General features: G+C 31.7%; 4 protein-coding genes and 1 long non-coding RNA gene across 6 annotated transcripts; 3 read left to right on the top strand and 2 right to left on the bottom strand.

The window, feature by feature from the left end:
* Positions 1-19,197: 19,197 nt before the first annotated feature.
* On the bottom strand, positions 19,198-25,419 carry LOC113402106 (uncharacterized protein). The gene is made up of 9 exons (XM_026642224.2): positions 25,227-25,419; positions 24,621-24,885; positions 24,091-24,315; positions 23,285-23,457; positions 22,819-23,007; positions 22,444-22,627; positions 21,009-21,209; positions 20,382-20,491; positions 19,198-19,608 (listed from the first exon to the last, which is right to left on the bottom strand). The coding sequence occupies exons 2-9, from the start codon at positions 24,661-24,663 to the stop codon at positions 19,246-19,248; spliced, it is 1,488 nt and encodes a 495-aa protein (XP_026498009.2). The 5' UTR covers positions 24,664-24,885; positions 25,227-25,419; the 3' UTR covers positions 19,198-19,245.
* An 822-nt stretch (positions 25,420-26,241) lies between these two features.
* LOC135193651 (cytochrome b5-like) lies at positions 26,242-31,442 on the top strand. The gene is made up of 4 exons (XM_064217089.1): positions 26,242-26,528; positions 26,919-27,007; positions 27,113-27,181; positions 31,060-31,442. Exons 1-4 carry the CDS (start codon positions 26,421-26,423, stop codon positions 31,142-31,144), a joined length of 351 nt encoding a protein of 116 aa, XP_064073159.1. The 5' UTR covers positions 26,242-26,420; the 3' UTR covers positions 31,145-31,442.
* Positions 28,576-29,097, top strand: LOC135193652 (uncharacterized). Of its 2 annotated transcripts, XR_010309355.1 has the most exons (4): positions 28,576-28,619; positions 28,689-28,757; positions 28,830-28,919; positions 29,062-29,097. It is a non-coding gene; the product is annotated as an uncharacterized LOC135193652 (long non-coding RNA). The 2 variants fall into 2 exon arrangements; XR_010309354.1 differs by lacking the exon at positions 28,576-28,619 and having other exon boundaries at positions 28,630-28,757.
* Positions 31,297-42,660, bottom strand: LOC113403637 (alkaline phosphatase-like). Its single transcript, XM_026644227.2, has 9 exons — positions 42,556-42,660; positions 37,313-37,515; positions 36,090-36,282; positions 35,495-35,658; positions 35,121-35,334; positions 34,271-34,404; positions 33,403-33,601; positions 32,689-32,922; positions 31,297-31,839 (listed from the first exon to the last, which is right to left on the bottom strand). Exons 1-9 carry the CDS (start codon positions 42,638-42,640, stop codon positions 31,676-31,678), a joined length of 1,590 nt encoding a protein of 529 aa, XP_026500012.2. The 5' UTR covers positions 42,641-42,660; the 3' UTR covers positions 31,297-31,675.
* A 4,122-nt stretch (positions 42,661-46,782) lies between these two features.
* On the top strand, positions 46,783-49,551 carry LOC113403638 (uncharacterized). The gene is made up of 5 exons (XM_026644228.2): positions 46,783-46,881; positions 47,233-47,319; positions 47,903-48,088; positions 48,503-48,632; positions 49,302-49,551. Exons 2-5 carry the CDS (start codon positions 47,239-47,241, stop codon positions 49,370-49,372), a joined length of 468 nt encoding a protein of 155 aa, XP_026500013.1. The 5' UTR covers positions 46,783-46,881; positions 47,233-47,238; the 3' UTR covers positions 49,373-49,551.
* The last annotated feature ends 5,600 nt before the right edge of the window (positions 49,552-55,151 follow it).

Raw genomic sequence — 55,151 nt, 5'->3', positions numbered from 1 at the left:
ATTTAAAATCACGATTAAAAACCACGATTATATTTAAAAAAAGCTAGAAAATAACCTCTCCTTATCACTACTGTAATGTAGATCTTATTAAAGCGGAAAAGTACTAATAAGACAAAATATTCTTTCTATTAAGGCAGGTTATTTTACTCATTAAGAATTTTAATAAACTAAGATACCTATAAGAAGCCGAGATGGCTCAATTCTTAGAACGCGTGTATCTCAACCGACGACTGCGGGTTCGGCTGAATTTTCACGTGCTTAATTTGTGTTCATTATGTATCTCGTGTTTGGCGGTAAAGGAAATCGTGGGGAAAACTGCACGTGTGTGTTCACCTCCAAACCCTTCTCCTTAAAAATGAGGGAGGCCCCTTAGCCCCGTAATGAGACATTTAGAGGCTGTTACTTGACTACCTGTTGTACATCAATAGAATGAAAATTGAGTCAAGAATTTCAATAAAAGAGTTTATTCATAAATATAGTCTCATTATGTTCGAATATAACGTATATAGATGGTTTTCACAGGATTTGTTTCTTTGAATACATTTGTTTCTGAATCATTTTTACTGTATTCATATTTGCCTAAAGATTCAATAAAGTGTTCCTTCATAACAAATTTAGACTATTTAGTTTCATCTTAACCTTTTTTTTTAATTTCATCGTATGAAATATTCATAATTTTTTACATAAGTAATGAACCACCAACCATGGGCACTGAGATTTTTTTATTTTACATGTACCCACGAAAATTACAATGTACAATTACATAATTTGCTAACACGTTAACCAATAGTTATTCAATTTATTTTGTATAGATTGATTAACTGATAACTAATTGGAATAAAAACATCTAAGATCTTGTTTTTTTTTTGGTGGCAAGACTTTCCGCAAGCGCAGCTAGGTATGTACATGTACAACCCACTCATGAAATACATACCAAAATTACGAAATACAGTAATACTTATTCTCACTTTATTCCTGTTTGAAGGGTAAGTGATTCAGAGTAACTACTTACCAATTTTAAATAAAAAAAACCTTATTCGAAAAACTATAATAATATGATGTCAATTTAAAAAGATAAATATCACAATAATGTTTTACATTATTAAAACTGTTATTTTTTATTAACGTTATACATCGTGATTTACGTTCTCAATCTCATCGCCCACAATACGCGGTAAACGCAACCTTTATTTATGACTAATAATGATCATTTTTTCCATATGTGATATATTGCAACCGTTCGAAATTAATAACAAATTCCATTAACACCTCTTTTTAATATGAGTCGCGTTTTTTTTTATCTGTCAACATTCGTGGAATTCGTTTCTGAAGTTTCAAACAATTATGAAATCTTTAACATTGACATTGAGCGGCCTTTCTCGAAATTATTGTTTAAAATCAATCAAAAAATCATAACAAATTAAAAATTTGTCTGTACGTTTATTCTCTCTGAGTTCCTAAACTATATATTCGATTGTGAAATGAAATTATAGATTAGGTGACGGAGCAGATTAACTATTTTAGTTTCTTGCCGTTTCGTCTCGGTATTATTAACATGCCTAATCAAAATATTACAATTAGAATATTTTAAGCAGACCTGCTTGATTAAATTCTATTTTGAATTTTGATCTCCTGTCATGCTTTGATCTTATCACAACGCTGTCCTGGAGTGTGTTGGTGGACGTACATGAATGGTAGAAGTTAGTTTTCTTAAGATACATATTCATAATTTATAAATCACCTAAAAACCCAGAGTAGTATATAGTCGTACTATTAGTTCTTGATTTTGGATAAAAAAATTGTAACTATTTAACTTTAATGGAAATATCTTTATTAAAGCAATAGGTCTGAGAGTTCAGTAGATTAGATATGAGTGCACGTTCAATTATAAATATTAAAATAAATAAATAAAATAAAATAAAAAATATTTTTTTACATGTGTACCAACCTAAGGTACCCACATACCTCAAGTACTCTCGTTAAGTAAGGATTAGAAGAATTTAAAAAAAAAAAGTTGTTCGATATTTAAATACAAAGCAAATGTATCAATCTATTTTCTTACGAAATATCGAGGGCTGTGAAGTAACAAATTCGAAAGTAATGTCATACGGCTTCGAAATTTGCAAGGATATTTAAGAATTATGACATGAGCTGCAAAGTTAAAGTCAAGTTCCTAAAACTTGGTAAAATAAATACCGGAATTGCTAGTCTTACCGCGGTATATGGAATTTGTTAAACATTGTAGACCTACTTTCAATTAAATCAATGTTAGTTCACACGTGGTAGAGATTTGTGCGAGTCTGTCTGGGTAGGTACCTACTACCACTCATCAGATTTTCTACCATCAAATAGCAATATTTAGTATCGTTGTGTGTTAGTTTGAAGGGTGAACGAGCCAGTGTAACTACAGGCACAAGGGTCATAACATCTTAGCCCCAAAGATTAGCGGTGCATTGGCGATGTAGAAATGAATCATGATGAGTAAAAAATATTTGTAAATTGTTTTAGAATTTAATATTTAATTGATCATTCGTTTTATTATAGAGATACGTATACTGTTTTCAGCTGTTTTAACACTGGGATCAGTCGGAGCTAGTGCCCAGAACGGCAAATTTTCAGAGTTGGCAAACTCGGAGGATGAAAACAAAAAAAATTTTCAACGTTTTCATAAAAAGAACTATATCGAATCTTCATCAATTTATACTGTCACAACATTATTCCAGTGCCCTGGGCGGCGCAAAGGTTGAAGCCGGCACTGGCAGTTCCTTTAGTAATAAAAAGGTTGCGTAAAAGGTTGCGGATACTATATAGTATTGTAAAGCGATACACTTTTACCATACAAATAGTAATTTAACTTTTTGTTAAATCTATCAATGTTCGTTTCGTTAATCTGTCTATAGAACATTGTGAGCAATCATAAAAAATCAACTTGAAAAGATTTAAGACTGAAATCTCGGTAATATGTTTTCTGAACCAAGAAATAACATAAGCTTTGAAAACGAGGAACAATATTATATTTTTCATATATTAATTTCATTGCAAGAATATTAACGCTTAAAAATTTAAGGTTAAAAATGTGTTTTTTTAAAACTTATTCGTTTGCCGAACTCTTCATTCATAAGATATAAGATCTTCATTAAAAAAAATAGAGTTTTCTCTTTCCATAAATTATCAAAAGCAGCCCGGCGTTGGGAAGTTGATTTCTGTACCTCGGAAAACACGTAAGGCCTACCGTCCTTAGCCTGATACCTCTCCAATTATGTTGGATTGTGTCGACTCGACATGTGACGTAGATCGTAAAGACAACATTATCTGCATAAATTCAGCCAGGAGAAATCCTACCACCAAGTAGTTACTGCATATTCTTTTCAGCTTCATTATTATTCATACTTTCAGAAAGTACACTAGACATGATAGCTAAGTATTTGTTATGAAGTCTATATCTAGGCGTCTACTGCCCATAAAGTGTAAAATTAATATTAAAAAGCATCTGCCCTTATTATTTCAAAATTAAGTTAATTATTTATTATAATGATAATATAATAATAATTATATATAATAATAATAATTATATATTAGTATGTCTTGTTTTTCACAACCATTACCCTGTATTATGGTAGCAACCCGATATGGGGCCGCAACCGTTAAGGTAGCTAGACTTAACGTTTATAGCCACAAGAAAACGGTTTTAAGATGAAGTGGTTTTAGAAAATCGCGATTGCGCGACTTATATTTAGTTGCGTTTTAAAAATATTTTTGATGCTTTTATGACACAGAAAATATTAACTGAGACTATTGAGGTTTTACCAAAATCAAAATCAAAATATACTTTATTCAAGTAGGCTTTTACAAGCACTTTTGAATCTCATTTAATTAACTCATTTAACAAAATATTTTAAGTAAAGTTACCACCGGTTCGGAATGTATATTTTACCGAGAAGAACCGGCAAGAAACTCAGTAGTTCTTTTTCAACATCTAAAAATGCTGTCATGTTAGTTAAATACGATTATATATGTATGTTATATATCCTGCCTGGAAGTCAACAAACTTTGACTCCACGCTTTTTTATCATCTAAATAATCTTGTATCGAATAATATGCCTTCTTTACCAATGTATTTTTTACAAATGATTTGAATTTAAGCCTTTATTACCTTTTCAGGAAATCGATACACAATTCAAGAAACTTTGTAAAAAAACCAGAGTTTTATAAAAATCATTAGATTTTCAGAATTTGACCATTTAGAACTCGTTTTTCATTGCTTTAGAATACGATTAATACATTGAAAAGACATCATCGTGCTCAATATTGATTAAACTATATACAACTATTATGAATCAGTTTCTCTTGCTTACTAAAATAACGAAGAAAACAAAAATAAAAACTTATAATATGAGCTGAAATTGAGCTATTCCAGAGGTCCCATATGGTCAATTGATCGCGACGCCTTGTCAGCGACGGAGCTCGCCTTAAGAGATTGTCTATGAATTTTCGAAAATTCGATTTTTTCTTCATTACAGATTTGTTAAAATATAATTGTCAGTAAAAAAAAAACCGACATCTTTTCAGTTATTTATGGATTACAAATATTTTTTTATTGTATTTATTGTTTAAGCATAATAATAATATGAAGCATAATAATAACCTGAAATTTTCGGTTATATTTCGTTTGTTTATGTATATTATGTGGGAAATGTAATATTAATATTCTGCACATTATATATTTGTATATTCGTTTCTTAACAGTAACTTAAAGAGTGCATCATTGCTAACGTTTATTGTTATTCAAAACTCCTTCATTAGATGTTGTTCTAGGAATAAAAATGTCTGGTCGTCGACGTTGTGTTTTCGTAGGTGGTATGGGAAAACATTTATGAAGGCGAATGACGGTATTTTGTATAAATAGTGACATATTAAAACGGAAGGTTTTATATTAAAATAACGTAAGATGAAAGTTATTTGAAACGTATTAATAAATAACTTAAAACCATATTTAAGTAGGTAATTATTATTCTCCCTTCACTGGTAATTGTTAGTAATTGTATTAGCGGCTGCTTCACAATATACAGGGTTATTGGTAATTCGACGTATTCCCGTTAGGAGGTGATAGGGTGACTATTTGCGATAATTTTAACCCCCATATGCATAATGTAAAAGTGAACCATTTTTGTTATGGTTTTTGTTATAGTAGTTATCGCGTTTTTTAGATTTTTTCAAAATAAGTCAAAAATGCAACTTCAAAAATTTATTAAAAAAAAGTATCAATTAAAATCTATTTTTTTCTTCTGATTTATAAAAACGATTAAACACTGGATATTTTTCAATATTTAAACTTATTCTGCAGATTATTTTAAAAACATAATCGTTACATAGCTTTCCGAAAATGTATAAAAACTAGGAATTTATTTCAAAGCAACCGAAATAAAATGATCAGAAAGGACGCTGGTGTAAATTCGTATTCGAACATAACCGAATTCGTACTAAAGGTCGCTCTTTAAAATTCCCACAAAATTGATTTAAAATAATAATCAATGTAAAAAAACTTACATATTTACTTAACTTACTTAATACAAATTTAAAATAAAATTTAGGTACATAAACAAACTTTTTCTCACGGAAAAATACGTGAGAGAAAACCTGCGGGTAAAACGGCAACCGGTAGAAACTAAATAAGTAAAATTAAATCTCATTAAAAATTTTACATATAAAAAATATTTCGTCGTAACTATAATATATTATTTTTAACGTTAAGAGGACAGTCCTTGCGGAACGCCTAAATAGCGCTTACTATTTTCGAAATATCTTAAAACTGGAGCATTGATTATGGATGAAAAAAGACATTCAGTATCTTAATAGATAGATCTCAAGTTTCACCGCGTGATATTTATAAAATTTGTATTAATAACTCAGTAAATTCATCGTCAACATCACTCCAAACACTGAAATCGACCTTTTCTATTAGCGTTTTTTAAGCTATTTAGCTGCTAGTTTATACATGTATTTTTGGTTAAATGGGGACACAAAAGTGTAAATAATAAGTTCACCGTGTTAAATTTCTATTATATCACATAATATTATAGTAATTTTTATTTAAATATTGCTTACTTTTTGGCATTCGTCGTCCATACATTTTAGTATGGAGAAAATAATTTGACGGTTTTGACTTATTATTCGACATCGCTGTCAATAAATTTTCAGTCCCTCCCCAGAGCCCAAGGTGAGAGCACGTCAATTTTTATTTCGAGCCGACTCTTATAATTTCGCAAAACGTCTACGCACACATAGACAAGTTAGCATAAGGGTGGGGCGCGAGTGTCGTGGGACACAATTGTTAATTTTTATGTTGCGGAGCTGAGTCTTCCTGTCAGGGACGATAAATGAGGACTCCACTGAAGTTTGGAATCCAATGCTATAAAAAAAAACCGTAGTATTGGCTACATCAAGACGGCCACTATTTATAGATATATTATAATTATGCTTTCTAAAATTTGGTAGGGTAAAAACTACACATTTTGTTTTTTGAGTATTCAAAACTAAATTATTTACTGTAAACCAATCGTGTATCTGTGATAATGCACCGTTCACATCGTCATAGTCAGTTTTTTCCTGTCTACCTTAAAAATCAGTGAAGTATCGTCAGCAAACAACATTATATCACAAATACCTTTAACATAGAAAGGAAGATCATTTATATATACTAGAAATAGAAAGGGACCCAAAATTGATCCTTGTGGAACACTCATTTATAACGTAGATCCAGAAAACTTAATGCCATTAATGAAAACTTGCTGGACTCTTTGACTTAAATATGAAGCAATGAGATCAAGAGCTTTACCTTTAATACCGTAGTATTTGAGCTTATAAAGAAGCGTCTCGTGTTCTACACAATCAAATGCTTTAGACAAATCACAGAATACTCCAATAGCATTCTGTGATTTTTGTCAAGCATCGTAAATATGTTTAAGAAGTGCTATTCTCGCATCAGTTGTCGAGCGACCTCTTGTAAAACCGAATTGCTCACTATGAAAAATAGTATTTGTACCGAAATGGACGAGAAGTTGATTTAAAATATTTATTTCGAATATTTTACTTAAAAATAGAGTATTAAAAAAAATTATATTTAACTCCGTTATTTATATTTATAAAATTTAAGAAGTGATTATTTAATGTGTCTTTACTTTAATTTAATTCGGTATATCTACTAACCTTAAAATATCAAGAAAATAATTATTATTATTTAGTTAGACGAAAGCAGTTGAAACAATAAAAATCATAATGAATATTTGGCATCTTAATGCACTCTGACCGCACCCTATGCTAACAAATAATTTATAATTGCGTTTGCGAGTGACAACCTTATAGCTAATACATTACTCGTAATTAAATGTATTTTTATAAATTCTACGTTATGAACGCGCAATGAAAATTTAATTTATTCGTTGCACCGAAAACAAGCAACTAATTATCTCCGGGGATGCGTACGATACACTGCACAATGCAACTGTATTATTGAAAAGTACCTATGTGTGTGTTCTAAAATTAATTCCCACGCTTACAAACTACGCTCTTAAGTGTCGCGAATGACGTTTTTAAAATTATCGTTATTCCAACAAGTGGGTTATTAAGGCGACATGCTATCTTAGAAACGGTGAAATAGTTTCCTCTTATCATTTCAAAATCAACAAGTGATTTCTAATTTAAACAACACAACAACAAAAATAAACACAGATTAGTAATCACAACTAGGTAATTATTCTTTTACTATTTACGATGCCCTCCTGACCGATATCAGCCACATAGGTGACATTTCTATTTTATACTTTTACTTAAATTTTCGAAAAAAGAACAATATTTTTATTGACCCATATTGATCAAGACACTAAGGTAGTCCGAAAACTCTCGTATTTGAAGGACATATCACAAATTGTTATTTGAATATTATTTATAATTATAAATATTACATTATAAATATCAATGTAATAAATAGCGTCTGTGCGTAAGTTAAAATTAGATTAACTAGGTATTATATTAAATTTTTATAATATAGAAAATAATGAAGCGAAGATATTATATAGCGATAATATAACAGGCAAGGTAGGGTGAAACCATAGTGTATGAGCGTGCTACGAACAAATTTTGAACTAAAAATAAGAGGTAGCTGGATTTTATGGGATCGTCTATTTTAATATAATAATAAAAACCAATTCATGATGATACGAGAAATATAAGTATTAAGAAGCTCCAACATTATAAAAATTGTGTAAATAAATAATTATATAAAACATATCCGGTAGGGATCTTATTATTTCATTATACAGGGATACAGTGTAATGACCGCAAGATCAAGATAGTTTCTATGGTTGGTGGTACATTGGCAATATCAAAAATGGTTAATATTTCTAACAGTGCCAATGCCTATAGTTGGCAGTTATAACATGTCCTGGCATTCCTATTTCACATAAAAATATAACTGAATGTACTATGAAAAATGTAACCCGGTAATCTTATTGTAGTTTATCAAAAAATATGTTTATATTTTTGATTAATGTTGGTTTCTTCAAATCTAGAGTTAAAAGGTTTCTTCTAGGCAAGCTTGCTTCATCGTAGACCGTGCATCGATGCTTAACAAAGGGTATAAAAAAAATTTAGATTGTGTAAATGTAGATCTTTTTAGCGAAAATCATATAACTTCATTGAATTATATCTAAAATTATTGGATTACTATAAATAAAATATTTAACTTTAAATTTAAGTAACAATTATGTACGTCACAGTTAAAAACGAAATATCAAATATATTTATTATTGATACATCAAATTACATACATTAAAGAAGTCCCGTACCCCTAAACAAGGAGACCCCGTGTCTTAGGGGTCAATGACTTCCCATGAGTGTTTACATTTATAAAACTTATTATTAAGTTTAAATATATTAAGAGATTACAAAGAAAAAGAAAAAAATATACAAAAATATGTCGAACTGATGTGGTAAGGATTTTTTTGATTTTTTTTAAGGATTGGAAAAAAAAAATATCCCGCTGAGTTTCTTTCGCCGGTTCTTCTCAAGTCCGAGGTGCTAAATTCCGAACCGGTGGTAGATTTTTGACAATCAATAAGCAAGTGTAAACACTTCTATATTGAATAAAGATTTTTGATTTGATTTGATTTGATTTGATTTATGTGTACTATAATATAGTATATGTGTGTGTGTTATGTTTGTGCGTGTGTATGTTTGTCATATGCAAAGATAGTTTTTTGTTTCTTTATAGCTTAGATCAATTAGCAGATTCCGTAGATATATTGTAAGTTTATTACTATTAAACCCAGTAATATATTTTTTTAATTAATTTTTTTATAAAGTAAAAAAGTAAGCTCCTAAGTAAATATTCTGGTGCTGGGCAAATTTAGATGTTGTTCTAGGACTAAAAATGTCTAGTCGTCGACGTTGTGTTTTCGTAGGTGGTATGGGAAAACATTTATGAAGGCGAATGACGGTATTTTGTATATATAGTGACGTCCGTAGACTATTTAAACATATACGGTAAGTACCTAAGCTATTTTATAAATCTCATTTGTCGGGACTCTTCATGGTTTATTTATGATAATATAATGTTTATACAGAAGAATATTCAAAAGTATTCCATAAAAAGCTGATATAAATGCTATTAATACAAGAAATAAGAATAAACTTGTAACCCCTACTTTCCGTTTGCATACGGTACAGAGAACGTTTTTGGGCAATGGTATACGCATATATAATAAGATACCGGGAAATGTAATCAATTTACCATTTACAAAATTTAAAAAGCTTATTAAGACTAAATTAATAAATAAATGTTATTATTCATTAAAACAGTACTTTTTAGAAAAAAAACGCCTGAATTTAGGCTCGGTTCCATCACATGACACTAATTATTGTAAAAAAACAGCATTGTAAATCTGTTTATTTGAAAAGAGCAACTGTGCAACTCGCACATCTTCTCGCTGGAGGCTGCTTTCCGAAACGGTCGTAGTATTTTAATAACGACGATTCAAAAACGCTTCTTTGTGAAGTTTACTTGAATAAAATTGATTTGATTTGATTTGATCCTCTCAGCGTAAATATAACCAGCGCCCCAGTCACCAGAGGCTATAGTCGAGGTGCTAATCTTGAAAGTGAAAACCATTAAAACCGATATACATCTGAGATCAATAGAAATAAAATTAAATATAGATTTTGTTGGAAACGATAGCGATGAAAGGAATGGATTGCAATGATTTAAATATTGCGATTTTCGTTTCAGTCGCGTTGAAGGAGTTTTGAATAACAATAAACGTTAGCAATGATGCATTCTTTAAGTTACGGTTAAGAAACGAATATACAAATATATAATGTGCAGATTTACAGGAAGGTAATTTAAATATATATATATATATGTATTTTATCTATGTGACTATGTTTATACACATTTCACATGTATTCACTCATATGACAAAACATTGAGAAGAAAATTACAGAAAAAAAATTTTTTTGGTAAACCTGTTGGGAGTAGAGCATTGTTTAGTACGAAATTTAAAATAAAATCAAAACATAGTGATACTATTTAATTTAAGTACTGTTTACTCTGGTAAACAGTACTTAAATTGAACCTTACCTTACCTTCTGAGGTATAAACGTTATATTCAACTGTTTTTTTTTTAATATTGTCAAAATTTGGTTTCATCTAAAACTGTATAATAAGTTAACCTGATATTACGCCGGACATCTCTTCAGTCGTGTCGTCCAATCGGAGAGTAAGAGTAAGGGGATAGATAAGGTACTTCCTATAATATCTCCTAAGCAGATGACACATCCTCATTGCGAATCGACGTGACTGGGCTGGCTGAGGGGCATCACCGTCATCTTATATCTTTAGATTGTCATCTACATTTCCAGAAGACTTAGTGGTAGGGCCTTTTGCAACTCCTTCTGTGTAGGTATACCCACTCATCATATGTTCTACTGCCAAGTAGCAATACTTAGTATTGTCGTGCTGTAGTTTGAAGGGTGAGTGAGCCAGTGTAACTAGACACAAGGGGCATACAACATCTTTGTTATATCGTTAGCGGACTAGATATACGAGAATTGGTTAATATTTCCAAAGTTACCGATATATACAGGAAGTGGTGACCACACAATCAGGACCATTTGCTCGTCTGCCTACCTATTTTATACAAGAAAATAAGATCAAGATCAGATCAAAATCAATGGATTAAATTTAATAAAACTAGTTTAAGTATTTATGTTCTAGCGATAACATAAAACGGGATAAGTACACTGTCCTTCCCATAAAGGATGATCTTTCTCTGAAATTCTACTTTATTGTTAAGTAAATGTCATCCATCAATCTTTGTAAGCACATTCCTCAAATTTACTGAACCATAATTACACCATGAAGTTACTCTTTTTAGCTTCAATCAATTCAACTGAGCGTAGCTTTTTTTCTTTTATTAAATATACTGTTTATTACAAACGTTTAACATTGTTTTTATTAAGTTTTGTTCGGTTAGAAGACTGAGTAAGACAGTCACAGACACAATATACCATCTCAGATCCTATTTTAGTCTGTGTATTTCAAATACTAATACAGTATAATTAAATAAAGAGATATATTTTTACAAATGAAAATGCAATGGAAAACTTACTAAAGAGAAATCGGCTGATGTTGGACAACATTGTGCCATATGTGTCCACCGAACAGCTTGGATTGGAGCAGTGTTATAGAAGCCTTTGCCTATGTGGCATATGTATCGGCTAAAAAAAAGTTATTATTATTTATTACACAAATGAAAGTGAGGTAGTTTGAAAGAAAAAATATTGAATATAATTAAATAGTATTTTCTTATTTTTTAATACAGTAATCAACGTGTTAAAATCGCAAGAGATTTGAATTAATTCATTTATTTAAAAAAATACTGTAATAGATCAAGACCTCGTAATTAAATATTATAAGGCTGGTGGATAGACGGCAAGCCTTTTGACGTCAAAATTCCATAACCTATATCTTGTATTTAAGTCTCCCATGTTGTCTTTTTTTTTTCAAACTCAAATTCCTTTATTCAATATTTAGAAGCATTACACTTACTTATTGATACTTACTTATACTTTATTCTTGTTAATACTTTTCGTAATTAAAGGGTCCAAAAATATATACGAAGCTATATAATATCATATTAGTAAGATAAATTTCATATAACTATTTTATAAATATAAAATTATAATCATTTTAATGTTTGTAATTCAATCTGAACGTATAGTTTAAGCTGTTTTTTAATTTGTTTTATTTTTCTAGCTAAGGTCATGCCTTTGCATCATTGTTGGTCTCGGTCTAGTTACCTTTTTTTTTAAATATATTGGCGGAGACCACGCGAGCGTAACCTAGTTATTGTAGTAATTGAAGCAAGTTTTCAATATTGATAATAATAAATTCCAAATACTTACTAAATGATACTTGCTTATTGAAATAAGCTTAAAGCCTTTGCCTCAAAAGGGAGGGGGAGGGGGTATTATCCCAGCTGTAGGACATTCAAGGGCTGGTACTTTACTGGAATATTATCGTATGTACCTGTAATGCTACGACACAGATGTGAAAATAAATTTTAAAAATATCTCATGCGCAGACAAAATATAATTTTTTTTATATATAGAGATAGAAGACTTAGAAAGCCTACACAATGACATATACAGCCTACGCACTGTCGTCAGCGTGACTAGCTAAAACTTATATTTATTTAGAAGGCTCATTGATAAATATGATCAAAATAATTATTCTCTTGAGTCTTGAAAGCGATATTTAAGCTTATTAATGAGAGGGGTTTTGATTTTGAAAGAACGAAATATTTATAGCCAGCCGTCACACGGATAAAATTACGGTCTTACATTGTGATATTTATTTAATACAAGCTGTTACCTGCGGCTTTGCCCGCGTAGAATATGAATATATTTACAAATTAACTTAAAATGTTACGTTAATGTAATACCTCTTTGTATTCCACATTGGTGTGTATTTCAGCCCTTAGGGTAGAATATCCAGAAACGCTTAAATGCGAATCAATTCATTATTAATCGGTAGCTCAAAAATAAAATTTCGACCTTCTACCTTCAAAATGTCAGACTTCCAGACTAATCTGTATACGAAATGTCAACCCCTACTTTTTCCCTTTAGGCCTTTTTCCCTTTAGATACGTATTTAAGCGTGTCTTGATATTTTATCAAGACACGCTTAAATACCTACGTATCTACTCATTTTTAATCAGTATCCCAAAAAACATTTTTTGTTTTTAATTTAAAAAATGACCGACTTCCATAAAAACTTTCATCCCTTAATGCACCCCCTCAGAGGTAGAATATCAAGAAACGCTTAAACACGTATCTACTCATTTTTAATCAGTAGCCCATAAATAAAGTTTCATGCTTCTAACTTAAAAAATGACGGACTTCTATACAAACTTGCAACCCTTATATCACTCCCGTAGGGGTAGAATATGCAGAAACACTTAAATAAGTATCTACTCCTTTTTAAAATCAGTATCCCAAAAATAAAGTTTCATGTTTGTAACTTAAAAATTCCATACGAACGTTCAACCCCTATTTCACCCATTTAGGGGTAGAATATCCAAAATTCCCTCCTGAGTGGGTGTCATGATATGTTATTTTATAAGTGTACAGCCTAAAATATAAGTTTTATGCTTCTAGTTCTAAAAATTCTAAACATGACAATACTTTCAACAACTTACAACCTTTCATCCCCCTTTTCAACCTTTTACAGCACTTTTTTCCTAATAAAAATTAGCCTATGTCCTTTCTCAGGCTCTAGACTATTTGTGTACCAAATTTCATTTAAATCGGTCCAGTAGTTTTGGCGTGAAAGCGAGACAGACAGACAGACAGACAGACAAAGTTACTTTCGCATTTATAATATTATATATAGTATGGAAGTATGGATTGTTATTTTAATCGCTAGAGAGCTTCGATAATAACCGCGTCCGATCGCTGCTAAATTCAAAGTGCTACAGGGAGAACCGCGGCCTCCGACGCGTCTATAGCACGCTCCCGCCGCCCCGGCCGGCCGGTACCACGGTAAACGCTACGTTCCGCAATTTTTAAATCTGTAATATATTCGAAAATATTCATTTAAATCATATGCTGTAAAGGGCCATATAGATCAATATTAAATAAACAATGTATTTAAGGTATTTCATTAGATAAGGATGAATGCTGTATAGGGTAAAATCGCTTGGAAAATTAGCCAATATTTGAGGTAAAAAATAAATAACAAAAAAATGTTATTGTGGGTTACTTACAGATAGACACATACCATCGCGGACTTTTTTGTAGACATTTTTGAGGTGTACAATTCTGTAGTACATTATTTTGATCTATCTTATAGTGTTCAGACAGCGTTTGCAATATATGCGCAAAAAATGTGTCTTTTACGACTTCAAAATAATATTTTACTCAAACTCAAAAATGGTTCACTTTTGCATTATGCATATGGGGGTTAAAATTATCGCAAATAGTCACCCCTATCACCTCCTAACGGGAATACGTCGAATTACCAGTAATCCTGTATATAAACTAATATTATAATACAATGAGTTTTGAGCGAAGCGATTTCTCCGCCCGGTTTTTACTATTAAACAGTACCGTAAGCTTTCTTTTTGTCATGCGATTATAAAAATACTAGTAGTATATAAAAATTGTACCTCTACTATCGATCTCGAGAACTGAAACCTGATAACTACGTATATAGTATTTAATTTTATATAATACATTCTTTTAACGGCTGCAAACGATGTAAACCTGCATAACAATTTTATATGACACTCGTAATTGATAACATATAAAAGAGAAAATTATAAGTTGCAATGATTTTACATTTCAGTGTAAACTAGGGGCTGAGTTATATTACCTCTGTAACCGTGAAGCGGTCGGCAAATAGGAAACCTTGGACAATTGCCCCGCTCCTAATCTGACCATCATTTTACCATCACAGCGGGACGCGACGAAACGTGATGGCTTTGAAGGTAAGTGCTTTCTTTAATAATTACAGGAGAATAGAAATAAAAGGTATCTATGTAATAGTTAGTTAGTTTGATATAAAAGTATTATGTTCTACCTCAGTGCCGTTCTGATCCAGTTTCATAAAGCGGCATTCGCATAGATCCTACCGACCTATCCTATCTTACAATTTTTTTAGATAATAACAATTATTACGTTGTGTATATATGGACATATTTCTAAGAGTCACTATTAAGTACGATTAATATGAAAACTTATTTATAAGTAGTAAGTTATATATTATGTATAACGAAGGGAATGTGGGATAATGTGGGAGTCCTTCAATCAACAACCCTTGATTGAAGCCCAGCCGTCAGCTGTCAACCAACCCAGTGTTGCCCACCATCGTATCCGAATACGCCCAAATCGATTAGGATTTGACGTTCCGCTTACCAATCTCCGATCATATATTTTTAATTCCTTTGTAACCTATATAAGGTTTCCGGAGTGACATATTTTATAAAAATGTGATTACGAGGACTTTGGAGTTTTTTTGTAGAAAGTCACGTGGCATGTGGGACTGTCCCACTCAAAACGGGACGCATGGTCACGTTATTGTTTCCTAGGGAAAATAAAAATATTAGTGAAGATTTCAAATGGGTTTTCAAATAAAATTTATTAAAAATGGATAAGAATACATATACAGCCGAAACACATCAGAAAATGTAAGCTTCTATTAATATATATACTAACGGTCCACCCTGGATTCGCACGGTGCAATTTATTATCCAATTTTGACGCATCGGTCGTTGCTGGCATTATTATTCATATTACGTTTATTGTTGACTGCCTCGTTGGTCTAGTGGCTAGATATAAGACTACAGATCCTGAAGATCTGGGTTCAAAGTTTAAACACCAAGTTGGGCCGATAAAAAGTTATTGGTTTTTCTGTCGAAAAATTCTCACTAACTGTCAGGCGTCTAGAAGTTGGACGTGTGTACACTTGTCTCGGAAAACACGTAAGCCATTGGTCTTGCGTCGGAACTCGTTCCGGCCGTGTCGGATTTGCCGGCCCGTCGGGTCATGCAGAAGTGTGTGCGCAAAAATATGTGTAATATATTATACCAACTACCATTGCAATATGCACTCCCAAGTTTTCTTGCCTAGTGCTATCACTATGGTCGTTGGGGTTATTATTTTAGTCATTATATTAGTTAATATATATATATGTATATATTTATATACCTATGTATTAAGTATTAGTATGTAAGTTTATGGCTGAACCATCTACCCAGATTGTGTTTTTAAAAATCTCTTTAGCAGATCGGGTTGTCTGGAAGAGATTGATTGACAATTCACCAAATACTAGGGGGTCTCCCACGAAACTTCGCGTTTATTCAAAAGTTTTTTTAGGAATTTCGAAACCTATGATTGAACCAATTATTATTTTGATTTCATTTCATTGTAAACTGCAAGTCACTCTTCTACATTTGGCGCCAAAATTATAAAACCTTATTTAAATGAAATTTTTAATATCTTTAGTTCATTTAGAATTGGATTTTGTAATGTGTGAAAATAATTAACTTTTTTTTCTTATACAGCTGTAGTAGATACTTTTCCCTAAATGGCCAGTAACTTTCCGCTCTCTAAAATTAATTCTTTGTCAAATCGTAACTCTTTAAGTTTCTGCACATCTACTGCAGACTGGAACTCTTCAAAATGAGACCATAACCGATTATTTATGTCCAGCTATCGTGCCATAATCACTGGGACAAAAATCGGATTATGCTATTAACATATAAGATGTTATTTATTGTATAAATAGATATAACTTTAAGCTAAATGATTTAACTTATAAAACTGACAGACTGAAACGAAGTCGAGATAGAAGCGACTGTAATGTGATACGTGATAGGCTGACAAATAAAAAACTGGAAAAATTCTCATAGTACAGAATATGGTCTTTCTTGGAAATGCGCTTTCAAGGGAAGTTGTCTCATTAAACATGTATTATTATAATGATATTTTCTGATTTATCATTTTAAAATTGAGGTTTAGATTTTTCCTTATAGTTCTTGTATTTTCTACCGTTCATAATAAAATTATGTTTGCACACTATGAAGCGACGTGTAGTTAATGATTGCAATTTTAATCTACTTGATATAACATGATAATCTGATTGATCTGTGGAATGGTTGAAGGAGTCTTTGATTATCTGGAATACAAAGAACCAGCACGCTTGTCACCAGCGGAGGTAAAAGGACATTTACAGGATATTCCTTGTATTTAAGCTCTTCATATTCTTTTTATTTATTTATTTAATTACATCTACGGGCTCACAGTTGCTCGTGCCTTTTTTTGCTCCAATGACGTGACCCTCAGTGACTTATTTTTTTTATTTACTATTTTGGTAGATGGACATTTTTAGGCTGTGCTCTAAGATGTTCGTCGCTTTAACATCCAACGCCCGGTTGATGTACTTATTTGTCTATTGCGTCATCAACATCGTCCTTGTAGTAGACATAGACATGTGTCTTGTGATCGCTACAACGGCGTGAGGAACACTCGTTTATTCCTCGCCTGAGCCTCGCGCTCCTAGTCCTGACTATGGTGACATTGTTGTAGGTCTGTCGCTGGGATTCGTGGATATCTCTTTATATTATGTAATAAATACTGATTGTCTACGAATGATTTTATTTAGATTTAATTTCTGCCTACTAAACTTTATGTAATTGGGGAAAATTCTACAAACTTAATCGGGAACGTTTATGATACGTTCACGATTATATTCCGATCTTTGAACATTCCTCACAAAAATAAACCTTTACTTGAATGTAACCGCGGACCGTATGCTACCATACAATTTTGATTAAGTATATTCGGATCCAATTTCGACCGAAAGGCAACTCGATCGTTGTGCTAATCGAACAGGAACACGGTGCCTGGTTCTAAAGCTAGATCGTCATAAAATCATTTTAAGAAAATAATTTTCAAGAAATAAAAGTTTTTTAATGCAGTCTTCATTTTTAATCAAAAAGTTTCACATAATTCTTCATGATTCAACTGAACTTGTAAGATTTCTTCGTCCGTTACTTGGATACCGATTACTTTTAAAAATTGCGACGTGGACTTGAATTTGCATCCCTTAGGTATCCAGTGTCGGTACTATTAATCATATTTTTATCATTCTAGACGTCCGTTGCTTCGCTCGCGTGTGGGGTTTTAGGCATAATAAAGAAGCCTATGTCCTTCTTGGAGTACAAGCCTGCTTCATAATATGAAATTCGGTTCAGTAGTTTGGCTGTGAAAGAGCAACAGACAAACAGTAACAGTGAAAACTGAAACTAGTAAAGTAAATGAATTTCTAAAAATGTATTTCCCAAACGTTTATTTCAATAAAAATCTTGTAATATTTTCGAAAATACCGTTTAAAGTTAGGAGCCATTCATTTATTACGTAAGACTATTTTCGCTTGTTTTTGACCCCCTCCCCCTATATCCCCTACTATAAGAAAAAATAAGAATAGGCCGACACCCTCCCCCCTGTTTATTATAATAATATTTATTACGTAAGAATCTAAAGGAAAAAATTAATACACGTTTGGTTTATTTTAATGTTTATGTTTCAAAGAATACATTTTTTTTACTTTTAATTAGCAATAAAATCATGCTTTTCCAAGATTAGTTGAACGCGAATAAGTCTGTTCTTATTTGTTGTAGTGGTGCAGCGTATTTAGGAATAATGCATCATTGAAACGTTGATATTTGTCCTTGGTATGATTTTGACGTGTGACGTACTTCCGTTCTCGTGTGGACCGCAACGTGTGCATCGTGAGTGCGCCGGATTTTGAGGTAGTAACTCCCCTTTTTACTCATCATAATACATCACTGATCGAGATCTTGAATCTGATATTCAACATGGGGGAACATTTGAGGGAAAAAAATCCGTGGTGATTGCTCTACGGATTTTTTTGTGTTGTGTTATTAATAAATTTATATAAAGCAACTATTTTTATGCATAATATAGCCGACCTAGCAAATCGCATAAAATATAAAATTTGTTTATATGTACGCCTTCTTTGATAGGATTGTTGGAGGAGGATGATAATATTTTACTGCCAGAGTTTGGTGGCGGCCGAAAAAATATTTCCCTCAAATAATAGGGTTAATTAAAACAATATTAATAATTTCAACTTTTATTGTATAAAACATGTATTTATAAATATAATCATCTTACAAATACTATACCATGACATCGCGGCGACAGTACGGGGTCAAACAATTTCACCAAATAAACCTTTTCAAAACCATTCTCATATAAATACAATAATCTATCTAACAAAATAACACTCTCAATAACTTGCGCCAAACATAACCTTACAAGGTAAAACAGAACGATTTTTTTCCACTGGCAATTCATATTTTCACCTAAATCCATCAGGTAAGTATCAGGTAAGTTATCATAGAGACCAAGTTTGAGAATTTCGTCTGCCGTTTTGAAATATTCTTTGAAATCTTTACACTTCGCTCCTACTCCCTTCAACTTCCCTTCCGACAAAGGTAAGTCAGGTAAATGAGTTTTGATGATTACCTGCAAAATAAAATATTCATGTCACGTGTTTCGTATGAAGTTACTAATATTAGCTGTTCTGTTCTGTTCGTTATCTAACACCTACAAACATGAAATTAGCCAGGTAGGTTCCTTATATTATTTTACGAAACTTCACCCCTAAGCGGTAAAACCGGTGTTATAAGTTTGTGTTTCATAAATTTCGCGCAGGTTCAGCTAATACCTTGTAGCGTAAAACATATAAAAACAAAAAAACGCACGATCGCCTGACACAGAGGCTCGGGTTTACTTATTTCTGCGGTAATCACGTGACTCACTATGGAACGTATGGTAGTCTATGACCAATCAACGGAGTCGTTCATAGATGCTTATAAGCTATAAATAATATTAATATTATTTAATTCCGTCGATACATTTTACTTGGTGGTAGGGCTTTGTGCAAGCCCGTCTGGGTAGGTACCACCCACTCATCAGATATTCTACCGCCAAATAACAGTAATCTGTATAGTTGTGTTCCGGTTAGAAGGGTGAGTGAGCCAGTGTAATCACAGGCACAAGGGACATAACATCTTAGTTCCCAATGTTGGTGGCGCATAGGTGATGTAAGGAATGGTTAATATTTCTTACAGTGCCTTTGTCTATGGGCGGTGATGACCACTTACCATCAGGTGGCCCATATGCTCGTCCGCCAATCAATGCCATAAAAATAAAAAAACATTTTATATAACGGCCAGCGAACAGCTATCCAGCTAATCATGAAGCGATAAAAAAATTAATTGATATATTTGACTTACCTGAAGCACAGCTCGGTACAGCAGACTCTTATCGGGCAGCTGTCGGTAGTGGACGACGCGATCTATCGACTGAGCGGCGAGCATTCGGGCGTTACGACCTATATTATATCCTAGGAAATAAAATAATAATCATTTTCAATAGTATTTATAGATCGTGAACATGTTTTCAGAAAAAAAAAAAAATAAAACAATTAAAAAATATATAAAATGGAGGAACATAGATATAGTGATAAAGTAGTCTTCAGACTCATATATCTTATCACTGTACTGTCAAATAATGTTTGTATGTGTACTATGTGTTCTATTATAAACATGTAATACTTGTTCGTTTGTACGTGGGGGGTAATCTCCTGAACCAATGAACCAATTCCAATTTTGTTTTCACTGGTAGATTACAGTAGGCTACATTATATCTGAGTGCTATAAGGATATAAGTTAAGTTTATACCATATCATTTTATTTATTAATAAACTGCACGCAGGGAGGTTTGCTAGTAGATAATATCTAATCAGAGACATATACTTCTTTTTAACTTGTTATTTCTAATAATAAAAAAAAGAGATGGGCTTTTTTAGTTCATTTAAAATATTATTAATAATATAAATATGACCTAAATCTTCACGATACCTCTCAAATGTTCCGCCATGGGGAACCCGCGTCCCGAGGCTACGGGTCCCCGGTCCCGCTGGAACACGTCCACGAGCTGGTGGTCGGTGTCCTCGTGCAGCAGGTGGTAGCAGCACGGCACGGTGAGCGCGGCGCTGACGTGCGAGCGGGACGACAGGATACGCAGCGACGCCGGGCCCAGGTTGCCGCAGGTGTGCAGCCCTGTGTGTGTGCACCGATTGTCAGCACTATTGAGATGTCGCTAGGAGACCATCGCACCGGGACAGTGGGTTGGTAGTCCCGACTGACACTATGCACACAATAACATATTTTTGTTCCTATGTAACTTACACTCTATTCCAACCATAACAGAAAAAAAGCCGAATAAACAACATTTGACAGCAAATTGACGCGATATCATCGGTCGAGAGTTTGATCAATCTACGATGTTCTCTATGGATTTGCGAAAAAATGGCGTTTTGAACGTCGACGAAACTGTTATCGGAATTTTGGAAGTAAAATTAAAACGGAAATATGTAATTAAGTGCGGCAGTGTTGTATTGTAAATAAAGATATATTAATCATTAACTCTTAGTGGTGTGCAATATATGCAAATCTATGGTTTGTTTATCTTTTTTCCTACTTCCATTGGAATAGGCTATGTTGCGCAGTAACTTCTGCCAACTAAATGATCTCGGGACACCGCACCTTTCGTGATTTCCCACTGAATTCGCTGATACATGAAAATGGAATATGTATCATTTTCATGTTTTATGCTTCATTGCATCTCTGGCATCCATATCTGTCACTTGTAATCATTTTAATAATTAAGTTGTCACTTGGTAATAACACCAGATGCTTTTTTTTCAATAAGACGACAATTTTACAAAAATAAAAGAACACTTAGATAAAACTAAACAAAAATATTAAGCTAACAACAATAATGGGTATTCGAAACAGACCGTCAGAGTATTAGCCTAACAATGCTGCCGCAATGAGATGGGCCGGTTGATGGCTAGAACGCGAGTATCTTAAGCGAGGACTGCGGGTTCAAAGTCAGTCAAGCACCACTGAATTTTCATGTGCTTAATTTGTGTTTATAATTCATCTCGTGTTCGGCGGTGAAGGAATCGTGAGGAAACCTGTATGTGACTAATTTCAACGAAATTCTGCCACATGTGTATCCAGCAACACGCACCGGAGCAGCGTGGTGGAATATGCTCCAAACCTTCTCCTCAAAGGGAGAGGAGGCCTTGGCCCAGCAGCGGGAAATTAACAGGCTGGTACTGTGCCGTGCTTAACACAGTGGGTGCCGTAACGATATGAGGCAGATGCTAATGAGGCATCTTATTTTATGAGTTAACTCTTATAGTAGAAGATATGATTTCTTTATCTTCTAATATATGGAAAAATGCTGTTTTATATATCGGCAAGTTAAATACAATTGCTCACTTACCGGTTAAAAGTAGCCTTATATCAGTGTCGGAATGTTCTGGAAACTTTTCTCTCAGGATCGCTGCTAGATCGGTGTGCTCTGTGATGAAAGCGGACGCAAATCGATGCAAATCGGAGTTGATGCTTTCCGAAATACTCTCTTCGCTGCCGTCTTTTATCTTCTTTGCTATTGCATGCCATTGTTTCTGGGGACCATGTGAGTGGGTTATGGGTTGACAGCCGTCATTAAAAAAATAAAAGAATTATCAAAAATATAAAAAGAGAATTAACGATTTTAAAAGAGTTAAATTTAATTGGAGTTTGCTGCGATGTCTTTCTGATAATGAGGTCCTCATTTACCGTCGTTATGTATTATATGTAAAAATGTTTGAATTACCTGTATGATCTTAACCCTGTTTTCAGCATTAGTGATAGTGCGATGATCACAATCCACCGTCAAACTAGGCAGATGGTAGGCCAGGGTTAATGCAACAGGAAGGTGTCCCCTACCACCACCAGCTTCAACGCAATGGGTTGAACCACTTGCACTGAAGAGTGATGCAACAAGATTCGACATAGTTTGAACCTGAAACAATATTTTATAAAGTGAACGGCACATTTCTTTCTATGCAAAAGCTAAGTTTTTTGGACATGCTTTGCGTCCTTCAAGGTTTGATCTGGAGAAGCAAAATATACTGAGGCAAATAGATGGCAGACATGCTCAGGGTATCGTATCGACAAGACGTCACGATAGCATGCGAAAGCGATCCCGTGCGATCACTACAAGACCGTAGAACAGCATTTTATTACAAATGAATAATAATTGTTTCAATAAGGAACACTTATTTTGATATTTTACTTACTTCGTAGCTCTTCTTGCTGGTCATGAATTCTTTAATCCGTATTTCCGGTTTAATATCTCCTCCCCATGATTTAATCTTCTCTTGAAGTTGTGTTCTTGAAATGCAGTAGTCATTGTTCAAGCTTACACTGTGAGATTGGCAATTGAGCACCCAATTTCTTAGCTCATTTTTGTCTAAAAAGAATATTTATTAAAAGAGATAAAATAATGATTAAATAAATAAATATTGGACAACATCACATACATTACTCTGATCCCAATGTAAGTAACTAAAGCACTTGTTTTATGGAAAATCAGAAGTAACGACGGTACCACAAATACTCAGACCCAAGACAACATAGAAAACTAATGAACTTTTTCTACATCGACTTGGCCGGGAATCGAACCCGGAACCTTGGAGTGGCGTACCCATAAAAACCGGTGTACACACAACTCGACCACGGAGGTTGTATTTGAATAAAATAAACTTTATTCAAGTAGGCATTTACAAGCACTTTTGAATCGTCATTTTATAAAACTATATTAAGTAAAACTACCACTGGGTCACTAAATATATGTAATAATAATGAAGATGTTTTTATATATTTATATTACAGTACATTATCTAATTTATTTTTATATAATTATAATATAATAAATTGTACATCATACAAATCAGTACATATTTAGTAACACCAAAGTCACAGATAATATATCAAGTGAGATTTTAAAATTGAAATTGTTAAAAAAAACGTAATAAAACCAATTGATTTCTTAGTTAATATTTGATGAAAAAAGACTAAATTAGTTAAATTAAGACATACCAACCATCTTGTTCCCCCTTAGCACATTTCCAGAACTGATCAGTAGCGTCATTCAATTCTTGGTTATCTAAATATTGTTTTAAGTCTGATGGTAACAGGTTATCCCAATGGTTGTGAGTGAAAAATTCCACCATATGACAATTTGCGAGTGGCAACAAAGGTGAGAGATAAGTTATTATGCTGTCAAGTTGCTGACGAAGTTTGAATGCATTTTCCATGTTGGCTTTAGCTGAAATAATATAAATTTAATTAAAAATTTTCTTTTCAAAAAGTTTTTACTTCGATAATATTGTGAACAAATGTTCCAACCTGCAAAAATAGTAATAAAAGTTTATTAAACACTTAAAAGAAAAAACCAATTTTATAGTGACAGTTACCCTGACTTTTATTAATATTCTGTATGTTGGATTATTTCTACACAGTATGGTCCAGTTCTTTCTCACAGATTATGACATCATATGAAATCTTTTATAAATAAATTATTTACAATTGTTAAGACTGTTAGATCACATATTAATAAAATATGTAACTCACATTTGAAAATGTTTAGGTTTTTAAAAAGATACGTCAGCACCATAAGGATTGACTGATGATATCTTTAAAAGTGCACAAGCTTTCTTATATTGTGCTCTAATAGTGTCCGCAAGGCCAAGAATGTCTTGATCTTCTGAATTTTCAAGTGGGAATGTATCAATAAGTTCTTTAACTTTTTCTAATTGCTTCACAATCTTTTCTGAATATTGTACTTCTGGTTTATCTCTGTTTTCTATATGGTATGAAACTATGCCTAGATAGTGACCTGAAAAATCAATTTTTAGAATCTTTATATAGATAATCTGTGAGTTATCATTTATTTAACTCCTAAATTGCATTACATTGCTCCTAATTAAAAAAACATCCACACCTCAATACCTTGGTTTAAGTAGTAGCCTATGTAGTACAATTTTATGAACACTTTATAGTAACAAAAAACATCCTTGATACCCTAAGTCCTTTCATTAGATACTGTACAGAATAACATATAATAATAAATTGAAGAGCCCATTGTTAAAAGTAATTATTAATTTCCTAGATTTATTATTTCCTTCTTTATATTTTGTTAATTTAAATTAAACCAAGAATATAAAATAATTTATTTACCAAGTTCTCTCCCTAATTCCGCACCTCTGTGATAACCTAGGTGGTAGCCCTCTGGATTTCCTGCTTCGCTGCCGACTTTATAACCTTCCTCATAACTTAATTCACACTGCGTATTCTCACTTAAAAATATATTTTCAAGAACATCATTGAAATCGGTTTCCTCAGCCATTTATTAAATTGTATTCTGTTCTTAGTATCTAGTATAACGATAGCATATAACTTAATAAATGTTATTGATAAATTGTTTACGTAGAAAATAATCAATTTATTTGAATGAATATTCTTTCATAGAATTGGACTAAAAATGTAGTCATAGTTATCTTTACATAAATTTTGATAACTGCGTTTCTTCGATAGGTTATATTTACAGAAGTTTTCACTCTTTATTTACGAGACAAAATCGCTTAGCTGTCAAACTACTATAGATACTACATAATTTATGAAATACATTATAAAATTATTAATTTAATGTCAATTAATTGAGCAATAAGCTCAACTTTTACTGCATTTCATAAATAAATAAAAAAGACGCACGTAAATAAGACATCACAAACCCTGATTTGGATATTGGATATGGATAAAGCTAATAGCACGAGAGTCGAGAACTCTTTTTTGCTTAGGGACAATGAATCTCTGTTGACAATTATTTTTTATTGAAAATGTAATTGATCTCTGGATCTCAATTATGGGGTCCTCTTTAAAATAAGGAAAAATATATATGTATTTACATTAAGTTGAGGGTGACTAGACCCAGTCGTTTATCAATCTCAACTAGACATCTACTAGATTTCATCACAATTGGCCCAAAAGCAGTTTGCTATTGTATGATCAAACTTTGGAAGCAGGTAGAAATCAATAAATAAATTAGGGAATGATTTACAAAAATAAATAAATTTACAAAAATGTGCCATGAAATCTAAGTCTGTATTGAAGTAGTAAATAAAAATAATTTAAGTTTCAAAGGTTTGTCTTTTACAGCATTATTTGGAAACGTCAAACAAAAGTCAATTGTACTAATGATTTTTCATATGACATTTGATTGTATCTATTACAGTATTCACAAATCACAGTAACAGTAAATTCAGTTCAAGGCTACCTATGTACTTTATAAATAATTCGTACTTATCACTTTGTCTTGTACTCGTGTTTAGGCAACACAGTTCATAATCTTACTTAAGTAAGAAATAACTTAAAATGGCTCGTATAATATCATTAGAAGAAGTTAAAAAACACAGACGCAAGAGCAGTGTTTGGATTATAATTCACAATGATGTTTACGATGTTACGAACTTTTTAACAGAGGTAAATTATTTTTAAAATGACGATAGTTCAATTAAAAAAAATATTCAACTGATGCGAAGTGACAGCACAGTACTGATATTATTTTTCATCAGCTGATTTCATTTTCATAATTTTAACTTATATGTAACTTATAAATTTCTTATTATTATAATGGTATCTCATAGTTTTGTCTCAATTGATATAAAAAGTCACATAAAGAATGTTAGCAATGCCCATTTAAAGGAATTACTAATATTCCTGTTTACTCCTCTAATTAAGCTTTAAGCTTTTGGTGAGAGTGGACCACAATGGACGAAAGTGGAGCTCTAGGGGTCAGGATCGAAACTGCGGCTTTATTATTATTATATTCCATGGCTGAATAAGACCTTGATATCATATGATTTTTTCAAGCATCCTGGTGGTGAGGATTCTTTATTGGATGTCGCTGGTAAAGATGGAAGCCGAGAATTTGAGGATGTGGGACATAGTGATGATGCAAGGTTTATTATTTATGATAGTGAACAAATTTATGTTTACACTTAAATCATGTTTTAGAAATTTGTATTGTGTATGGTAGTTATAATAATATGAAATTAATATTTCAGAGAACTATTAAAAAAGTATAAAATAGGATCCCTGAACCCTGAAGATAGGATCAGTGTTGTCTTACCATGGTAAGTACTACAACTTTCTTAATGAAATAAATTAAGAATTTTCAAAGCATTTTGAATAGTATAGGATCAAAAAAATTGTATCATATCATTTTCATTTGTTTGTTTGTAGCCTTAAAAGGTATAAAGGAATGAATGAATGAATTAAAATCTTTATTATTACCATAAAGAGAAATCCAACATGACAAAAAAACAGTGTATATATATTTTTAATTTCGCCTAATTTTAAAACTTATTTAGTTTTAAAATTAAGCGAAATATAGGCAATTCAATACTAAAGTATTAAAGCAAAATTGATTTTACTTAATGTTAATGTAGCAAGTGAAATAATTTTTAGGTAATGACTTGTACATACAAACTTTTGTTCATTTTATTTTATATTTTTTTGTATGTAGCTTTAAATATCTAAAAGAAAATCTCATTCAAAGCTCTATAAATAGCATTAATAGATGAATAGTACACCATAACTGATTGATATCAATTAATTGATAAATCAACGTGCAATTGAATATAGTTTTCTGTACCATATTATATCACAGTTGATATTCTATATTAAAGTTATAAAGAGGTACAATTTGTTTGTTTGTATGTTGAGGGCAATTTTTGACTGTTACATTATTCCTGAGCGCTATAGAGAATAAATTATATTTATATTATATAATTTTTGTTTGTTAATAATTTGCTGTGCAAAACCGGGGCAAATCACTCATAATATTATATATATTATAAAGTTGCATATAGCTAATTATTTAAATTAAATAAATACTGATTTAATTCATTATATTTTTTACAGTTGTAAATCAAAAGCGAGAAAAAAAGCAAGGTTATGTCTTATTAATTATTGTTTTATAATACACATAAAGTACTTTATTATTAAATAAGCCTGAATAGATCATTGCTATTAGCCTAGCATAGTGAAATTCATAGTCATTTTATGTAGGTCGTTTGTCTGGCAATTACTTTATAACTGTTTAAAGATTGTTCAAGAAATTGACCACAACTTGTGATTCCCTTAGAGTATTATGTATTCCATTATATTTATAATATATTTTGTTTCTGTAACATACCAATATGTTTATGCAACTTCTAAATAAGACAAGATTTACCATACCCATATCTTTCCTGTATGTTTGTATTGCAAAACCTTGGGTACGTTAGGAAAACTATTTATACGTAAGTGTTACGACAATGTATTACGGTGTTAACGGTGTATATGCTCTATAAATTCCCCGACCGACCGAGAGATAAAATACTTTCGTAGATATTATTTTATTTGTCTTATTTAAAGAAAGTATACAATAGTAATATAATTTTATGATATATACAAAACATATAGAATTATAGTATTCTTCTTAAAATTACGTTTTTTTCGTAATGAATAAAGTAATTATGTTTACAGTTCCCCGCGTCAGTCAAAGTGTTCTATTTGTTCTGCCGCCAGGTTAATAATCTTTTTTTTGTTTTATATTATTGTTTTTTTTTTTATAATTATTATAATGATTTAACTTAGTTGTCCACATTTACCAAAAATGGTACCACCTGAAAAATCGTGGAGAACATTCGATGGTCCAGCAAGCAGGTTAGCTTTTGCGTTATTGAATGTTATATATATATTTTTTTATATTTTTCTGAATATAAAATCTAACTACAGTAAACCAGTTGCGCCAAAGTCAACGTTTAAAACACCAACTACACCAAAGACAGAAAAAAGAGTTCAATCGATAACCGTTCCCCGGAAAAGGTTTATATTTTAAATTTTTTTTTAAATGATTATTATTATAAATATAAAAAAATTAATTAATTTTTCTAAAACTTTATTATGTGTCATTTAAACTCAAACTATTAATTCATAATAAAATAATATTCTCGATTATTTTTTTAAGTGAACCAAGACCACGCGGATATCCATGCAATGAAAGGTTCTTATTTTAAATTTATTATTAGAAACTAGTTCCATTGTTGTTAGCCAAAAAAATTAAATATATAAGACCTCTTTAATTTACAATCTCATAAATATTGTTTCCATAGAGCAAACAAAAAAAAAATACATTATAAAGTTATTTTAATTACAATTTCCTTTGTAGATGAGATTAAGATTTTTATTGAGTGGCTAGAATAAAGCGGTATCGTAATCATAGAGTTAGTTAATTTGCGTAATTTATCTTTATTATTAATTTTGTGTTCGGTGAAGGAAAACGTCTCAAAGAAACCTGCAAATTTCTGATGTTATTATGCATCATGTGAACCCACTAACCTACATTGGAGTGGCACGGTGAGGAAAAATATTTATCGCCAATGGATAAATATTTTTATATTGATTAATGCCGTACATTTTTGTTTTTTTTTTTTTTCAATGTCATAGTATTTAGAAGTCGCAGATCATTAGTTGATTTAAGAACCCGCTGAAATCATAGTGTATCGGAGAAATTGTTTCACTGCAAAGTATTATATCTATCTAAATATATAAATAATGTCCTCTGTGCTTTGCTAATCCATTCATTCGATGGTGATTAAACTTTGGTGAACTGTTCTGCTAACGGTTCATTGTACAGTTTTTTTTTCTATTTGTCCTTCAGTATCAACTTTCTATAGTTAGTTCGACTCGATTTTTTGTAATGAAATATTGCATATGCGCAACCTGATGGTAAGTGTTCAACACCGTCCATAGACATTGGCGCTATAAGTTATTTTAATCATTCTTTATGTCTCCAATGCGCCATCAACCTTGAGAGCAGGGCCGGATCTACCGTATGGCTTTTTTGGCTTCAGCCCAGGGCCCCAAGGATTCAAGAGTCCCCCAGCTAAGTCAAGTCAAAGTCAAAAATAGACGATAATGCGAAAGAATCCTGCAATTAATCAAATCCATTCAAATAATGTAATTCAAGTCAACGTTCAAGTGTGTCTTAAGTGGGGCCCCTAAACTCACGGTCCCGCCTTGCTCGAGAACTAAGTTATAATGTCCCTTGTGCCTGCAGTTACACTGGCACTTACCTCTCAAACCGAAACACAAAAATACAAAGTATTGCTGTTTGGCGGTAGAATATAATATGATGAGTATGTTACCCAGACAGACTTACACAAAGCCCTATACCAAGTATACCAAGCGAAAAATTAATTAATGTGATATTAATTGTGTTGTCAGTTGGGGACTATTGTCAATTTTTTGCCTCGATTTTGAAATATAGTAGATCCGATGGTGGTAAATATTACTTAATAATACAGTAGTTTTAATTATTTATATTCGCAATAGCTTAGATAACTATTATAAAACAAAAATGTAAATAGTAATGATGTAACAGATAAGTATTATTATTGTTAGATTAAATTACTTTAGATAAGGCAACACAATTAAAGTATATCTATACGAACTAAAACTAGAATGAAAGCGTGAGCATACTTTAAATTTATATATAACCTATGTATTTTTGTGATTTTGACAAACCTTAACGTTCTCGCTCTGCTTCTTTGATTCCGCTTTATTTAAAAGTATGTTTTTCTCTCTGTATGTATATATATTTGTTTGTAAACGATTTTAAGTTCTACCCCAATTTTTATACAACCTGACGTAATGGTATTTGAAAATACTGCTAATTCAGATTTATTAATCAAAAATGTATTTTAACAATTTAATAAAAATTTTTTTATATAATTAAAGAACGAAATATTTTAAAAAATCTTTCAATACGAATTGGATAGAAATGGAGAGAGCTTTTTCGTCTATTCTTAATAAAAAATATTAAAAAAAAGACTTGACTAAAACGTAGGTACATATAGTTAAAAGAATATATTTCAAAATAGTAGTGATTGGTAATTTATTATTATAAGTTGTAATGTATCATAAATCTTAACTGACCAGATTTTAATCAATACTTTTGTTTCAGCTCAAAACTCAAATGGGCATTACTGGCTCTAGCAGGAGCGTTAGTCGTAGGTATCGTTCTGAAGAAATATCTGGGAAGCAAGTAAACCTATTCTCGTCTATATCGGGTCCAATTATTTAAAAAGCTGGCTTTTAGCTAAGTGTAGTGATTAGTGTTACCAGATTAAAAAAAAAAGTTGTTGCAATTTTATATAGGTATTAATTTTACAATGGGCTGTGTCAAATATTTTTGTTTATGATTAAAGGTTCAAAGCATTTGTACATTTTTGTATTTTTTTGTGTTTATAAAGTCTAAACATTTACTAAATGCATCGTTTATACATTGCTGTATAACCTATTACTGAATGATTTATATTATTATGTGATAATAAAAATTAAAATCGATATTTTGTTTTATTTATTTCAGAAATCATATAACTTTATTTAAAGTACTAATAAAAATGTATGTATACTTAGCAATATAAATAAAAAAATGCATATGAAATATATTATTCTATCTACATTATTTACGTAATTATAAATATGCTGAGTTTTACTATATGATAATTCTAAACCTAAATTGAAAAAATATAAAATTCTTTATTCTATCATACAAAATCTTTCCGTTCAATTAAAAATTATCGTCTAAAAAGTACTAAAAATAATAGTCCCACAGATAGTATGGCAACATTGCACTGTACGCTATTTCCCGCGGAATAAGGCCCGATTTTAGCCGCATAAGAAAGCACGTGGAATACGTAGTGTTGTTCGTGGATGTTGTGAAACAGATGAGCGTACGGACCTGGAAAATAAATATTGAATTATAAAAGTTTGTGCTTTGCATATATTTAAATAGTTAGTCTATTTCAATAACAGGAGGATTACACATAAATAACTTTGACATTGGTTTGACGTTATTTGTCGAAATCTTGAATAATTAATTATGTTCATTTTTGACCTGGTAAAAAGATAGCTTTTTTATAGATTTATGACTTGTTAACATTGAATAGCTAGAGCGACGCCAAAATCAACGACGAAATCAAACTTACTTGAAATTGAATAAAGTAATTATAATATATAATTAATATTTAACTAATTCTAAAGTCTTACTTGCGTTGGGGTACGACTGGCAATGAGGTAATACCGATCAAATTTCCGACTGACTCGAGCATATTTTTTAATTAATTTTGTTCTCCAGGCAACAAAAGCTATTAAAATTGCCTTTATTGACTACAGAACAACATATAAAAAGTGACCGAATCAGCCAGAAATTCCAACGAAACGATCTTATCCCTTGCCGATCTTGTTCTATCACTGTATATATATTAACCTTAGTAACTAATGTTCAATATTGTAGCAAGTGACAATTGTCTATGGAAGTTGTCTCAATATTATAATACTCTAATATTTTGATGCAAGGACGTCATTTAGTAGAAAAAATTGATAAAGCGTCATTAATATCCTTATATTTGTGGAGTTTTTGTTTCGTTTGAGATTGACTTAAAATATTAACCATTTTGTTCGATCGATTCATTAATACTACGTCAAATAATGAAATACAGTTATATAGAACAAAATTAATAAACGGAACAGACTTCAACAATTCGTTTCAATTTATCCTTAAGTTGTTAGTGATACTGAGTTATCCCACCTCGCGCATATATAGTGACGTCACCGCCGCCGTGACTATTTTCGTCGAGTGGCACGGCCGCAATCTGTTCGTACTTGTACGAGTCTGTCTCCTCAACGGTCGGGTTTTGCCTCACAATGTGGGGCGCTCCAGTCTCATTGGTCTCTATGGAGTACTGGAAGGAGCCAGGACCTCCCGTACTGTATGATATTGTCGTGTAGTTTAATCCATCGAATCTTGACGGTCCTACTACACCTATTTTAAGGAAAATATTTTTTTTTTTATTATAGCAAGTTCAATTAACTACGTCATTAAGTTCAATATTCAATGAATATATTTTACAATATTTTCGGTTGTTGTTAAGACTTATTACAAAAAACCGATCTGATAGACTTCGATATTTTAACTATTTCTTAACCTTATAATATCATATGTATCTTTACATTATAAACGTGGAAGTTAGTTCGTTTGTTTGTCACGGTCACGTCGTAACTACTGCAAATTATGATCGTGAAATTTAGCGTAACACTTGTCGGGGTACAGAAAAGAAAATAGGGTTACTAATACTAATCTCTCCTAATACTCTAAGGGATTTGCTATTAAGATAATATTAAAATGTTTCATATTATAACATTCCTTGTTCTCGTCAGGGCCTGCTATTTATTTACTTTCAAATATATTATATAATTCTATTTGAACAGATTTAAATACTTTAAACTACATGCCAATACTTACCGAAAATATTAGCGCCTCTGTCGGGATACCCGTTGATGGACAGCGTGTGAGTGTGGTCGCTGGTCACCACGAGCAGCGTGTCGCGCTCGTCGGAGAGCGCGAGCGCGGCCCGCACCGCCCGCTCCAAGGCCGCCGCCTCGTCCACGGCGAGCTTGGCTCTGCCGCGGTGGTGCGCCATATCTATGTTACCACCTTCTACCTTTAAGAGATTCCGTTATACGCGTTTGTACAGCTTTTATTCGATAGTCTTTCGTGCGTTTCCTGTCGCCCATAACATATTATTGAATAACATGACATTTTATTATTGCTAAAAGTATCATGTATGATTTTAAAGTATTACATTGCGAATCTATGAAATTAGCTGATGAGAGTTATATTAATATTCGACATTTGCATATGTCAACAAGAATGTAAGAAATTTGCAAGAAACTGTTTTCTTAAAACATGATTCTTCTCGATTTTTCATATTTCATAAAATCATTCATTTTAAAAATATAAGTATCGTACATGTCAACCGGATTCGTAGTAACGAAACGAAAAAAAAAACCAATATTTTTTTAATATGATTTAAAAAATTATTACATTAAACACAAGAGCTATAACATCTTTTTAGACAGCATCAAGTGACCATATCTTTGTCTACCATTAGGTTATGTGCCATCTACATCTATATTTACATTATAATTAAGTAACTCTGAATATTGCTCTTTCACAGGCAAACAACTAAACTGAATTTAATGAAATTTGGTAAGAAGCATGCTTGAACTGTTTTTACGTAAGACCAGACGATCATCCCTTAAGTTAAAAGCGGTCGGTTAGTCCACGGCTAGTCGCGACCGAGAACTATTATTTACTATAATGTACGAACCATTAGAAAGAATCCCTTTGAGTTTTTCTTGAGAACCTTGATAGCAGCTTCTACCATGTCTGTGATGGAGGGCATACCCTCTGGGCCTGTGTTCCTTTCGTTGTCATACGCCAAGTGTGCGTTGGAGAAAATTCCTGTAATAGAAAAATGTCTTATTAAGTAATTTTTATTTATTTATTTATACTTTATTGCACCCAAACTTAAAACTAAAAATTACAATATTGCAACACTAAAGTTGCATGAGGTGCAACAGGCGGCCTTATCCCTCAATAGCGATCTCTTCCAGGCAACCTTTGGGCAGAGGATTTATTCGTATTATTCCTTACTTTCGTCTATACATTTTTATGTCTATTGTATAAATTGTATTTTAAAAAACAATATTTATATAGTGTAATGTATTTTACCGCTTGTGAATGTGAAGACCTGCTTGTTCCTCATGAATTACATAACCTAGCTAATCCTCAATATTCTATGTTCATATCTATCATTCATATCTCAATATTAATATGTTCTGGTTAGAAGGTTCTGGAAGCTAGTAGGTATCATTACAGACACAAGAACATAACATCCTAGATTCGGAAGTTGAAGGTGTAAGTAAAAGTTTATAATTCGTAAAGTTCCAATGATAATGGGCGATGTTACAATTATGGCCCAGTATTTCTTTCACTTATCAGCAACTTTAGGTAAATTGTAATTCGGTTTTTGAATCGATCTGCTTATATCAGCTAGATATGTGCTAAAACTATAATATCATATAATGATTGTTACATTATTCATGTCACCAAAATAAAATATGAGAGATATTTTGGCTAATGTAAAAAAATATAACAGAAAGCAAAAGATGGCTTACCCAAAAGATAATCAGTCTCATTCACATTCAAATTCTGAAGTTCTCTATTATTTGAGACAACGCTATATTTCAGACCTCTGCTTTGTTTGTTATTCCTGTACTCTTGAATAAGATCTCTTCCGTCAGCTCTTGAGCATCCCCATGTGCTGGTCGGATCATCAGGTGTGCCCGTCGCATTAGCTACCAAACCTTGTCTGCCACCTCCCATGATTACCTAAAATTTAGTACATAAAAAATAAATGTCCTCCATTGGTATACTGTTGCATAAAACAACAATAAATAAATTTTATGTGTTGTTTTTTTTTTAGTTTTTGGGGCAAATAATAATTACTAGGAAACTTCGTCTTAAGCTATCAAAACTCCTCTTTACTTACATTAAGATCTCTACCGGGGAAATCTTCTATTAGCTGTCTAGCGATGTCCTTGCACTGCTCAGAACCTGCGGGCATGCTGCTGTCGCATTCCCACTGACGAGCCGCGCTGTGAGCGTATACGGGGCCAGGCGTTGCGTGCGTCACACGCATCGTCGTCACAAAACCTGGAACAATGAAAGTTTAACCATTATCAATATGTATTACGAAATGAAGCAAGAACTAGAACGTAAGCAGCTGTAAATATATTGGAATTATATTTTCTTAAGAGTTCAGATCGACAAACGTCTAAGTCTTAATAATTCACAAATATACAGCATTTAAAAATAATACAGGATTTAGCTGCAATCTTTTTGAGTAAAGATGACGATTCATTAAATGGTATAGAGGTGGTGGTATCCGGCGCGTGGTCATTATTAGTTATTCTCGTAATAACGTACGTATGTATGTGCGTATTTATTATCAAAACTCTTTAGTCTCGTATATTTCTTAATACTTTATAGTATATGTACATACTTATAAATACTCTTCTTAATCTAATCAAAGACATTAATATATCTTCATAAACAATTAATATTTCTTAATTTTGTGTACCAACCAGCACTCTTTCCAGCTTTTATAGCCAATGCAGCTAAAGAATCTAACTTAGCACCAGGGCTTAAAGACGCGGTACAATCTCTGTGTTGGACAGACGAGGTAACACCCACTGTGTTCTGGTTTGTCTTTTCACCACACAGCAATGCTGTTGCAGTAGCAGCCGAGTCGGGAACCATTTTGTTAGCAGAATAAGTCTGAAAATAGGATACAATATGGATTAGGCCTAGATTAATTTTTGAATGACATTAAAAAAAGATTTATTGTAGTTAAGATATCCATTAGGTTATCTTGTAATATTAAATAAGCACTCCCTACTAATGTTATAATTGCGAAAATAACTATCTGTTACCTGAACCGATTAAGAAGAAATTTGGTACTTCTTTAATTCACCCTTAGAGGGGTAAAATGGGGGTGAAGGTTTATGTGATATTAAGTTTTATAGGTTTCACGCAGGTAAAGCCGCAGGCTCAGCTAGTTCCTGAGTACATTATTTATATATTTTTTTTGTATATCTCAGAAATGGTTCCTAAGATTTGGCTCAAATTTTGTAAATAGATAAGGTCTTGCTTCAGAAATGTACGTATAGGCAAGCTACATAAAAACTAGGGGAGTCTCTGTGGTTAATTTTGGTTGTTCATGTGTGCGGTAATACTTTATATTTATAAAGTGGGTTTTCAACATTTCACGAGTGAGTGAGTGTGTGAGTAAATCACTCTGCTGGGCTGCTTTGTAGAAGTTTTGGACGAGATTAAAAAAAACAATTCACACGTAATTCCAGTTACAGTTTATGTTTTGAAATATTTCTGTATTTAAACAGAATGTAGAATTAGGACGCAAGCTGTTAGTTAAAATAAATATACATCTTTCGTGCGAAACTAGGCAAAATAAAGTGTTAGTTTATTTTAATGAAATGTTAAACAAAAGCCAAGATTGTAAAATGGCTGGAAAATGTGCACCTTAACTGAATATTACGAGCTTAAGCCAACTTAAACTTGTTTATATTTCATATTATTCTCATCAGGGAACATTGAGAGTGGTACAGGTTGTACAGAAATTCTGCCACATGTACCACACTACCACCGTTCCGAATTGAAGCAACGAAATGGGATAAGTTCTAAAACTTCTCAAGAGGCCTAACCTAACCTAACCTAACCCAACAGTGGGGATTACGGGCTCTTATTTTATGTTCAACATAATATATATTTTCTACCTATATAACGTTACCTTTAACAATCCAACATGCGGAAACATCTCATACGATAGACGATGACTCTCCCCGCCCCTGTGTATCCTGGTAGCCGTGACCGTGTTCGGTCCCATACCGTCGCCGATGAACAAAATAATGTTCTTAGCTATTCCTTCGTTCCATTTTACGTTCAACGCTTCTTCTAACTCTTTTGAGGCCAAATTTGTCCAGTAGTCTGAATCTATAACAACGATTCAAAGTTTACACAACCTATCCTGAAATAGCTCTCGTAAAATGTTTCATAAAATATTGTTTATTGCAAACTTGTTGTTTCAAGTCAACAATTTCTATTTTTACAGATATATGATCTTAAATACTTTGATGTATTTTAATTTTTTAAATGTTTATATTGGTTTTTACGAAATGCCCTACTTACAAATCACTCAATCTAGTCATAAGCGCGGGAAATATTAGAGTAAGGTAAAGTACTGTGTATGGTTCCACTGCTTCGACATGGATTCGAATCCTGGAATGTATAAGCAGGCTACTTGACCAACGAAGCAGTATACAATTAAATTGTGTTTGTTGATAAGCTCATCGCAGCAGCTCACACCGGCATGCGCTAATGCCGCTGATTGATATGACCGTGAAAAATATGTAAGATTTACTATCTCAAATGCAAAGGCGAAATTATATATATTTTATATATATAGCGAATTATAAGCGAACTAAATTGTAATGAAATTTGCCATAGATGTTTTTACGGAGTGGTGGCTTTGAGCCGTCTGTTACCACTAGACAGTTATTTATAAACAAAGAATAATGGGCTAGGCAGAATAATTTCAGGCACATGGAACGTAACATCCTTATATTGCGGTGATCATTATCTTAGGTCATTTGATTGCTTGCTTGAATGAATAATAAAAATCTTTGCGTAGCCAGACCTACAGATGCCTAAAATATTGGGCGTAAAATGTAATAACTTTTTTACCACGAAGGAAGTGAGTACAAAATACATTAAAAGATATTTACAAAGGTGTTTATAATCCTAACCTCAAAAATTATACACTCGAAAGTGAGTTCGTTTTCGTCACATCTTAACTCTACAGATCATCATGAATTACATAAATTACCTACACGTTTTTAAAGGATACAGAAAAGACCATATGGAGTATTAGATACGTACTTAAATGCGGTATTGCTAACACGTGTGTGTGTAACGATTTTTCTTTAATAATACTAATAGTTAATAAATATATTTGCATTTAAAATTATAGTAATAGTTGTGGCAAAGGTTTTTATTAACACGTTGTATTTTTTTGTTTAAACATGAATTATGTATTTGACCTATTAATGTCTCCACTATATTCACTGACCATACTCATTGTTGATTTAAAAACATTACTGGTTGTCTGTGGTCGAAATTCGAGCATTATAATTGTTGAAAATTTGTTAGTTATTCCTTTTTTTTCTACACGCATTTTCAATTTTTTTTATTGCTAATACTAAAATTAATCTGCAGTTACAAATATAATCGAAAATAAAATATGTTAGATAGTACGAAAACGTCCTTATTTACGTGTTGATCCAAGTTTTGTCTTTTGTCGATCGAATCTTGACAAAAGCTTTATTGCAAATACCTCATGTGTGTAACGAAATTAATTATATTTAGGTTTTGTTGTAGGAAATTAGGGTTTTTTTATATTATTTTCCGTACAATAAATGGAGTATTTCGTTTTAATTTTTTTGCTTATCTACTTGCAAACTTTACTTCATCCTAAGTAACTGTTATGTACTGTATGATTTATTTTACATAAGCCACTTGGAATATTTTTTTATTGATATAGGATTAGTACATGAGAGGAAGTTTGAAAGTGACTGGTAACCGAGAACTTATGTGGAAACCGGTTATCATGGTATGGGCATGTTATGCGGAGGAAAGAGGACCATGTTGTGAGGGAGATCTTGAGCATGAACGTGGATGGATATAGAGGAAGGAGACGACCAAAGAAACGATGGATGGGTTGTGTGAAAGACGATATGTCTGGAAAGAATATTACTTGTGTGATGACGTCAGACAGAGAAGTATGGAAGAAGAATGCTGCGCTGACCCCAAATAAAATTGGGATAAGGGCAGGAGGATGATGATAATGATGAAATGGGGAATTTCATAAATATTTAATAATCATATTATTAAGTAGGTATACCTAAATAGAAACAGAGATTCAAGCACTGACTCTAGTTAATTAATAAAACTGTATCATGAACGTTGACACAAGCTTAAAGAAAGGTACTTGAGTATCCGCGAAGATAAACAATAAACTGATAGATAACAAAGATATCGTGTTCTTGCATTTAAATAACGATTGTACTTTGTGACAACTGACAACTACTTTCTTTTCATTCATTCCAATTTTAAATTTAAATTTATTTATTCAAACGGATTGTTATCATTTTAAATAAAGAAATTTAAATTATTTGCATAAGATCTTTTTTCAACTTTTATAATTTTTTAACAATTATCAATAGAATAAAGAATGATCAATATTTTTTATTTCTATCCGTTTCCATGCAGTTCCTCTTCTGACAACAATTTTTTTATATAAATACCAGCTGACCCGGCGAACTTTGTTCCGCCTTAGATGCAATAAATGAGCAGATTTTGGATTTTATTAAGTTAAAATTTTTTATTAATATAATAAATATTAATAAAAAAAAATCAAGTATTTTAATGATTCTTTTAGTGCATAGGTTGGACTCTTCAGTGAAGCACTTAGTGACGACATTTTTTGTTTTATTATCAGGCGCAAGAACAAATCACGCAGATGGTCCTCCGACCCGTGAACATGCCACATATAATTGACCATGGGAAAAACATGGATTACCTAGATTCGGACCACAAACTTTCAAAGATAGCCCTTGTGAATGCAAGATGGATCGGAAATTATGTAATTTAAATCATCTACATCTTTATTCTTACCAATCATTATTTTTATGGTTAGTAAAGATGTTTGGGAATACTTTGTTGATGAGTTTATCTTTCGATGAGACAAATTTACGGAAATTCTAAAAAAAATAAAATCCGCTAGATTCGTCGACAGGTACTCGACCATTACCGATAGTTAGCAAATGCTCCGAGAAATCTTCAGCAAATGTTACTCTCATGCTTATCAGCTGAAGTTTTCTTACATAGCGCGATAGATTCGATGATTGGAGGCAAGGGTTTACTTCGTCAGCAGCAGTTGATCTTGGAATTACTGGCAGTGTTCATCGGGAATAGCCAGACGGTAAAATCGTTGCACCTTCAAAAAATCTCAAGTCATTCCGTAGATATTTCAAGGTTCCGTTTTAATTTCATTGATATTTAATTTTTTTCTTATCTACTTACCAACCTTACTTCATCCTAAGTAAATGTTTATGATTTATTTTACATAATCCACTTGGATTTTTTTTATAACATATTTGCTTTACATATTAGAATAATTACAATTTTACGAAAAATCTTTCGTCTTTAAAGATTTACTTTTTAATAATAGATAGTTGTTGATGAAAGTACAAATGCACACATTTCTTAGCTATTCCATATTTAATTTATAAAAAAAACATGGATAAATATAATACTGAAGGAAATAATATAGAATATCCAACATCATATTCTCGTCTTAAATTATCGTATTAAAATTTAATATCTCCTCACGATAACAAGCTATATATAGATAATAAAAGGAAATATAATTTCATGTAAACAATTAAACTGATATTGGCATTGTTTCGTGTCCCTGTATCATAATAAGTACGTCTTGCTTACTTCGAAGATGGACTAAACCAATGATTTCTTATGGGTTATTCCCTCATTGGCAACAAAAAATTGGTAGTATACCTATACTTTCCCTAATACAACATAACTTTATGTTATAAGTAATACTTTTTACAGTTACATTACATGCTATGTTCTGGTTCGTAGTCTGAATGAGTCAGTGTAATTATAGGGACAAGAGATATAGTATACATTAATGTTTAGACCACATGGTTGTCCGCATATTGAGTTTGTCTATGAACAAATTTTACCAAAGTGTGACCACTGACAAATGTGATAGTTATGAAAAGTGCCTTTTCAATGTATATCCACAATAATATTAAAACACGAAGATAATATTTTAGATTGATTTCCATAATGATATTCTATGATATTAGTTACCGTAAGCTAAATAAACATATATATATGTATATATAATATATAAGTATAAGCAAGACACCACTGATTCATTGCAAAATTTTCGAAACCAAAGGCTCAATTGACTTGAAATGTATTCCTCTAATACACGATTTTTTCTAATATAGGATTTTTAGAAATGTAAAATTTAAGAGAGATAAATGACAGGGGGATAGACAAATAAATGGATTTAGCAAGTTTTTCATACACACGCGTAATTGCTGTTAGCTGCTAGAGAAAGGGCTTCAAATACTACAGATAGCTGAAAATTCTATTGCAACATGTCATAGTCCTGTCATGATCAACAATATTCGAATAATGGCAATATAATATCCAAAAATATAATCACAATGAATGTACAATGAGCGGAGATGGCCTAGTGGTTAGAACGCGTGCATCTTAACCGATGATATCGGGTTCAAACCCAGGCAGGCACCACTGAATTTTCATGTGCTTAATTTGTGTTTATAATTCATCTCGTGCTCGGCGGTGAAGGAAAACATCGTGAGGAAACCTGCATGTGTCTAATTTCAACGAAATTCTGCCACATATGTATTCCACCAACCCGCATTGGAGCAGCGTGGTGGAATATGCTCCATACCTTCTCCTCAACGGGAGAGGAGGCCTTAGCCCAGCAGTGGGAAATTTACAGGCTGATTATGAATGTACAATAACGAATACTTCAATACACGTCGAATTTAAAAAACAATGAACATCGTTTTGAACAATTGATTATATACTAATATGATGTGATGAATGCATACGAGTGGATATAATCGGACTCGAAACAGTACGGACAATTTATTAGAATATTAATATATTAATCTGTTTGTTAAAAATAACCACTTTCCTTGGCTTGGCATTTATAGTTATTTTCCAGTTTTTTGTGCTTATTATCGATACTATTAATATAATATCGTGGATTAATTTAGTGTTTTATTTCAATAAAATCAATCCTTGAAAACGATTTCTTAATTATTAAACTATTACAATACAAAAAATATTAATGTAGAATTTCCATTACTTACATTTTATGTCATATTAGAAGTAATAAAAAAAATAACTAACCTTTTCGTAATACACATCGCACACTAACAACATTGAACACAAAAATCACGACCAACCAGCTCTTGCGCATTTTGACAACTGACATTTAAATTGAAAGCTATGACTTGAATTGTCAACGTCACGATTTGATTTTGAAGCGAATCGATTTTTACGTGATAAAATAATTTCTTTTCCTACTTGTAACACATATATTTATCAAATGTTTTGAGTTTATCTTATCTTTTAATAGTAATTAATTCTAAGCTTAATGCTGGTGATCGATTTTCATTTTGTTTGTTCCAAATCACAAGTCGTGCGGTTTTTGTCTTATTGTAAAATTTGAATTCGATAATTTTTTCTCATGAAACGTACTTAGATTATTTCTTTTTCATTTATAAACAATATAGTTATTCTGGTACATATATTGCATTTGTGTAAATACGAAATAATAATTAAACCTTAGCACGAAGGTTCTTGATATGCTATTAGACAATAATAGGAAACTAAATTCAGCAAGTAAATGTGTAATGTTATAAATGTAAATCACACTTCGCGGTAGTGTTGCATATCGATAGTCCACTATCGATAGACTATCGATAGACTATCGATAGTTAAGGTGTAAGCGATCGATATCGATACTCAAACTATCGATAGTCAAATTATCGATAGTTCTGCAACGCTGCTTCGCGGTGAGCAACACTACCACTAGTGGTCGCTAGTGTCATCTATCCGCTGCTATGCGCTATTTAGTGTCTAGGATTAATTCCACCTATTCGCCCCCAGAGGGAGCCTAAAGTCTATATTTCTGTAATAAAAAAATTGGATCACTTTTCATAAACAAATACGATACATGTGTTTTTGGTTTACATTCTTTCAAAAAAAATATTATGAACATACAAATGGAGCTTCAATAAAGCTGAATAAATAGTTATCAAAAATCTTACTTTATCAAATTAAATAAGCCGAGACTGCTGAGATTAAAACACGTGACTCTTAACCGATGGTTGCGAGTTTAAACGCGGGCAAGCACCACTAAACGTATGTGTTTAAGTCGTGCTCGGCGGTGAAGGAAAACACCACCAAATTCTACCACGTGTGTATCTGCATCCACCAATCCGCATAACGTCTTGGTGTAATTAGCGCCAAACCTTCTCAAAGGGAGAGGAAGTCTTAGTCCAGCAGTTAAACTTTTACAAGCTTACTTTACTAGGCTCTTACTTTGCATTGCTTTTATTTTATTAAATTAATTTAGTAGAAAAAAACAGCATTAACCTTCGATAATTTTACTAACGTGCAAGTGGAGCGAAACAGAGTAATTTTAATGTGATTGGTAGAGACTTATCCCATATTTTTATCCCAGAAATATATATTTTCAAATCGCGTGCACAATAAAAATAATAATTAACAAAAACCAATAACGAATAACTGTGTGTTATCTTAATTTCTAAAGTTCGTAGGGACTTTAGAAATTAAGATAACACACAGTAGGAGTAGTCCTAACACAAGCTTTAAGTTTAAATTGAGGTGTAAAAAGGAATATCAGTAATTCCTTGTAATGGATTATTGTTACTACACTTAAAAATATCATATGTAGACCAGGCAATAGAGTTAGAAGAGTTTGATATTTTTTATGGACTATAGGCTCACAATGACCAAGAACCAATTGATGTTAACTCTAATCTGTGCGCTTCTCTACAAAATGCACCTTGCTATTCCTTCTTTGAAAATACTCGGAATCTAACAGACGCTGGGAGGGCATCCTACACATTTCTAATTGAATAATTAAATATTTGTGAAGAAGCAATGCTTATTTTCCTCTATGGAAATATGTTCTCGGTAGCACTAAACAGACGCCTATGGGCGCATAACAGAAAAAAAACGGGACAACCAAAGCTCTAGTTCAATGTTGATTTCAAAATGATGTTCTAATTTATTTTCATGGCGTTTTATAAACGTTATCACATTATCTGCAACATTGTTTATATAATTACAAATAAAACCATCAGCAATCGTTTCCCTGCTTGTCTATGTATTTTACTTTAACCGCTAAAACGTATTGGATCTTTTAGTATAAGTTTTATGTATATTGGTTTAGTAGCTTTATCAGTGCGACATTACAAATAAATCTTCTCCTCATATTTTACTTTAAAGATTTCTTCAATACTTGACTTTTTAATTCAATATTTTTAATTAGGTAAATACCATAAAGCCCTGTAATCAAAATGAGTTGCGAATGAAATCACGTACATGATATTTATCATGATTTTATCTCTATAGTATAATTACATTGTTATCATTATAAAAGTTTATAACTGTTGGTGTAATTGTTTAGGTATTGTGTTTCAATAATATTTAAGACAACATTGTTAATCAAATATTTATTTTTTATTACAGGAACTTTATATAGATGAGTTTATAGCGTCATTGACTTTGATAAAAACTATTTATTAGGGACCTTCGGGGCTAGGGTAAATTTACAGGGGTGGCGAAACAGGGCGGCGGAGGATGACAAAAAAAACGTTGACGTTATTGAAAATGCTCTTGTATTATTATAATAAATTAATTATAATAAATTACCGCTATGAATGAGTCATTTTATTTGTTTAAAAATTGTGTATCGAAACCTTATGCAATTTTTAGGGCCCAGGGGCTAAGATTGAATCCGGCAATGAATCCTGCCGATATTATGCTAATAGTATAATATTGAACAAACTATAAAAATTAAAGATATTTTTTATCTTAAGTACATCTAGGTAAAATCTAAGGTATGATATGAGAAGGTTTTTTTTTATTGTCTTATTATTTATTTACGCCAATATCAATTAGATTTATAACTCATAATATACGAATATAGCGAAACAGTAAACAGACAATTATTATTATTCATTAAGTTTTAAAACATTAAACTTAAACTATAATAAAAATGTCAGGTGCTAAGGTTTTCTTATTAGACATAATATATTTAATTAGTTAATTATTCAACATATCAGTTGACAAAAACGTTGAAAGAAACGATTTAATTATATTATATTTTTTCGTTTCGTTGATTCGATTGCACACTTACGCAGGTACTTCGAGGAATTTATAACGTGTATAGAGATGTAGACAGTTACTATTAAATGTGTGGTGGGAGTAGGTATATATCGGGTTAGGATCGATCGACGCGGTGTTCTGCGCAGGACTGTACAGCCTCCGTTAAGGGGAAGTCAGCAGTCAACACTAAAATTATATATTAGAAATTTGAATGATATTTTTACATAAGTGGAATTATGCAAAAGTTTCAGTTAAAGTATTATTAATTATTATATAAATCTACTTTTTTGTTAATTAACAATTATATCGATTTAAAAAAATGTATGAACTTTGTGGAGACGTAGCTCTGATATTTATAGCATTTCTATTTTTTTCCATAAAACCTTATTTTTGAAAATAGTTTATTAGAATATATAACTTCACATATTAAGATACAGTGACATCATCATAATGTTCTGCTGACCAATTTCAGCAATGGTCTGAGACTAGCTCAAATGTGCGCTTAAACAAAAGTGCACATGTATGTGTATATTTATGCTGTACGTGCTCTTTGCACTTGTGTGTAAGTTCTGCCAACTTCCAAACATAATGTTATTGTTGTTAATTGTACACAGAAAAACCTAATAACATTTGATTGGCCCGAATACATGGTTTACGTCTGAAAAGACAAAATTTTATACTAATATGTATTGACTAGTCGAATATCCGTTTTACTTTTTTTTTTAAGCATATCTTAAGAACTAAATATAGGGTCTAATGGAATCTGGATTATTTCCTTTATGAGAGCAGTTAATTATTTCATTAATCATAATAATTATATAAGTAATTAACTCGCATCTTGGAGCTCGAAATCAGCGAGTACTTCAACTAAAATTGTCACTTGAACAACTAGTCAGTTTAAATAATTATTATTATTAGCCATTTAACTAATAGCCAACCAATACATCTTCCGTTCATAGAAATAATGCTTTAGACTCTCCTTAAAATTCAAAAGTATAAAAAAATATATATATTTTTTTACTTCATAAAGGGAAAGCCCGTAGAGTAAAGAGCGTCTCCTTAACAATTCTCCTTACTTCAATCAAACTTGTCCTTACAAACTGAAACCGTTTCCCCACAATGGAAACTGGGTGTTATATTAACATGTCCCGTACCTGAACCGATTAATTTCCTATTAATATTGCGGGTGTAACGAAAAGTTTTGTTCAATAATCAATTCGTAACGAAATAGTGAGTTCCTGTGGCGTTTTGTGTATGTTCAATGATAAATAGATATAAGGTTATGTAACTAACTGAAAGCCAAGGATAACTAAGGTAAATTAAAGGTTATTCTATTTATATAATTGTTATATATATAGACATCTTGTTTATATTCAATCGTACTTTTGAATTTCGAATTTATTTTTATTGATTATTTGTAGGGAGTCATCAGTCAATATCAGAAACAGACGCTTTTCATATGATAATAGTTGATTTTTTGACAATAAAAATCATGGATATATTATGTTTTTGTCGACGCGATCTTTTAGTAATCGATTTGATTTTAACCTCCTAAAAGAAATACTTCCTAATATCATAACAGTTATCTGTAATATAATTTAGTGTCACATATTAAATAATATGTAGGAGTCATAGTTATCGAGTATATGAAGTTATGTATTTAAGGCCAGGATGGAGCTCCCAGTGCTGGACAAGTTCTGCTTTATATTCGATCTGAGAACAGGATGTATCGTCATGGGGATCATAAATTCGGTAAGTTCTCAAAGAAACAATATGACTAATGAAAATGTTAGAACTTATTTCCAGCCCGCTGCATTGTTCTTGTAGTTAGCGTATATGGCTGATTTTCCCGAGGTCCTGGGTTCGAACCCAAATATACAGCTATTGAACTTTTTCGTTAAAAAATTGTCAGAGCATCCCTGAGTTCGAACTTTGGAAGTGTGTGTCCCATGTCTAGAAAAGTATTTAAAGCCATTGGTCCTGCACCTGAACTATTTCCGGTCGCGTCGGATTAGTCATCCCATGAGAGTACACTAGTGTATTGCACACACTTCTGGCCTAATCTCCCTTTTAAACGGCCGCCGTGGCCGTCGTCGGTTAGGACACAATTGTGCAACACAAATAATAAAACAAAAATATATATTTTACAAAAGGCTTAATACTAAAAGCATTGTCTATGGCATGACATGTCTATGCATGGCAGTGCATGATAGATCATAAATAGTTGAAGCTCAATAGGAATATTAGTTAATTGAATAATCAATCCTGAATTTACATTTACTAAAATACAAAGTTAAATCAGAAGAATACATTTCGCTATACATCCTCTTTGCAGATCCTGACCTTTTTACTGGCATTGATACTGATCGCATTCGCTGTGGATATCAAGAGTGCCGCTGAGTTGAAGAAGGATGATATGGATGGCATGTCCTCTGTGCTCTATACCATCGTTGTCCTTCTTGTCGTGTTGCTCTTCCTCAAGTTCCTATTGCATTTCATCTTCGTGTGGGCTGTGTACAAGGTAGGTTTACACAAGACAATCTGAATATTTTTTCTGTATTCATGGAACTATTTAATACTTGAACTATAATATATTTTTTAAATAATCTTTTATCAAAATAAGTAGCGTTGATAGAAGGTTAATTATTAAAAAGTAAAGTCTCCTCTCTTTGGTTTGGAGGTTTTAAACGTATTTCATACAAGGCTGTTCCATTTTGGGTTGGTGCATAGACATGTGGCAGAATATCATTCGACACATGCAGCTTTCTTTCCGTAGATTTCCTTCACCATCTAGCACGAGATAGACTATAATCACAGATGAAGTCCTTCCTCCTCAATAACTCCCTATGATTATGAAGTTTGAATGATTTGTACTAAAATATAATATTCGAAACATTCCCAAAAATCGAGTTTTATAATTATTATTTTATTGAAGGAGAGATGTAGTATCATGAAGAAGTACTGCATCTTTTGGATCGTGTTCCTGGTGCTTTACATCATCGGTTTCTTAAAGTCGCTGTTCCACATGGGCGCTGGGCACGTCATCGCACAGATACTATTCCTAGGTATGTTTGTATATGATGTACATATTATTTTTTCGACTATGGAAGGCTTTTGATATTTATGGTAATCTGGTCATAGGTGATCCAATGATATATAATTAGGCACAATATTGAACTTTAATTTATATATAAGCGAAATTACACTCTCAGACTTATCATGAGAACTCCGAAACTATAGGTCCGGTTAGCTTGAAATTAAGCATAGTTACACCTTTTGCGATGAGGACACTCACTAAAGAAAGATGTTTGGAAATTTCAACTTCGAGGGGAAAGTAGGAGGGATAACTTTGTATGAATTTTACTCGTACGAAGTCGAAACGAACAATTATATTTAATATAATTTTTAAAATAACGGTTTAGTATAATATACAAACCTTTTATATATTTATTAAAAAAAAAAATACTTAAAGCAATATAATTCAATTTAAAAATAGTAAAATGAGTTTATATATACATATATAATTATACATTTATACCTTATATATATCTCAAATAGTTGTCGAGGAATGTCAGAAATATTTAGGAAGACTTTGGGTTTTTACCACTTGATGTTTTTTGGAATAGTTAATAGCAATAGGATATAAATACAAGATAAGTTTAAATATTATAAAACGATCGTGCTATGAGTTAAGTAATTAACATAGCGCCAACTTATACTTGTTTTGATTCCAGCTGAGAATTTCTACTACATCGTCGTGATCCGAAGTTATTTGATATCAATCAACGAAGACGGCGTTTTGTAAAATTATAACGATCTTCTGCTTTCTTTTATAATTATAATGAAGAAAACACGAACTCGATACCCGCTGGTAAATAATGGTATGTCCTTTTTTAATATTGTATTTATAAAATATATTTTATATTAAACATTGTATATATATTTTGGTATTCATAATTTTTAATATAAATATATTTATACGTATTTATTATTTTATTAAATTAAATTTATTATCCATATATGCAACAAATGTTATTTGTAATGTTTTGTAAATCATTGTACAAAAGAGTTTACAATAAAAAGTTTTTACTGAAAAAAATAAATACAATATCGCTTAAATAGTGGTTGTGAATTGCGTTGTATTTAACATTACACGATAGAATGATCATATCATAGTTGTCATCATAACAAATTTTTGTAATAGGTAAAGAAAGGAGGTTCATTGTCACAAAAATAAAACGGTTAGTGGTATCAACATAAACATCCCAAAAAAAAACATCAGGTCTTATATAGAATTTATAAAAAAATATATCGAGTTAACTTTTATGTTAATATAAAACGAGAATAGATTTATAAGATTAATTATATATATATAATTATTAGCAAACTAAAGTGTGATAATTTATTCTATTAAATCATTATCAATTCGTCAGCTTATGCAGGTTCGATTAATAGTCGTACTACTTTCATCATAGGCAGCTTTTAGCAAAAATTACCGACGTCAAGCGGTTTTAGAAATAATTGAAATTCAAATAACGAACAATATTCCCAAGTGTAATAGTTTTATTGGATAAAATGTTTCTGTCACTGAAAATACGCATCGTACTTATATCAATTTTTTTCTCAAATAACTTTAGGAGTTTTTCCATATTTTCATAGTATACATATTAGTCAATGTGTTTTCACGACACAGTATTACACTTTCTACGCGTGTCTAATGTCAGTTAGCGAGACAGAGATCTATGTGCGATGTTTTTCTTTTGGCATTTATTCCTTATGGTTCGGACACTTGAGCAAGGACTCGGATGTGAATTGTTTGGGATCAGTTAATAATAGTTAGCCCGATGTCTATTCTGATAACTTAAATAAACCTACCTTATATTCCATTTATGTCTTTATATATATATTGTCAAAGCTGAGAACGCGTCGAATAAAATTGTGGCCAACTCTTGGCCACTAAGTACGAGTACCTACACTAGTAAAATAGAATGAAATTCCGTGAGCGCAAAGCGTAGCTTTTACACACATTTAAATAATGAAGTTGTCCCGTTTGTTTTATAGGGCACCGTATATCCAGACATATAATATAAATAATCTAAGTAAACGACAATAGATTAACAGTCGTTACTGAGAAGTCATTGTGTAGATGACCTAGAGATGACAATGAACTTCATTTTTTTTCAGATCATCAGTTTGTCTTCCATGAAATGTAGTTAACATGAACTATTAACGTTGATCGTTACAAAAGCTACCGCACATCGTTGATTTGTATAATGCGTCTGACAGTATTCTCTTTCTATGCTAATAAAAAAAAGACTAAAGTCTGGCCTAGGAAGGAGAGGGAAGAATAGTTTATTAGTCAAACTGTTAAAGCGAAGTCATAATTATTAATATTATGGTAAGAAATTAACAAATTTACCATCCATGTCCTACAGTACCGACTGAAGATTTGAAGCTTAATTCTATTTATTATGCAAAGAAAGGGAGTGACGATTTCTGCCAGTTAATTCTACAATAAACCGCGTAAAAGAACTTCGTTCCAAAAAAAGTGTAGTAACAGCTTGTAAACATCCCACTGCTGGGCTTACGTTTCTTTTTGAAGCGAAGGTTCCGAACTAATGCTAAACGGTATTCCAATGCGGGTTGGTGGATACATAAAATGGTGGCAGAATACATATGCAAGTTTTTTCATGATGTTTTCCGAGCACGAGATGAATTATAAACACAAATTAAGCAAATGGAATTCAGTGGTGCTTGTCTTGGTTTGAACGCGTTCTAACCACTAGGCCTTATCTGCTCGGCTCAGATTTGTTGCGTTTCAGAGAAAAATGTCATTTACAAGCAAAGTTAATGGTTCGCGTTACAGTCTAGTAAATAAATAAATGTTCCTATTATCATGTATCCTAAAACCCGACTCGTTGTGGTGTTGACTAATGGTTGATCAAAATTCATCAATGTGCGGCAGCTCTAATAATTCCATGACATATTCGTTCCTGATTTTATACGTATATAAATCATATATAGATATTATATTTAACATATTATAATATTGAATATTTTTAAATTTGATATATATAATAATTGGAATACACTGAAATTAAATGTTGATAATAATTTACACGTAATATTTTTTATTAATAAATAATACTATTTACTGAATAAAACTTACAATAATGTGTTTTTAATATATTTTTATAATTATGTGAAACATAATTAATTAGTATATTTTATGCCAAATATACTCCTTTGTAAAACCGTTTCACATGTTTCATAAAAGAATCATATTTACCATTTTATAAATAGTTATTTTATTACAAATGTTACGGTTTAAATTATTTTCCTGTACCGTATCAACCTTCATCGTTACGACTAGGCCTGAATAAATAGGGGTTTTTAATTTCGATGTGACGACCCCTGTGCTGGTACGGCACACAGCCCCCTTACGTAAAAGCACTATTGGCGGATTCTCAAACAATGGGTCTGCACTCTGCTGCAGATATGACCGCGCGCACAAAATATAAACAGCGTAGTCGATTCGACGAAGGTTATGCTCTGGCTAAAATTACTTTTGATTATAGATATAGATTATGTTAAGATATTTTTATTTCTATATGCGTGTCATGAATTATCTGGCAGATGGAGCTAGAATTAGAGGTCACCAGTGATGGATTTGGATGGATGGATACACATTTTTAAGTATAGGCAGTTGAATTTTTGCCACGCCTACTTAAGATTGACAGTGCATGTGTTCCAACTTTCATTTTTGTAATATAATTTAGTTGAAATTACACGGAAATAGTTAATTTATCTCGCAAGTACAATAAAATGATGGTGGAAAAATAATTGGTAAGTCATCGTAATCTTGATCTTTCTACAAGAAATTAGAATACAGTTCAATAGATCTTTTTATGTTCCCGCGTTCATGTTTAGTACAAATATAATTTAAAAAAAAAAATCTAAAAAAAAATCCGCCGCTCAAATTTGCCCTAGGCTCAAGCCTATTCAGCCTGCTGGTAAATCCATCACTGCTGATCACCCCCAATTCTAACAAAGCACGCATATAGAATTAAGCTAACCAAATATATACCATATCTGACAGTTGCATCTAGTATGTGATGTGTACTTTTGGGTATTTTCAGGACATCGTTTCAATAAATTAATTTAAAAAATTATTTACAGCATTCACGATTTCCTTTTTTAAAAATATTAGACGGTTATTTGTAATTTCGAGTTCGAAAATAAAAATTTTCGAAGTTGCCATTTTAAAAATGTATTTGTATTAACGTTATTTCGTATTAATTGGGTTGGGTCCGATATTTTATTACATATCTATTATTAACGGCCCAAAATTATCTAGAAAATTATGTAGAAAGTGAATACATAGAGTTAATAATAATATATTCATAGATGGTTCAGTGTAACTGTGTAGGCACCAATTATATGAATTACGACAATAAAACGTCCTTCGCTTTAATTAGCTCATAGTCTTGTCTGTTCCTGTCCTTGTACTGAGAAGTGAATGGAATAAAACTATTATAATACAATAGAAATGACATACATAAGTGTAGTTAGTACTCAGTAGAGTTATTCTGTATGAACAGAGACGAAACTCATCAATACGTTCGTGTAATGTAATGTCTGTTATAATAAAATCAGCGTAAGATGGTTTCCGACATTTCACGCGCAAGACTAAGACACGAAGTGAGTTTTTATAGAATAACCCTACTGATACGTAAGTACGAATTGCCAATTAATATTGAAGATCGATAACATTTGCGGGCTCAGGAAATTTATATATTATTTAAAAGACATTTAGAATTTTAACACTTTCTATTCTATTTGATATTGCAATTGACTGCGAGAAGTTAAATACTTAGTATTAATATTTTATTCGTTTAAATATCTCACAATTGTATAATATTATTAAATGTATCATAATATTAAATAAAGGTCTGTGCTTCTGTGGTCTTTGATACCACAAAATGCATTTATAATAGTCAAATACATGTCTTCATTGTCTATTTACGACAAATCTGTTCGAACTAATAATAAAGTAAATATATTATTTATTTATTCAGATAATATTAACATAATTATTATATGATAATCTGACACACTGAGCTTAAACAGTATTTATTGTGTAAAGATTTATATTTTAAAATACTTTTTACTAAAATATTACCCATATAAATTTTATATGGGTTAATTTAATAATAGAAACAATTTAGACATACATTTTTGTCAAATATTTAAATTTTCTAATAGAACACTTTATGACAGTAAGTTAATATGAATATACTATTTTGTAAATCTTTAATTTTTAATGGCGAACACGCATTTATTTAAAACAGAATATTTTTCAAATTGAGAACATTCAAAAAAAGAACGTATCGATATATGCTACTGGTGAAATTTGAAACTAGGGCCCCAATTCTATTAATAAATTGACACTTCGCAATCGAATTGTAAGCGGTTCGGTCAAACTCGGATAGGAATTGAATCGGAATCGTATCATAACCGATGTAAATAATCAGAACTGGTCGTCAGTTACGATTAGGTTGATTATTTTCTGTGAGGAAAAATTGCGCACAAATTGCAAGTCAATAATACTTCATAAGTCTTAAAAGCAAGACTTTTTCTCTGCGTTAACGTACGTGTTCAATATATAGTATATGTAACCAATTTTATGATATTTTTTATCAATTAATATGACATAGTTAATATGTATTTTATATTAGTTCCATTCACTTCTCTAAATAAATATACATATTTGACACTGGTGTAACTAGAATGTATAATAACTTGGACATAACTATATTTTTATTGATAGAACTGTTTGTATCAACGATCAAAAGTAGAAATTCGTTAGGCATTTGTTTTTAAAGTAGTAATATACATGTATCGAATGATAAGAATTAAAACAGCTGTTTAATACAGCGGTGTAAATTTTTCGCCACGTTTAGAAGGAGTGGAAGGAGTTATTGATAAGGGATTCTAGTTATACCAATGTTTAAATACCTAATTACCATTTGCCAAACAGGAAACTATATGTAATCGAATTTCAAATTTTTTAAAAGGCGTAATATATAGTCGTAATAATGATCGATTTTATTCGTTTAAATAGCGCGTACAAACGGCTTGAACGAAATTGAATCAACGAATTTAAAAGAAGAATACTTTTATTTTATCGATTTTCTATAGTTCAATTTGTTTGAAATTTAGTTCGGATTCAAATCGATTTCAATTTAGCAGTTAATCGAATAAAATCGAATCGAATTGAAAAACAGATAACATAGTTGTATTGTCGATAAATAATGTTTAATTAGGCGAATAGTAATTAGGTAGGTCGTTCTTTCTTTAGAGATTATATCAAATACTTGTGAATCATGTTACATATCTAGTACCTTCGATGTTTATAGATACTTTATCCTATCCCTTTATAATGAATCTACTCAATTTCTATACAATATATTTGTATTTAAATATATCTTAGACGTGTTTTATGTATAAAATATAATATGGTCTGTTCGCATAAAATATATATTTATTCATACATCAACCGTCCCTTTACATATACATCGACA

This window comes from Vanessa tameamea, chromosome 15, assembly GCF_037043105.1.
Source record: "Vanessa tameamea isolate UH-Manoa-2023 chromosome 15, ilVanTame1 primary haplotype, whole genome shotgun sequence".
Classification (NCBI taxonomy): domain Eukaryota; kingdom Metazoa; phylum Arthropoda; class Insecta; order Lepidoptera; family Nymphalidae; genus Vanessa; species Vanessa tameamea.
This window is presented reverse-complemented; position numbering and strand designations above follow the sequence as displayed.

What these genes read in the sequence shown, in the direction of transcription:
- LOC113402106 (XM_026642224.2), bottom strand. Translation starts at nt 24,663, where the DNA reads ATGGTGCTGACGTATCTTTTTAAAAACCTAAACATTTTCAAAT. An exon ending in CCAGCAAGAAGAGCTACGAA is followed by an intron (nt 23,008 to 23,284) that starts GTAAGTAAAATA and finishes ATATTGTTTCAG; the next exon opens with GTTCAAACTATGTCGAATCT. An exon ending in CATGGCGGAACATTTGAGAG is followed by an intron (nt 20,492 to 21,008) that starts GTATCGTGAAGA and finishes TTTATTTCCTAG; the next exon opens with GATATAATATAGGTCGTAAC.
- LOC135193651 (XM_064217089.1), top strand. Translation starts at nt 26,421, where the DNA reads ATGGCTCGTATAATATCATTAGAAGAAGTTAAAAAACACAGACGCAAG. An exon ending in TTACGAACTTTTTAACAGAG is followed by an intron (nt 26,529 to 26,918) that starts GTAAATTATTTT and finishes GATTTTTTCAAG; the next exon opens with CATCCTGGTGGTGAGGATTC. An exon ending in GGACATAGTGATGATGCAAG is followed by an intron (nt 27,008 to 27,112) that starts GTTTATTATTTA and finishes TTAATATTTCAG; the next exon opens with AGAACTATTAAAAAAGTATA.
- LOC113403637 (XM_026644227.2), bottom strand. Translation starts at nt 42,640, where the DNA reads ATGTCAGTTGTCAAAATGCGCAAGAGCTGGTTGGTCGTGATTTTTGTG. An exon ending in CAAAGGGATTCTTTCTAATG is followed by an intron (nt 33,602 to 34,270) that starts GTTCGTACATTA and finishes AATCTCTTAAAG; the next exon opens with GTAGAAGGTGGTAACATAGA. An exon ending in CAGAGGCGCTAATATTTTCG is followed by an intron (nt 32,923 to 33,402) that starts GTAAGTATTGGC and finishes TCCTTAAAATAG; the next exon opens with GTGTAGTAGGACCGTCAAGA.
- LOC113403638 (XM_026644228.2), top strand. Translation starts at nt 47,239, where the DNA reads ATGGAGCTCCCAGTGCTGGACAAGTTCTGCTTTATATTCGATCTGAGA. An exon ending in TCATGGGGATCATAAATTCG is followed by an intron (nt 47,320 to 47,902) that starts GTAAGTTCTCAA and finishes TCCTCTTTGCAG; the next exon opens with ATCCTGACCTTTTTACTGGC. An exon ending in TCGTGTGGGCTGTGTACAAG is followed by an intron (nt 48,089 to 48,502) that starts GTAGGTTTACAC and finishes ATTTTATTGAAG; the next exon opens with GAGAGATGTAGTATCATGAA.